This window comes from Hevea brasiliensis, chromosome 9 (assembly GCF_030052815.1).
Source record: "Hevea brasiliensis isolate MT/VB/25A 57/8 chromosome 9, ASM3005281v1, whole genome shotgun sequence".
In the NCBI taxonomy this organism is placed as follows: domain Eukaryota; kingdom Viridiplantae; phylum Streptophyta; class Magnoliopsida; order Malpighiales; family Euphorbiaceae; genus Hevea; species Hevea brasiliensis.
This window is the reverse complement of record NC_079501.1, coordinates 9,498,175-9,569,002: the sequence shown is the minus strand read 5'-3', so window position 1 is coordinate 9,569,002 and position 70,828 is coordinate 9,498,175. Positions and strand designations below refer to the sequence as shown.

General features: G+C 35.3%; 5 protein-coding genes and 2 long non-coding RNA genes across 10 annotated transcripts; 2 read left to right on the top strand and 5 right to left on the bottom strand.

Annotated features, from left to right (window-relative positions):
• Nucleotides 1-34,226: 34,226 nt before the first annotated feature.
• LOC110659119 (probable WRKY transcription factor 21) lies at nt 34,227-36,952 on the bottom strand. Its single transcript, XM_021816980.2, has 3 exons — nt 35,622-36,952; nt 35,389-35,514; nt 34,227-34,642 (listed from the first exon to the last, which is right to left on the bottom strand). The coding sequence occupies exons 1-3, from the start codon at nt 36,386-36,388 to the stop codon at nt 34,498-34,500; spliced, it is 1,038 nt and encodes a 345-aa protein (XP_021672672.2). The 5' UTR covers nt 36,389-36,952; the 3' UTR covers nt 34,227-34,497.
• Nucleotides 36,953-41,898: 4,946 nt separating this feature from the next.
• Nucleotides 41,899-46,768, bottom strand: LOC110659118 (signal recognition particle 9 kDa protein). 2 transcript variants are annotated; one of them, XM_021816979.2, is made up of 4 exons: nt 46,480-46,768; nt 46,095-46,163; nt 42,300-42,393; nt 41,899-42,140 (listed from the first exon to the last, which is right to left on the bottom strand). In XM_021816979.2, the coding sequence occupies exons 1-4, from the start codon at nt 46,549-46,551 to the stop codon at nt 42,085-42,087; spliced, it is 291 nt and encodes a 96-aa protein (XP_021672671.2). In that variant the 5' UTR covers nt 46,552-46,768; the 3' UTR covers nt 41,899-42,084. The 2 variants fall into 2 exon arrangements, with proteins under 2 accessions (XP_021672671.2, XP_021672670.2); XM_021816978.2 differs by having other exon boundaries at nt 41,899-42,161; nt 46,480-46,764.
• Nucleotides 46,769-47,126: 358 nt separating this feature from the next.
• LOC110659117 (GABA transporter 1) lies at nt 47,127-50,010 on the top strand. The gene is made up of 7 exons (XM_058152764.1): nt 47,127-47,623; nt 47,712-47,834; nt 48,162-48,256; nt 48,356-48,542; nt 48,663-48,793; nt 49,056-49,271; nt 49,483-50,010. The coding sequence occupies exons 1-7, from the start codon at nt 47,290-47,292 to the stop codon at nt 49,876-49,878; spliced, it is 1,482 nt and encodes a 493-aa protein (XP_058008747.1). The 5' UTR covers nt 47,127-47,289; the 3' UTR covers nt 49,879-50,010.
• Nucleotides 50,011-53,110: 3,100 nt separating this feature from the next.
• Nucleotides 53,111-54,271, top strand: LOC110665438 (PRA1 family protein F2). Its single transcript, XM_021825556.2, has one exon. It carries the CDS (start codon nt 53,291-53,293, stop codon nt 53,879-53,881), a length of 591 nt encoding a protein of 196 aa, XP_021681248.2. The 5' UTR covers nt 53,111-53,290; the 3' UTR covers nt 53,882-54,271.
• Nucleotides 54,272-56,862: 2,591 nt separating this feature from the next.
• LOC110665439 (E3 ubiquitin protein ligase DRIP2) lies at nt 56,863-64,146 on the bottom strand. The gene is made up of 8 exons (XM_021825559.2): nt 63,984-64,146; nt 63,625-63,872; nt 62,919-63,018; nt 60,016-60,349; nt 59,410-59,855; nt 59,239-59,289; nt 57,983-58,055; nt 56,863-57,491 (listed from the first exon to the last, which is right to left on the bottom strand). The coding sequence occupies exons 2-8, from the start codon at nt 63,737-63,739 to the stop codon at nt 57,315-57,317; spliced, it is 1,296 nt and encodes a 431-aa protein (XP_021681251.1). The 5' UTR covers nt 63,740-63,872; nt 63,984-64,146; the 3' UTR covers nt 56,863-57,314.
• Nucleotides 64,147-66,070: 1,924 nt separating this feature from the next.
• Nucleotides 66,071-68,577, bottom strand: LOC131183039 (uncharacterized). Its single transcript, XR_009151184.1, has 2 exons — nt 67,381-68,577; nt 66,071-66,732 (listed from the first exon to the last, which is right to left on the bottom strand). It is a non-coding gene; the product is annotated as an uncharacterized LOC131183039 (long non-coding RNA).
• A 347-nt stretch (nt 68,578-68,924) lies between these two features.
• LOC110665440 (uncharacterized) lies at nt 68,925-70,622 on the bottom strand. 3 transcript variants are annotated; one of them, XR_009151183.1, is made up of 4 exons: nt 70,428-70,622; nt 69,809-69,909; nt 69,448-69,565; nt 68,925-69,354 (listed from the first exon to the last, which is right to left on the bottom strand). It is a non-coding gene; the product is annotated as an uncharacterized LOC110665440 (long non-coding RNA). The 3 variants fall into 3 exon arrangements; XR_002496881.2 differs by having other exon boundaries at nt 68,925-69,565; XR_009151182.1 differs by lacking the exon at nt 70,428-70,622 and adding an exon at nt 70,031-70,373 and having other exon boundaries at nt 68,925-69,565.
• Between the last annotated feature and the right edge of the window lie 206 nt (nt 70,623-70,828).

The following is a 70,828-nucleotide window of genomic DNA, read 5'->3' as shown; positions in this document are numbered from 1 at the left end:
CTACAGCTTCACGGGCTTCAATATCCATTGGGTCCTGTGAGTCTTGAAAGACAGGATTTGACCAGTCAGTGGAGCTGTTGCCTAGGGAGGTGCATGTGATTGAAGTATCCGAGACTGGTCTATAATTATTGATTTCACACAAATGGTGTGCCAGTTGGCGTCTCAGGGGTCCCATGTGGTCCTTATCAATAATGGTTCCTTCAAAAGTCCTCCACTCATAATTGTGGTTCCATGACCAAAGCAGGCCGTCAGATCTTCTGAAAAAAGGCTGATGGAAAATGAAAATGGACCGAACTATGTTCTGTTGGGCTGGAGTCCTGTCCTCAATACCATGAGAGTCTATGAGTCTTCTGAGTGTGTAAGCCCAAGTGGATAGAGGCTGAAACCATTTTAGGAATCTTGAGAGTAGTGTCCTTGATGTGCGGTTTTGGAGATAGTAATAAAGACCTAAGGTGGAAAATTCAATGGCTACAAAGTACAGGGTGGTTAAACACCAGAGAAACTAGAGTTCTTCAAGGATCATGTCTGTTTTAGGATGAAGGTTAATGCAGGTGAGAAAGGGATAATATGGCAGGAAATAAGAAACAGGGGGGATGATGTTTCTGAGGACATTCCTTGCATTCTGAAAATGAAATAGGTGGTTCCTGGCATATGTTTGAAGTTCTGAAGGAGACATGGGTGGTGAACTTCTAGGTGGAAAGCTATCTAGGGGAGGAACAAGGGAGCTAGGTGTGTTTGATGAGCTAGCCATAAAAATGAGTGGCAAAGTAGAAATGGAGCTGATAAGGTGGACTGGGCTTGTTCTTGAGAGGAGGTCAGGGATGAGATTGTTTTTTCCTTTAATGTGCTGAACCTTGAATTTATACTTAGAAAACTAGTCTTTCAGGCGTAAAAGTTATGGTTCAGGAAGCGCCTTGTTCTTGAAGTCTAATATTCTTGGGAATGAAGAGTTGTCCATCATGACAGTGAAATGGTGGCCAATAAGATGGAGCTCAAATTTTTTGATTTCATTTTTTACTGCAAGGATTTCTTTATAGACTGAGTGGTAGTGTTATTCAGCAGGCTTGAATTGTCCACTAGCATAACCGCAGATGTCTTTGAGACTATCATGTGATTCAATCAGAATGGCACCTAAGTGAGTGTCAATGGCATCTGTTTGTAGGATTCTGTTTCCATTACCAGGGATATGGAGAGGTGGAGGGTTTTGTGCCTCTGCTTTAAGTGCTTTGATAGTTGTTGTTTGTTTGGCCCCCATGGTGGGGCATTCTTTTTCAGCATCTTTGAAAGTTAACTAGTGTAAACTGAGACATGTGGCAAGAACCGACGGATATAATTGACTATACCCAGAAATTGTTGTAACTATTTGTGTCAAATTTTTGTCAGGAAACTTGAGGAGCTCAACTGCTATGTGTGGACCTAGCTGGTATTTTTCATTTTTGAAATGCATACCCAAAAACTCAATTTTAGTCCGAGCTAAATAACTCTTCTTTTCAGAGAGCATTATTCCATGGGTTTGGACAATGGAATGAAATTGGGCCAGCAATTGTTTATGGTTGTGGATGTCTTTTGAAAAGAGAAGAATGTCATCAATGTAAATTAGGGTGGAGTGTAGGATGGGCTAAAAAATGCGGATCATGGCCTTTTGAAATAATGAATGAGCTGTTTTGAGGCTAAAAGACATTACAGTCCATTGGTATTGGGCTGTTGGGATGCAAAAGGCAGGGTGGATGCTAAGTTGCTAGAATCCAGCTTTTAAATCAAACTTGAAAAAGATGTGGGCTTTGTAAAGTTGAGTAAAAAGAACATCAGTATTGGGTAATGAAAATTTGTCGTCTTGAAAAAAGTGATTAAGGGGCTTATTGTCAATGACTAGCCTTTTTTTTGTTTCGAAGCCTTTCAGATCTTTTTTCAACATAAAAGGTTTGGCAAGCCCATGGTGAGCTTGTGGACTCAATCAGGCCTTGTTGAAGCAGCTGCTTGCATTCTTCCTAGGCCGAGGCTAAGTCAGAGGGAGTCATTCCTGGATGTGAGGCTTTGGTGGAATTAACATCTTCATTTAACTTGAAGGGTAAGTGGATGAAAAATTCTTGTTTTTTTCAAAGAGGATGAGGATGGAGGAAGTCAGGATGTGAGTCTGCACACAGAGAAAGGAGAGATTCTTTCTTCTCTTGAAAATTTGGAGGAGCTTCCATCAATGAGAATAGTTTGGGGATAGTGGTGAAAGGTTTGAAATGTCTTTTGTGCTTCAAGCCTGTAGGCAGGATCCTCAAGTGTTGAGCCTTCTGGTATATATCAAACCTAGTGAGAATATCTTTATCAGGTAAATCTGAACAAATGATTTTGGTCCGTACCATATAATTGGGAAAAAAATGTATTCCAATGGGCCGTCTAGAAATCAGGCTGGTTTTGAAAACTTTGCCATCTGCAGCTTTGAAATACTCTGAGTGGGGAAGCCATTCTTCTGGAGATAAAATGGTTGGGTTCATCATGCTCTTGTGGGCACCAGTATCAAGGAAGCTAACAACTGAGATGGGCTGAGAATATCTTTCTGGGAGGATGGATAATGAAACCAAAGGAATAGGAATGGTTTGTTGATGGGTTTCTTGTTGTGTTTGGGCTTGTTGGGCCAAATGGAGAATAAAGTATGGGCTTTCATCAGAATGGCACCCCAGTGAGTGTCACTGGCATCTGTCTGTAGGATTCTGTCTCCATTACCAGGGATATGAAGAGGTGGAGGGTTTTGTGCCTCTGCTTTAAGTGCTTTGATAGCTGTTGTTTATTTTGGCCCCCATGGTGAGGCATTCTTTTTCAGCATCTTTGAAAGTTGACTGGTGTGAACTGAGACATATGTCAAGAACTGACGAATATAATTGACTATACCTAGAAACTGTTGTAACTGTTTGTGAGTCAGATTCTTGTCAGAAAACTTAAGGAGCTCAACAGCTATGTGTGGACCTGGCTGGTATTTCCCATTTTTGAAATGCATACCCAAAAACTTAATTTCAGTCCGAGCTAAATAACTCTTCTTTTTAAAGAGCATTATTCCATGGGTTTGGACAATGGAATGGGGTAGCCATCATAGAGGAGGTTATTTGTTCTGCACCAGTGATTTGTACTTGTACTTTCAAGGTAGTACAAAGGTTTGGATCAAGGACATATTGTAGTTGGGAAAAAAGGTAAGAACTACGCTTTCAGCATGAAGTGTTATAAGACAGCGCCAATGACAGCATGCTCATATTATAAGAAGCGGGTGTCAAGTAGAGATACTCGGGCAGTGATGGGAAGTCCTTGTCTTCCATGTAAGGTTAGAATCAACCTTACTGCTCCAAAATGGAGGTGACAGAATCCTTCATTTTTCCATTTAGGTACAAGTGGAGGAGGGATCTCCAAAGTTACATATTGTTCTGAGGATGTGGCATGTAGACTGCACTGGTCCATGGGAGATGCTTGGACATATTCTTTGAGCAGAGATCTTCTGGAGTTCAAGATAGACCTAATACCTCTAATGAGGGTGTTAGATCTTCTATAAATATTATAAAGGCTGAGAAGAGGTAGGAGGGATTCTCCTATTTGAGAATCTTCTAGAAGAGTAGATATTTCAACAAGATTATCTATTCTGGAAGAAAGGGTTCTGCGAAGAGGTGAGGAGAAAGATAAAGAAGAAGAAAGATTAACTATATCTAAAGGAGTAGGTGTTTGTAGAATAGTTTCTGTAGAAGGAGTAGGTGTTTGGCAACTCATTGTGTATGGAGGTTCTCTTCTTACTATTCCGCGAAGTATATGCTATTTAACGTAAATCAGGCTTTGATACCAATACAGGGTCCGGGAGCCTCATACTATATACTATATACTTACATTCATGCCTAATGCCTCTTTCCACCTTTGGTTCTTTCTGGCTAGGGCCCTTTTGTACTAATATATAGTATACAGTATATAGTATGAGGCTCCAGGACCCTGTATTGGTATTGAATGAGTGGAAGTATGTTAATTGGTGCATTGGAGCATTGAATTTCAAAATTTTTCTTCTAGGGTTTCATGCATCATGCCACATCTCTTATGTGCCTAATTAATTTCAATGCTCAATTGCATATTAAAACACTTTTAATATATATTAGGATCTTCATTTGCTATTTAAGATTGTGAATTAACAAATTAATTCAATTAAATCCTAATTTGAAAGAGGAATTTGGGCACTAATCTCTTTGCTACAATATGGATGCAATTGACACCTTTAGGAAGCTACTAGGATCCCAAGTGTTGTCTCTCTAGCTTGTCCACACCAAGATCACCAATGGCAGTCCCCAATTTTACTTCTCAAGCTTTTGCTAACCAGTTATAATTTGGGGTTTTGCTTTTAGAGAGGTTACATGTGTGTATAGGACACTAGAAACAATTTCTAGCAATTTTAATTCAAAGGGAATGGATGATTTCTCTTTGAATTGTTGAAGAAAGCAAGAAGAGGGAGAGGGAGAGTGGCTGCCGCACCTTTTAGAGAATGAAAAATAATGAATTAATTCTTCTTTCTTTCCCTTTTATAATTAGGTCAAAAATCACTAACACCCTTTGCCATATGTCACCATCAGATTGCATCTTATTTTTAATTGACTTAATCTCATTAAGTCAAGTATCAAAGCTAGACTTAATCTTGACTTTGATCATCTTGCATGATAGGAAGACAAATGGCAAGCTTATATGGTGCCATGTATTACTATCTTATGGTACCACATGTCATCATGTGAAATGACCAAATTACCCTTATGTTTTAATTTTGAGTTCTCAATCCAAAATCATTATTTTTCCTCTTCTAATCAATTTATATCAAATATAAATAAATTAATTAATCTCCATTAATTAATTTTTCACAATTAAATTCATAGTTAAACACTTTAAATATAAATTTAACTTATACTATACATCCAATAACCTAGATTTGGTTTCAAGTCATGCTAAAGACTTTGTAATCTCATTGCAAACCAAACCTATTTAATTAATCAATTAAACTCTTTAATTAATCAATTAAATCAAACTTAACTTGGTGATTAACTTGTGTATGTGTGTGACTCATTAGGCTCATCACTAATTGGCAATGAGAAATGATATTAACTCTTAATATCATTAGAACTCTTTCTTACCATAAATGATTTCTCTAAATCATTTCAGGCATCTCATAGACCATGGTTGAAATCTAGCATAGTATGTCATGGCCACCTAATCAGTAATAAGGAATACCTTAAATGAACCTTTAATCACATGTTACCATGCACTAGAATCTCTCTGTTATAAAATTTCAATTCGAGTTGGAGTCATGGTCAATGTCAAACCCCATTTGCTATGAACATTATAATCTCTTTTAATTCCAGTTCTTGATTAATTAGATTTTCTTGTCAGAAACTCTTTTCTGACTAAATCTGTCTGTTCTGGCTAGGAAGTTGAAACATCAAAAACAATTAAATGAATATATGATTTTATCCCTATTTACTTAGGGTAACGAATTCCATATTGATCAATACCTATCTCCATATATAATTAATAGGAGCCAACACATGCCCATATACCCATACACAGTGTAAGTATGAAAGCTGTATCAAACTCAAATCACCTATATACAAGATAACTGTGTTATCCCAGGTCTAAAGATTATATGCACTGATATGATATATGACAATACATTAACAAGAGTAAACTCCATGTGCTTGTCATAAGCTTTACTAGTTTGGCCTACTTATCATGTATAAGTGCCTATCATGTTTGTTATGTGGCATGAGACTCACCACTCCATCTTATTTATATCTCATATAAATACCTTAGGAACAAACATGATTATAATCTTTCTGGATAAGTCATGTCCTTTGTGAAATATCCTCGATTGTGAATCAATTTATGATATTTTATATTAGAAATACTGTCACTCATATTCTTAATAATTTAAGAATAGAATTTCTAATAAAATATCAATGGACCTTTTTTATTACACATAAATACATTATGTAAATAGAAAAGTGAAATTGCCTTTTATTAATAAAATATGTACAAGATATATACAAAATGATATGCTCTAGGGCATACTATTAACAATCTCCCACTAGCACTAGAGTCATTCATTACAATATCTTAAACCCATATTCTCAAGATATCGGTCTAAATGAGTTTGTGACATAGGCTTTGTGAATGGATCAGCTGAATTTTCAGCTGATGCTATTTTCTGCATGGTTATATCGCCTCGCCCAACTATCTCTATGATAATATAGTAGCACCTTTCTATGTGTTTGGATTTCTGGTGAGACCGGGGTTCCTTGGCCTATATGACCGCTCCATTGTTGTCACAGTAGAGAGGAACTGCTGACTCAATGGAAGGAACTACTGCAAGTTCTGTCACGAACTTCTTTATCCAAACAGCCTATATTGCAGCATTTGATGCAGCAATGTACTCGGCCTCTGTAGTGGAATCAGCAGTCGTACTCTGTTTGGAACTCTTCCAATTGACTGCACATCCATTACAAATGAACACAAACCCAGAGGTAGACTTTCTATTATCAATATCTGATTGAAAATCAGAATCAGTATTACCATCCAATTGTAAGTCACCACCTCCATAAATCAAGAATAAATTCTTAGTTCTTAACAAGTACTTAAGGATATTCTTGACAGCTATCCAGTGCTCCAAACCTGGATTGGATTGAAACTTGCTAGTCAAACTAACAGCATATGCGATATCTGGCCTAGTACACATCATTGCATAGATTAAACTTCCAATAGCCAAAGCATATAGAATCCTGGCCATTTTATATCTTGCTTCAGATGTCTTTGGAGACATCTCTTTAGAAAGGTGGATACCATGTCTTACTGATAACAATCCTCTCTTAGAATCAAGCATGCTAAACCTCTTTAACACCTTTTCCAAGTATAGACTTTGGGATAAACTGTGACACCCCTTACTCGTGTATAGTATACCCGAATAAGTAATGCCACACGGTGTACTGGCACACTCTAATATACCTTACTTAATTTGTGTCATGCTTTTGAAGTTAATTTATGAAATATGATTTATTTTAACCATTTATCAAAAGTATTATTCATTTGAGGTTCCGAAGATTTTAAGGAAAATCCCAGTGAGTCTGGCTAAAAATGAAAAAAAGCAGTTCTTGAACTGTTAAAAACACTTCCAATATACAATTTCATTCATTCTCAACTCCAATATCATCACAAAACTCAATATCAAGATCTCAACAATTTTTCTATTTCAGGTCTCAACAACCTTTTCATTGCTCAAAACATCCCTTTCTCAGGGTTCTCATATATAAACAACCATTAAATACTCAAATTAATACCATACATGACCATAAATATTAATTATTTACATAAATCTCAAAATACATTACATAAATCCCAAATACATACGAAATTAAAATTTTATTAAAAAATGACAAAATGACATCTAGTGTCCTACCAATGCACTGCAGGTGACGAGGTGACACAGACACTAAGCAGAACTGTCGGATGGACTCACCCAGTCTGTGGTCTACTGGGCTCACGATCGGGGTCTCCAGTACCTACGCGTGGCAAAAGCAACGCACTAAGCAATAATGCTTAGTGGTGCAATAATAAAATAACAAGAAATAATAGATATAAATATGTATTGCATGTACATGTTTTGTTTGTCATGTATTTGTATATCCATTCATTTATTTCTTCTACATTGCTCATTTTCATTCATTTGGTTGCCCAAGTAACCTACACTAGACGACTGGACTGGATAACGGGTAAACTGGCACTGGGTATCTAGTACCTCGGGCCGTCACACCATCGGTCGCATATGCATCATCACCGGTGTGCAGAGCCTACCAAGTGTAAATAATCTCGAGCACAAGGCCAAGTCTCAATGCAAAGTCGAATGGCTAAAAGCCATGAAATCAGAATGGCATTTTTGCCATGTGCGATCGCTAATCGAACCCTATTGGCATGCCAAACTATCCAAACCAATCTTGTTAGGTATACTAGGGCATTTGAAACTTTTAAATTCTTCAATATTTGAATTTCAAGTTTTGGTGTTACTATTCACCTCTATGGTCAACTAAAATATTGACTTTTTGATAGCAAATATGTACATTGACTTTGGCACTCCCAAAATACCACATTTAGTGTTTAAAACTTGTTGGCATTAAGTGTTAATACCATTTCAAAGTGTAACTCAACACAAGCAGAATTTTCAGTTTTGGTAAGTCAACTTCACTGTTCCATTAGACACTGTTACTGTAGGAATTTGAAGAAATGTAAAACATGAAAATTGTTCCTTATTTTGTCTAGTTGAATTTCCTTTTTTGAATCACTCCATTTGGAGTTTTTTAGCTCTAGATATGGTCCAAAGACCCAAGCTGGTTGAAAGTGCATTCTGCAGAAAATTACCATATCTACAGTGCATGAACAGTAACTAGAGTCACTTGGTTGGTTGGGTTCTGGCCATAATTTGGGGTAGGTTCCTTCATGAAAGTTGTTTGTCTATGTCTTAACTTGTTGCTGTAAAAATTTCAGGTCAATTGACCAAATCTAAAGTGAGTTATGGCCAAATGAACAGTTACTATTCATTTGATCAATTCTGCAGAATTCAGTGCAGGGTATCCGGATTGGGGCTAAGTTTTGGTCCTTTTGCTTTGGTCTTTTGGGCATGGTTTCTTCAGCAAAAATGTGCCATTATAAGCCTAGTTTCATGTCCAATTGGCCAAACATCAATTGGACTAACACAGCCCAAGTTATGGCAGTGCAAAGGGACTGAATTTTCAGTCCCTCTGCTACTGTCCTAGGGCAGTTTACACCTTGAGTTTACCATACCATTTTTCAGTCCAAATTGTGTTCAACATACCTCAAATGGTCACTTATTGACCATTAGATTGTTCTTTAACAGTTTAATAAGCCAAGTCACATTTTCATGCCTCAAAACCCTAATATCCAATACAATTTACCCATAAGCCTCAATTAGCACCCTATTTCAACATCTATATAGGTATATAGCTTAAACATAACCTCCACTTCATGCTAAGTCCATTAAAAACATTCCTACATATTCTTTTACTAGGGCAGCCGAAATTCAAGTGTTCATACCCATAGGTTTTTGTTCATTTAAACTACAAATCTTACTAAGTTCAAGTCCAAAATCATGGAAATAAAGAGTTTAATAGGTATAAGTGCACTAACCTCAAGTGGCAGAATTTTCCAAGCCCTTAAACCTCACTTTCTTTCTCCTTCTTGGCTGCCTAGAGCTTGTTTAAGATGTGGGGTAAAGTTTTAATGAAGTGAAGTTAGGGTTTAGTAGTGAAAAGAGAGAAAATAAGCTTGATGGAAGTTGGCAATGGAGGTTTAGGGCAAGGTTGATTTCAGCTGCAATTGGGGAGGATGGTGGCTGCTGGATTTTGTGGTTATTTAGTCTTCATTTTGTCTCTTTATTAGTTAGTCAAATGGTAGATTAATTGTGATTGGTTGAACATTTTAAATGGCATCACTTTGATGTCATAAATAGCCATTTTTGCATTTTCTTTTCTTTCCTCCACTACTCATTTTCAATTTAATTTCTAGTAATGTTTCTTCATATTTTATGTCATATTAATTATTTACTCAACTGGACAAGTCGGCCAAAAATCACCTCGGAGGCGAAATGACCAAAATGCCCTCCGCTTGGCTTAACGGGTCAAAATCGTCTCTGTCTGGATTGAAAAATTTTTCTAGGTATTTTCTTGGCATTCTAATGCCATGGGAACCTCAATTACCCTTCTCTAGAGTCCAAAAATTATTTTATAATTTTTCCCCGAATCTAGGGCTCCTCGTTGCGAACCGCAACTTCCTCGATTACCCATCGCTTGGGCACCTGCCGTTTAACTTTCGGTTGTATTTTATTCCTAAAATTTTTACTAAATTTTTCTTGTTAATATTTGAGTTAATTATGGTTCTGACTTTAGTTTGAATATTTTTCCGACATTCTAGTCAGGGACCGACACCGTCATCGGGCAGTAGGATGTACGAGTGGTTATCGGGAGGGTGTTACAACTCTTCCTCTAATTTAAATTTCGTCCTCGAAATTTACGATGCAAACAGTTGAGGGAACTGTTGCCTCATCGACTCTTCACTTTCCCAAGTTGCCTCCTCGGTGTTGTAGTGCCTCCAAAGCACTTTCACCAATGGAATTTGCTTGTTTCTCAACTCTTTCACTTAGCCAAGATCCGTAGAGGTTCTTCTTCTTCGTATGTCAAATCAGTGTATTTCAATTTCTTCTCTGGAGATGACATGTGAAGGATCTGAGCGGTATCTCCTGAGCATGGACACATGGAATACATTGTGGATCTTGTCCAGCTCTAGTGGTAAAGCTAGCCTATAGGCCACTGGACCCACACATTCAATGACTTCATATGGGCCAATGAACCTAGGGCTTAACTTACCTTTTCTTCCAAACCTCAACACTTTCTTCCATGGTGACACCTTGAGGAACACTTTGTCGCCAACCCCATATTCTATTTCTTTTCTCTTCAGGTAGGCATAAGATTTACTGCATGCGAGGCAACTTTGAGATTGGCTTTGATTGATTTTACCTTTTCCTCGGCTGTTTCACTGTGCAGCCCTACCGATTTGTCTTCGCCCAATTCAGTCCAAAGCTGCTGAGTTCTACATTTTCTCCCATACAGCTTCATACGGAACCATTTGGATACTAGCTTGGTAGCTATTGTTGTATGCAAATTCTGCCAGTGGGAGGTATCTATCCCAACTTCCCTCAAACTCAATGACACAACTCCTCAGCATATCCTCAAGGATCTGACAAGTATTTCATGTTATTATTATCATTTCAGTTCTATATTTGTATCAATTTCATGGGTTTCAATTGTTTACCTGGATTACTCTTTCTGATTGCCCATCCGTCTGAGGATGGAAAGGCATCTTTGAAATGGAGTTGTGTACCCAAGGACTCATGTAACTTCTTCCAAAATCTCGATGTAAACCTTGGGTCTCGATCAGATATGATGGAAAGTGGAATTCCATGCAGTCTAACTATCTCACTGATATACAATTCTGCTAACTTCTCCAGTGAGTAGTCAGTCCTAATCGCGAGAAAGTGTCTTGACTTTGTCAATCTATCAACTATCACCCATGCTTCATCATTTTTCTTTCGGGTGAGAGGTAGCCCACTTACAAAAACCATTGTGACCCGATCCCATTTCCACACAGGTATGCATATAGGTCAGAGCAAACTGATGGAACTTGATGTTCTGCTTTGACTTGTCGACATGTCAAGCATTTAGTCACATAGTCGACTATGTCCCTCTTCATACCAGCCACCAATCTGAAGCTTGGATCATGATACATCTTTGTACTTCACAGGTGCATAGCATATAAACTTGTGTGTGGCTCTTTTAGACTATTGGCTTTCAATTCCCCATCATCTGGTACAGTCAGTATTTATTTGTAGTACAGAAACCCATCAAGGTTCACCCCATTGTCAGTTGCTTTTCCCTCTGGGATTTTGCTCATAATAGCCATTAGCTTCTCATATACCTTCTGCCCATCTAAAATCTGCATGCGAGTTTGGCCTCACTTGCAACTCACCAAGATAGCTCCATCACGAACCAAAGATAGACGGGCATTCAATGATCTCAAAGGTCATGGATTTTCTGCTCAAAGCATCAAGGCAACTACATTTGCCTTCCCGGGATGGTAATCAATTACAGTCATAGTCCTTCAGAACTCAATCCATCGCCTCTGTCTAGGTTGAGCTCCTTCCGGGTTGGCAAATATTTGTGCTCTTGTGGTGCGTAAACGTAGCACTTTTCACCATACAAATAATGCCTCCATATCTTGATGCGAAGATAATTGCCGCAAGCTCTAGATCATGGGTAGGGTAGTTCTGTTCATGTGGCCTTAGGTATGCGGAAGCATAGGTGATCACTTTCCCCTCTTGCATCAATACACACCCTAACCCATTATGTGAGGCATCACTATAGACCACAAAGTCCTTTCCGAACACTGGCAGTGTTAACACTGGTGCCTCTGTCAACATAGCCTTCAATTTCTCAAAACTGGTCTGACACTTGTCATTCCAGTCAAATCTGACATTCTTGTGTAACAACTTGGTCATTGGAGCGGCTATTAGGGAAAATCCTTCACAAATCTCTGTAATACCAGCTAGCCCCAAGAAGCTTCGACCTCGATTGTGTTTACGGAGGCTTCCATTCCATCACTGCTTCTATTTTCTTGGGATCCACCCTAATCCCATCAGCTGACACTATGTGTCCAAGGAATGCAATTTCATTCAGCCAAAAGTCACACTTGGACAACTTAGCATACAGCTCCTTTTCTCTCAGGGTTTGCAGAACAACCCTCAAATGCTCATCATGTTCTTCCCTGGTCTTGGAGTACACCAGAATATCATCAATAAAAACCACTACGAACCGATCCAGGTATGGATGGAAGATACGGTTCATAAGGTCCATGAATGCTGCTGGTGCATTTGTTAGGCCAAAGGGCATCACGAAACTCATAATGCCCGTCGGGTCTGAATGATCTTTGGCACATCTACATCCTTCACCCTCAGCTGATGATACCCTGATCTGAGATCAATCTTAGAAAATACTCCTGCTCCCTTCAACTGATCAAACAGATCATCAATTCTAGGCAACGGATACTTGTTCTTCACAGTCACTTTATTCAACTGCCGGTAATCAATACAAAGTCTCAAAGTCCCATCCTTCTTTTTCACGAACAGCACTGGAGCTCCCCATGGTGACACACTGGGGCGTATGAACCCCTTATCAAGCAACTCTTGCAACTGAGTTTTCAACTCCCTCAATTCAGTGGGTGCCATCCTATAAGGAGCAATGGAAATGGGTCTTTGTACAGTTGTCTCAATATCAAATTCATCTTCACTTTCTGGTTGCAAACCTGGCAATTCTTCGAGGAATACCTGCAGGAAGTCTCTCACTGTGGGTATGTCACTCAAGTTTGGCTTAGCCTGCCTAGTATCCACCACATGTGCTAGGTAGGCTTCACAGCCTTTTCTCATCATTCTTCTTGCAACTGTGGCTGAGATGACATTGGACAAGAAATCTGTCCTTTCCCCCACAACTGTGATCTCATTACCCTCTGAAGTTTTTAGAGAAATTCTCTTCAATTTGCAATCAACTATTGCCTGATGACGTGACAACCAGTCCATTCCCAAAATCACGTCAAACTCATGGAAAGGCAACTCAATCAAGTCTGCCAAGAATTCATACCCCTGAATCCTTAAAGGGCAACCCTTGTATACCTTGTTCACTACCACACTGTGACCCAATGGATTAGTGACCAGAATGTCTTGGTCACTCTCCCCTACCAGTATCCCCCTTTCTACGGGTAGATTGATGCAAATGTATGAATGAGTGGATCCTGGATCCACCAATGCATGCACAGGAGTATTGTAGAGGGAGAACGTGCACGATGACGCCCGGCATCTTGCACATCCAGAGCTCTCAAGGCAAAATTTCGCGGTGGTGCATTCTGCCTCTCTGCGGCTCGGATGAGCCTCGAGATGGTCCCCACGGATTTACGGACCTTCTACCCCTTGGTGGTGCGGGAGGCGGTGCATGCGCTTGTGTTGGAGCAAATTGTAGTAGTTCTGCGTGGGCGGTTCTTCAAGCGATGCTCTGTTGACCCACACCTCAGCAGGCACGATCACTCTCAACACTCCCCCTTATGCCATTTTTGGTGTGGACATGCGAGAAGATGTTGGGGCTGGTTCCTGAACCCCATCCTCGAGAGCGCCCACCGATGGTGTGGGTGACCTCTCCTAGGGTGAATCGTGGTCTGGGCCCCGAGGTGACCACGACCACTGTGGCTGAGCTGAACTTTGTGTAGGAGGACCCTTGAACTTCTTCCCTGATGCAGGAGCTGAACTCGACTGACCCGGTCCCCTCTTCTGCTGTCTCTCTCTTCTAGTCCACTCACTAATTCTTACTTTTTCAACCTTTATTGCCGCTTCCACTAACTTGGTAAATTCGGTGATTCCCAAGGCAGTGAGCTGGATCTTGATATTGTCATTTAGTCCCTCTTCAAATCTCTTGCATCTTTCAGCTTCATTAGGGACTATCTCCCTTCCATAGCGGCTTAATCTTACAAATTCCTTCTCATACTCAGCCACTGACAACTGTCTCTGCCTCAGGTTAATGAACTCTCTTCTTCTCTCTTCCAGGTATACAGTACCCACATATTTCTTCTTGAATTCGGAGAGAAAGAAGTCCCAAGTTACAACTTCTGGCTGCACTTCACTGGACACCGTGTCCCACCACTCATAAGCATCATCTTGCAACAGAGATATGGCAGCCTCTAAATTTTGCTCTGAGGTGCAGTGAAGTTGTTTTAAGACTCTGCCCGTTCTGTTCAACCAATTCTCGGCTACAACAGAGTCATCTTCTCTCTTGCCATAGAAGTCCATGGCTCCAAACTTCCTTAACCTTTCCAGGTGTGATTTCTGCTGTGGAGCTGGTGGTGGTGGTGGCGGTGCTGGCATTACCCCGGCCATTTGTCTAAAGAAGTCGGCCATTTGCTGAAACATGGCCTGTGGAGGCTGAGCAGGCTCTGCTTGAGCTGGCGGAGCAGATTCTCTCATGCCCCCAGTCTCAGCTGCTGCAGGTGGAGCATGACTCTCCACTTCCTCCTCGACTGCTCTCTGAGATGAAGGGTCCATATCCTATTCAAAATAAGAAATATAAACAGATCTGCGTTAGTGTCACCTCGACTCTTACAAATGCAATGCATGGTATGGACTCAATCTAGGCCCAGAAACGCCTAAACCGTGCTCTGATACCACTAAATGTGACACCCCTTACTCGTGTACAGTATACCCGAATAAGTAATGCCACACGGTGTACTGGCACACTCTAATATACCTTACTTAATTTGTGTCATGCTTTTGAAGTTAATTTATGAAATATGATTTATTTTAACCATTTATCAAAAGTATTATTCATTTGAGGTTCCGAAGATTTTAAGGAAAATCCGGCGGAGTACCGGCTAAAAATGAAAAAAAACAGTTCTTCGGAACCTGTTAAAAACACTTCCAATATACAATTTCATTCATTCTCAACTCCAATATCATCATAAAACTCAATATCAAGATCTCAACAATTTTTCTATTTCAGGTCTCAACAACCTTTTCATTGCTCAAAACATCCCTTTCTCAGGGTTCTCATATATAAACAACCATTAAATACTCAAATTAATACCATACATGACCATAAATCTTTATTATTTACATAAAGCTCAAAATACATTACATAAATCCCAAATACATACGAGAAATAAAAATTTAATTACAAAATGACAAAATGACATCTAGTGTCCTACCAATGCACTGCAGGTGACGAGGTGACACAGACAGCGAAGCGCCGGATGGACTCACCCGATGCAGTGGTCTACTGGGATCACGATCAGGGTCTCCAGTACCTACGCGTGGCAAAGCAACGCTAAGCAATAATGCTTAGTGGTGCAATAATAAAATAACAAGAAATACGATTATAAATATGTATTGCATGTACATGTTTTGTTTGTCATTTATTTGTATATCAATTCATTTATTTATTTTACTTTGCACATTTTAATTCAGTTGGTTGCCCAAGTAACCTACACTAGGCATCGGATGGATAACGGGTAAGCGCACGGTATCTAGTACCTCGGGCCGTCACACCATCGGTCGCATATGCATCACCGGTGTGCAGCAGAATAGCTACCTGGTATAAATAATCTCGGGCACAAGGCCAAGTCTCAATGCAAAGTCGAATGGCTAAAAGCCATGAAATCACAGAATGACATTTTTGCCATGTGCAGTACTGCTAACTGAACCCTATTGGCATGTCAAACTATCCAAACCAATCTTGTTAAGTATACTAGGGCATTTGAAACTTTTAAATTCTTCAATATTTGAATTTCAAGTTTTGGTGTTACTATTCACCTCTATGGTCAACTAAAATGTTGACTTTTTGATAGCAAATATGTACATTGACTTTGGCACTCCCAAAATACCACATTTAGTGTTTAAAACTTGTTGGCATTAAGTGTTAATACCATTTCAAAGTGTAACTCAACACAAGCAGAATTTTCAGTTTTGATGAGTCAAATTCACTGTTCCATTAGACACTGTTACTGTAGGAATTTGAAGAAATGTAAAACATGAAAATTGTTCCTTATTTTGTCTAGTTGAATTTCCTTTTTTGAATCACTCCATTTGGAGTTTTTTAGCTCTAGATATGGTCCAAAGACCCAAGCTGGCCGAAAGTGCATTCTGCAGAAAATTACCATATCTACAGTGCATAAACAGTAACTAGAGTCACTTGGTTGGATGGGTTCTGGCCATAATTTGGGGTAGGTTCCTTCATGAAAGTTGTTTGTCTATGTCTTAACTTGTTGTTGTAAAAATTTCAGGTCAATTGACCAAATCTAAAGTGAGTTATGGCCAAATGAACAGTTACTGTTCATTTGGTCAATTCTGCAGAATTCAGTGCAGGGTATCCGGATTGGGGCTGAGTTTTGGTCCTTTTGCTTTGGTCTTTTGGGCATGGTTTCTTCAGCAAAAATGTGCCATTATAAGCCTATTTTCATGTCCAATTGGCCAAACATCAATTGGACTAACACAGCCCAAGTTATGGCAGTGCAAATGGACTGAATTTTCAGTCCCTGCACTCATCTAGGGCAGTTTACACCTTGAGTTTACCATACCATTTTTCAGTCCAAATTGTGTTCAACATATCTCAAATGGTCACTTATTGACCATTAGATTGTTCTTTAACAGTTTAATAAGCCAAGTCACATTTTCATGCCTCAAAACCCTAATATCCAATACAATTTACCCATAAGCCTCAATTAGCACCCTATTTCAACATCTATATAGGTATATAGCTTAAACATAACCTCCACTTCATGCTAAGTCCATTAAAAACATTCCTACATATTCTTTTACTAGGGCAGCCGAAATTCAAGTGTTCATACCCATAGGTTTTTGTTCATTTAAACTACAAATCTTACTAAGTTCAAGTCCAAAATCATGGAAATAAAGAGTTTAATAGGTATAAGTGCACTAACCTCAAGTGGCAGAATTTTCCAAGCCCTTAAACCTCACTTTCTTTCTCCTTCTTGGCTGCCTAGAGCTTGTTTAAGATGTGGGGTAAAGTTTTAATGAAGTGAAGTTAGGGTTTAGTGGTGAAAAGAAGAGAGAAAATAAGCTTGATGGAAGTTGGCAATGGAGGTTTAGGGCAAGGTTGATTTCGGCTGCAATTGGGGAGGATGGTGGCTGCTGGATTTTGTGGTTATTTAGTCTTCATTTTATCTCTTTATTAGTTAGTCAAATGGTAGATTAATTGTGATTGGTTGAACATTTTAAATGGCATCACTTTGATGTCATAAATAGCCATTTTTTTGCATTTTCTTTTCTTTCCTCCACTACTCATTTTCAATTTAATTTCTAGTAATGTTTCTTCATATTTTATGTCATATTAATTATTTACTCAACTGGACAAGTCGGCCAAAAATCACCTCGGAAGGCGAAATGACCAAAATGCCCTCCGTTTGGCTTAACGGGTCAAAATCGTCTGTACCGATTGAAAAATTTTTCTAGGTATTTTCTTGGCATTCTAATGCCATAGGAACCTCAATGACCCTTCTCTGGAGTCCCAAAAATTATTTTATAATTTTTCCCCCGGGTCTAGGGCTCCTCGTTGCGAGAACCGCAACTTCCCTCTGGTTACCCATCGCTTGGGCACCGGCTCGTTTAACTCGGTTGTATTTTATTCCTAAAATTTTTACTAAATTTTTCTTGTTAATATTTGAGTTAATTATGGTTCCTGACTTTAGTTTGAATATTTTTCCGGACATTCTAGCTGCCCGGACCGACACCGGTCACCGGAACAGTAGGATGTACGGAGTGGTTATCGGGAGGGTGTTACATAAACTAATTATTCTTTTCGCTCTATCTCTATAGATGCGAATTCCAAGAATATAGGTTGCCTCTCCTAAGTCTTTCATGGAGAATGTATTTGACAACTATACTTTTACAGTTGTCAACATACCTATGTCATTACCTATCAACAGAATATCATCCACATATAAGACAAGGAAAGTGATAGCACTATCACTAATACACATGGTTCATCCACCTTTTTTATAAAATTAAATGACTTAATGGCTTCATCAAAATGGATGTTCCAACTCCTCGAAGCTTGTTTCAACCCATTAATGGATTGCTCTAGCTTGCATACCTTGGAACCATCTTGGGATTCAAAACCCCTAGGTTGTTCCATGAAAATGTTTTCATCAATTTATCCATTGAGAAAAGTTGTTTTGACATTCATTTGCCAAATCTCATAATCATAGTATGCAGCTATTGCTAATAGAATCCTAATTGATTTAAGCATGGCAACAAGCGAGAAAGTCTCCTCATAGTCAATTCCTTGCCTTTGGCGAAACTCTTTCGCTACTAGCCTTGCTTTATAGGTCTCTACCTTTCCATCAGAACCAATTTTCTTCTTGAAAATCCATTTATTCCCTACAGGTACAATACCTTCAGGTGGGTCAACAAGGTCCCAAACTTGGTTCTTATGCATGGAATAATTTTCGGATTTCATAGCTTCAATCCATTTTGAAGAATCTATATCTAATATAGCTTCTTTATAGGTAAGAGGATCATCTCCATGATCTACTTCTTCATGAGTAAACAACTCTTGTTCATCTTTATGAAGAAATCCATATCTCACTGGTGGGTGAGATATCCTAGTTGATTTGCGAGGAATTACTGTAGATGTTTCATCAATAGCTGTAGGTTGACTAGGTGGATCTATATCCATTTGATCTGTTGGTTGGTCAGAATTCTCCAATTCTAACTCTATTTGCTTTCTTTTGCCACCTTCTTGAATAAACTGCTGTTCAAAAAATATGGCATCTCTGCTTACCATAACTTTTGTGATGTAGGCAAATAAAAATAATGTCCAAAACTTTCTTTTGGATATTCAACAAATCGACCTTTTTTCTGATCTAGTTTCCAATTTATCAGTGTTCAGCTTTTTAATGTAAGCTGGACAACCCCAAATCTTAATATGCTTAAGACTCAGTTTTCTTCTATGCCATATCTCATTAGGTGTGGAAGAAACTGATTTTGATGGAATCATATTCAGAATATGCAAAGCTGATTCTAATGCAAATCCCCAAAAGGAGATTGGCATATCAGTATAGCTCATCATACTGCGTACCATACCTAATAGGGTACGATTTTTCCTTTTAGATACACCATTCAGTTGTGGCATTCCTGGAGGATTCAGTTGGGAGACAATGTCATGCTCTTTCAAGTCTTCATCAAATTCAGTACTTAAGTATTCACCTTCACGATCTGATCGAAGAGTCTTAATACTTTTTCATATTTGATTTGCTACTTCACATTTAAATTCTTTGAACTTTCAAAGGATTTATGTTTGTATTTCATCAAATACAAATACTCAAACGTTGATTTATCATCAGTAAAGGTAATAAAGTAATGAAAATCGCCTCTAGCCATTTCCTTAAATGGACCACATACATTACTATGTATCAATTCTAAAATATTTTCAGCTCTTAGCCCTTGTCCACAAAATGTGATCTAGTCATTTTGCCTTAAAGGCAGCATTCACAAGTTGGAGTATCTTCAAAACCCAATGAGGATAAAATCCTCATTTTCTCCAGCTTTGCAATCCTATCTTCTGCAACATGACATAATTTTAAGTGCCAAATATATTTTGAACTTGAGTTGATTTTCATCATGGCATTACATTCATTTAGATTGCTTACATTAGATTTGTATTTAACATTATTATCTAAATAATAAAATCCATCATGCATATAGCCCAAGCCAACATATTTATTTTCAAAATAAATATTACACATATCATTTATGAACTAAAATTCATAACCATTTCTAGTCAAATTAGATATAGAAATGATGTTCTTAAAAGTATCAAGTACATGCAAAACATTATTTAAATATAAAATATGTCCACATATGTATAAAGATTTAGATCCTATGGTTAAAGTTTCAACAATTGAGCCATTGCCAACCCGAAGTCTAATATCTCGCGACTGCAAGCTACTATTACTTGCTAGTTTCTGCATATCATAAGTAATGTGAGAACTAGCACCAGTATCTAAAACCCAAGCTGTAGATGAACTATGAGTATCATCAGAATCTAAATAACAAGACATAGATATACCTTTTGAAGGTCTATCCTTTTTGTCCTTCGGAGCAGCAAGATACTCTGGGCAGTTCCTTTTCCAATGCCCATCCTTCTGGCAGTGGAAACACTTTCCCTTGCCTTTGTCAGCTTCGGTCTTGCCCTTCTGTTTGGCTATCTTCTTGGAAGGTCCAGGAATTTGAGGTTTCTTATTCTTATTGCCCTTCTTCTTTTTAGACTTTCCAACATAAGAAGAAGATGTAATCAAAGTCACATCTTTGCCTTTATTGCTCGCATATTCTTTTGGACAATAACTAGCATGTTAAGCAACCCAGCCAGAGTACACTCTTGCTTTGTCATATGGAAATTTGTCACAAAATTCCCAAATGACTCAGGCAGGGACTGAAGGATCAAATCCGTCTGCAGTTGAAAATTCATGTGAAAGTCAAGATGTTCCAGCTGCTCAATAAGCCGAATCATCTTGTGGACATGATCTCCTACATTCTGTCCCTCAGACATCCTCATGCGGAATAGCTATCTAGATATCTCATACCTAGCATTCCTGCTGTGCTCACCATACAACTCTTGCAGGTGAAGGAAGATCTCACTTGCATTCAGCATATTCTCATGCTGCTTCTGTAACTCATTACTCATAGAAGCAAGCATGTAACATTTGGCTCTCATAACATGCTCCTTCCACTTGTCCAAAGTATCATGTTCCTCTTGAGTAGCCTCTGAAGGTAAGGGACTAGAAACCTTTGAGTCTAGAACATATCCAGTACGTTCTAGGTTCATGACAAGTTTTAAATTTCTTAGTCAATTAGAAAGATTAGGTCCCGTCAACCTATTGTGATCAAGTATGCTCGCAAGGATATTGGATGGTGATGGTTGTTGTGTGCTCATTATTATCAGAAAATTAACTGTAGAAAATAACTAGATTAATTAGTAAATGTATCAAGTAATTAACCAAAATGATTATGGTCTTTTAATCAAATTGGTCCTCCCACTAACTTGGCAAATCCTATACTTCCAAAGTAGGAAACGGAAATCCTAGTTAGATGGATTTCTAGTGAGTGATTGAATTTTTATAGTCTTATTGATCATCCTCAGGCACATCCATTATTGGAATTACAATAAACTATAAGTGAGCAACTCATTGCCCATCACATCTCATGTGAGGTTCAATCATTTATCTAGCTCTTAATGCTCAAAATCTCAGGCACATCCATTATTGATTTATCTTGTATTAGTTAAGTTGATTCCATTAAGCCAGTAAACATGCAAATAATTTTAATGTCTTCAGGCACATCCATTATTGGCCATCAACTATTTACATATTTACAACATCTTATGCTTAACAATTATTTTTAAGAAAATCTCTTAAATTAAATGCATCACATGCAAATATTTTAATTTTTTTAAAATAATTGCCTCAATGGAGGGCCCATGATATAATTACTTTAGTTATACCATTTTCAACTTAATAATTTGTTTGGGAGATTTAGTGGTCGGCTTAATTACTATTATAGTCTCACTTTGCACATTATCCAATTGGTATGCATATGTCATATACTTGCATACATTCCCATACATCTTATGCATATATGGATAAACAAATAATATGGTATGGTCATGGACTTTCTAAGGGATTCAATTCTGAGCCACTAAGAATTGAATTAGGGCATCCCTAGGTATATTTCATTCATTCAATTTACAAGAGTTGCTGAAGGAGTACATAATCAAGACTTGATATTGATTTCCTCCCACTGGTCCCATCAATGCTTTTGACCTCCTTGATCTTCTTGCAATCCAATTACATTGTAATCCTTGGCATACTAAGGCGAATTTACAAGAATATAGACTTTAAAGTCCTCAAATAAATGAAATTACAACCTAAATTATTACAACATTTATAATACATGCCACTAAAATAAAATTAATTATTTTACAACCCAAAGAAAAATAAAAGAAATAAATCCAATCATATTGGTCTTTTATTGTCCATGATCATCCATCATGCATAGTATAATTTAATAATTAAATAAAATATACATACTAAAAAATTAAATTGAATATCACATATTCTACCAAAAATTCAGATTTGAATCTTATTCAAACAAATTTAAATTTAGAAACTCTTTCTTAATTTAATACCTTGAAAACATTTTTCAAAAATTAATTGTGTGATTAAAATTTCTAATTAAATAATTTAATTAGGCATGTGCCTTAAAATATACAACAATTGCATAAAGGGCCCATAAACCATGCGCACACATCAAACACACCCTTAGGGTGTTCTTCACTTTCATGCCGCCACCTTTGATTACCCAAACAACTTTGAATCAATCCAAATTTGATCTAATCACACAATTAAATCTCATATTCAATCCTAATGGCAAATATAGTGGCTCTGATACCAATTGAATGAGCGGAAGCATGGTAATTGGTGCATTGGAGCATTAAATTTCAAAATTTTTTTTCTAGAGTTTCATGTATCATGCCACATCTCTTATGTACCTAATTAATTTCAATGCTCAATTGCATATTAAAACACTTTTAATATGTATTAGGATCTTTATTTTCCATTTAAGATTATAAATTAACAAATTAATTCAATTAAACCCTAATTTGAAAGAGGAATTTGGGCACTAACCTCTTTGATGCAATATGGATGTAATTGACACTTTTAGGAAGCTCCTAGGACCCCAAATGTTGTCCCTCTAACTTGTCCACACCAAGATCACTAATGGCAGCCCCCAATTTTGCTTCTCAAGCCTTTGCCAACCAGTAATAATTTGGGATTTTGCTTTTAGAGAGGTTATATGTGTGTATAGGACACTAGAAATAATTTTTAGCAATTTTAATTCAAAGGAAATGGATGATTTCTCTTTGAATTGTTGAAGAAAGCAAGAAGAGGGAGAGGGAGAGTGGCTGCCGCACCTTTTAGTGAATGAAGAATAATGAATTAATTCTTCTTTCTTTCCCTTTTATAATTAGGTCAAAAATCACTTACACCCTTTGCCACATGTCACCACCAGATTGCATCTTATTTTTAATTGACTTAATCTCATTAAGCCAAGTGTCAAAGCTAGAATTAATCTTGAATTTGATCATCTTGCATGATAGGAAGACAAATGGCAAGCTTATATGGTGCTATGTGTCACTATCTCATGGTGCCATATGTCATCATGTGAAATGACCAAATTACCCTTATATTTTAATTTTGAGTTCTCAACCCAAAATCATTATTTCTCCTCTTCTAATTAATTTATATCAAATATAAATTAATTAATTAATCTCCATTAATTATTTTCTCACAATTAAATTCATATTTAAATACTTTAAATATAAATTTAACTTATACTATACATCCAATAACCTAGATTTGGTTTCAAGCCATGCTAGAGACTTTGCAATCTTATTGCAAACTAAACATATTTAATTAATCAATTAAACTCTTTAATTAATCAATTAAATCACACTTAACTTGGTGATTAACTTGTGTATGTGTGTGACTCACTAGGCTCATCACTAATTGGTAATGAGAAATGATATTAACTCTTAATATCATTAGAACTCTTTCTTACCATAAATGATTTCTCTAAATCATTTCAGGCATCTCATAGATCATGATTGACACCTATCATAGTATGCCATGGCCACCCAATCAGTAATAAGGAATACCTTAAATGAACCTTTAATCATATGTTGCCATGTACTAGAATCTCTCTGTTACAAAATCCCAATTCTAGCTAGAGTCATGGTCAATGTCAAACCCCATTGTTCTCTTTTAATTCCAGTTCTTGATTAATTAGATTTTCTTGTCAAAAACTTTTTTCTGACTAAATCTGTCTGTCCTGGCCAGGAACTTGAAACATCAAGAATAATTAAATGAACATAGGATTTTATCCCTATTTACCTAGGGTAACGGATTCCATTTTGATCAACACCTATCTCCATATATAACTAGTAGGAGCCAACACATGCCCATATACCCATACACAGTAAAAGTATGAAAGCAGTATCAAACTCAAACCACCTATATACAAGATAATTGTGTTATCTGAGGTCTAAAGATTATATGTACTGATATGATATATGATAATGCATTAACAAAAGTAAACACCATGTGCTTGTCATAAGCGTCACTAGGTCGGCGTACTTATCATGTATAAGTGTCTATCATGTTTGTTATGTGGCATGAGACTTACTACTCCATCTTATTTATATATCATATAAATACCTTGGGAACAAACATGATTACAATCTTTCTGGATAAGTCATGTCCTTTGTGAAGTATCCTCGATTGTGAACCAATTTATGATACTTTATACTAAAAATACTGTCACTCATATTCTTAACAACTTAAGAATAGAATTTCTAACAAAATATCAATGGACCTTTTCTATCACACATAAATACATTATGTAAATGGAAAAGTGAAATTGTCTTTTATTAATAAAATATATACAAGATACATACAAAATGGTATGCTCTAAGGCATACTATTAATAAGTATCAAAATGCAAGGAATGTCCTTAGAAACATCATCTCCCCTGTTTCTTATTTCCTGCCAGATTATCCCTTTCTCACCTGCATTAGCCTTCATCCTGAAATGGACATGTTCCTTGAAGAACTCTAGTTTCTCTGGTGTTTAACTACCCTGTACTCTGTAGCCATTGAATTTCCCACCTTGGGTCTTTATTACTATCTCCAAAACCACACATCAAGGACACTACTCTCAAGATTTCTAGAATGGTTTCAGCCTCTATCCACTTGGGCTTACACACTCAGAAGACTCATAGACTCTCATGGTATTGAGGATAGGCCTCCAGCCCAACAGAACACAATCCGGTCCATTTTCATTTTCCATCAGCCTTTTTCCAGAAGATCTGATGGCCTGCTTTAGTCATAGAACCACAATTATGAGTGGAGGACTTTTGAAGGAACCATTATTGATAAGGACCACATGGGACCCCTGAGACGTCAACTGGCACACCATTTGTGTGAAATCAATAATTATAGACCAGCCTCGAATACTTCAATCACATGCACCTCCCTAGGCAACAGCCCCGCTGACTGGTCCAATCCTGTCTTTCAAGACTCACAGGACCCAATGGATATTGAAGCCCGTGAAGCTATAGCAAGTGTTGTCCCCTCCTCATCTGAAGAAAAAGAGCCCTGGTACCATGGCTTTTATGGTGATATTGACTCTGACAGCTCAGATTACAGGAACTATAACCTGTTTAGATATCCATAAAACTATATGTGCCCATGAACTTTATCACTGTTGACTTGTCCCTACTTTAAGTGTGTCGGTGTGTATTAATTAAAGTGTGTTGCCTTATTCAAAGTTTATAATCAGCTTTCTTTTTGAAAGCTTATCTGTATAATTATTCTTGTTTGTTGTGTTCTTAAGGTCTCTCCGCTATATAAGAGAGCCTCTTCTAGTTGTAACTCGAGAACCATCTTAGAGAAATAAAAATCCTGCGCGTTTCTCTCTATGACTTTCTAAATTTCTCTCTTCTCTTCTGAAACTCTAAGAATGTATGCTATTTCTTGTAACTCAGTTGCACGTATGCTCTGCACTTACCTCATATGAGGATTTTGTGCACCAGAAATATATCTGTTTTGATCCTGTACGCTACGTTCCACATACTGTATGTTGTATATGAGTACAAAAATGCCCCAACCAGAAAGTACCAAAGGTGGGAAGAGGCATTAGGCATGAGTATAAGTATACAGTATATAGTATAAGGCTCCCGGACCCTGTATTGGTATCAGAGCCTGATTTACGTTAAATAGTATATTCTTCGTAGAATGGTAAGAAGAGAACCTCCATACACCATGAGTTGCCAAACACCTACTCCTTCTACAGAAACTATTCTACAAACACCAACTCCTTCAGATATAGTTAGTATTTCTTCTTCTTTATCTTTCTCCTTACCTCTTCGCAGAACCCTTTCTTCCAGAATAGATAATCTTGTTGAAATATCTACTCTTCCAGAAGATGCTCAAATAGGAGAATCCCTCCTACCTCTTCTCAGCCCTTATAATATTTATAGATGATCTAACACTCTCACTAGAGGTATTAGGTCTATCCTGAACTCCAGAAGATCTCTGCCCAAAGAATAAGTCTAAGCATCTCGCATGGACCAGTGCAATCTACATGCCACATCCTCAGAACAATATGTAACTTTGGAGATCCCTCCTCCACTTGTACCTAAATGGAAAAATGAAGGATTCTTTCACCTATATTTTGGAGCAGTAAGGTTAATTCTAACCTTACATGGAAGACAAGGACTTCCCATCACTGCCCGAGTATCTCTACTTGACACCCGCTTCTTACAATATGAGCATGCTGTCATTAGCACTTGTCTTACAACACTTCATGTTGGAAGCGTAGTTCTTACCTTTTTTCCTAACTACAATATGTCCTTGAAAGATCCAAATCTTTGTGCTGCCTTGAAAGTACAAGTACAAATCACTGGTGCAGAACAAGTAACCTCCTTTATGATGGCTACCCCATTCCATTGTCCAAACCTATGGAATAATGCTCTCTGAAAAGAAGAGTTATTTAGCTCGGACTGAAATTGAGTTTTTGGATATGCATTTCAAAAATGGGAAATACCAGCCAGGTCCACACACAGCTGTTGAGCTCCTCAAGTTTCCTGACAAGAATCTAACTCACAAACAGTTACAACAGTTTCTGGGTATAATCAATTATATCCGTCGGTTCTTGCCATATGTCTCAGTTCACACTAGTCAACTTTCAAAGATGCTTAAAAAGAATGCCCCACCATAGGGCCAGAACAAACAACAGCTATCAAAGCACTTAAAACAGAGGCACAAAACCCTCCACCTCTCCATATCCTTGATAATGGAGACAGAATCCTACAGACAGATGCCAGTGACACTCACTGGGGTGCCATTCTGATGATAGAATCCTATAGACAGATGCCAGTGACACTCACTGGGGTGCCATTCTGATTGAATCACATGATGGTCTCAAAAACATCTGTGGTTATGCTAGTGGACAATTCAAGCCTGCTGAACAACACTACCATTCAGTCTATAAAGAAATCCTTGCAGTCAAATATGGAATCAAAAAATTTGAGCTCCATCTTATTGGCCACCATTTCACTGTCATGATGGACAGCTCTTCATTCCTAAGAATATTAAACTTCAAGAACAAGGTACTTCCTGAACCATAACTTTTATGCCTGAAAGACTAGTTTTCTAAGTATAAATTCAAGGTTCAGCACATTAAAGGGAAAAATAATCTCATCCAACTGATGGGACTGTCCAGATCACATTTCAACTAGCCAGACATTCTACAAGTTCTCTGCCTATTTTTCAGTCAATGATGATCACTCCACTCCCTAAAGAAGAAAAATGGTATCCTATCAGAGCAGTCACTGCAGATAGTCATTATGTCTATCCCATAAGGATCAACGGCCACTGCCCCTGGGATCTCCTAGGATCAGGATTATGTGATAACGATTGTGATTGTGATGAAGTTTATTGGGAGAATGAATATGGATGTCCACTGTCTAACAAAAACTGGAGAAAATTAACCAAGACAAAGAAGACATCCTGCCGGTCTACATCTTGCCATTCATCTCATTACAAAGATGACCTAGATGACAAACCCTGAGTAGGAATCCATAAGGAGATAATACAGAAGAAGCCTTTACCCATTTATGAGTTGGCCTTAGAAATTCTAAGGAAAGAAGGACATCCTCCTCCTTCTCCTATAAAGTGCTCACCTTCTATACCAGCTCCTGCCTTACCAATGGTTTCTCCCTGTATGATGATCTCACCATCCTCTTATGAAACTGACTTTCCACCTCTCTTTCAATAGACAGACAAAACCTTTGGTGTCTCCCTTAGACCCTTTGTTCAACCCACTAAGATCACTCCTGAAGGACACCCTAGTCCTTTAACTCAAGCTGAAGAAGTTCTTAATTGGCACACAAAAAATGCCACCGCTCAAAACCATCCTACACTCCACCCTAATTTATATTGATGACATTCTTCTCTTTTCAAAAGACATCCACAGCCATAAACAATTGCTGGCCCAATTTCATTCCATTGTCCAAACCCATGGAATAATGAAATCAAAGGAATAAGAATGGTTTGTTGATGGGTTTCTTGTTGTGTTTGGGCTTGTTGGGCCAAATGGAGGCTAAAGTATGGGCTTTCATCAGAACTTGAGTCTGAGTCCGAAGTGAAGACTTTTGTGTCAAGGCTTTCCAATGCAAAGACTGTTTCATCATTAAGCTCTTCTTATTCGGAGAAAAGGGATTCAATATCATGATTATCTTCATCAAATGGACAGAGTTATTGAATATGCTGAATGAGCTTAACAGTCTTGTTTGGGTTTTTTGGACAATTTTTTGCATAGTAGCCCTTGTTGCCGCATATGTAACAACGATCAGATTTAGCAGAAAGTTTCCTACGAGTTCTTCTTTTGAAATAACTGAGCTTCTGTTTATGTTTCCTTTGAAAAGATGACTTGGGGGAATGCTACTATTTTTTATAGAATTTTTTGTGATGTTTTTTCTTCTTCGACTTGCATTCACAATTCCTGTCTTTGCACTTGATTGACAGGTGAGATTTTTTGGCAGACATATTTGAGTGTTTTGCTATTATTAATAATGTCTCTGAACATCTTCTTCTGCTGGTCAGACATTTTCTCTAAACAAGCCAGCATGAGTTGGTGGATTTCTCCAATAGAGATTGTATTGAAATCTCTTCTGGTAGTTGTGATGGAACGGTGGAGTTTTGGTTGCAATTGCTCTAGAAGAGAAGCAATGTAAGTGTGACATAAGTTAACATCATTGAAGCCATTGAGCAAATAATAGCGCTACACCATTCTCTGATAGTGTCTTTCTATATCTGTTCTTTTGAGGGAGCAACAGCGCATGTCAAAGAACTCTTGTCTGAGTTGTTTATTGTAGAGGGAAGCATCTCCAAGAAACTCATTAAAAATGGCATTTACAGCAGCAAGAGGAGTAAGATGGTAGAACTGTAGAAGGTGATATTCTCCTATAGAGGAGAACTAATCTTGCAAAGTGCCAACAGTTCTTGATACAAACTCTCGAAGGACAGCATGAGAATCAACATCGGTATGAAGAACTTGGGTGTCAATCTAAGCTTTGAATTCTACAATCCAGACACGCCATTGGGAAGGCGGCACATCATCCAAAGTGAACCAGGGTCCTGCAGCAGGTCTGGAAGATTGTTGCAAGTTAGGCAGTGCAAATGACAATTCTTCTACATCATCATTTGGTACTTCAACATGAGGAGTACTAGCAGTAGGTTCTGCTAGTAGAGGAGGTCCTGTGGCACCAGTAGCACCAGTTTCAGAGGAAGTGGGGGCAGTAGGATCTGCCATAAGCAAACCAGTGAAGTCTGTCAATTGTTCTGTTTCATCAGAATCAGAAGTCATTCGCATCAGAATTATCTGAAGATGATTATTCTGCAGGCACAATAGGTAATTGGGTTGGTGGAGCAGGAGTGTGCTGAGAAAGCATATGTTGTGGTGGAGGTGGTGGAACAGAGCTCATAGGAGCTTTGCCTTTTGCTGGATCTCTGGGTAGAGATTCATCAGAAGATGAGTTAGTTGGATCTGGGTGAAAAGGTCATGGCTGAGATGTAGGAGGAACCAGTTTGGACAGGAAAGGAGAGGGAAAGTATGTAGATGGCGGTGGTTCTGTATAAATAGGTGCAAAAGGAGAATAAGCCGGGGCAGGAGTGGCTATGAATGGATTTTGGTTTTTTGCGAAGGCAAATGGGCTGTAGGTTGGAGGTTATTGATGTTCTGATGGTCAATGCATATCAGCTTCTATCTAGGCATTCTGCTTTTTTAGCCTTATGATTTCTGCTTCCTTTTGATTGAAGTCAGGTCCGAACCTTCTTTGTTGGATCATAGTATGGAGATCCTTATCAAGATGATAGATCTTTGACTGGAGATCCTTATACTTGTTTTCAAAGTACATTGAGAAAGAATCAACCTTTTTTTGAATAGTATGTGAGTGAGACAAAACTCAATCAATCTTAGAGTCAAGCCTTTGGAGTGTCTGGTTTTGAGCAGTGGCATTTTTTGTGTGCTAATTAAGAACTTCTTCAGCTTGAGTTAAAGGACTGGGGTGTCCTTCAGGAGTGATCTTAGTGGGTTGAACAAAGGGTCTAAGGGAGACACCAAAGGTTTTGTCTGTCTATTGAGAGAGAGGTGGAAAGTCCATTTCATAAGAGGATAGTGAGATCATCATACAGGGAGAAACCATTGGTAAGGCAGGAGGCGGTATAGAAGGTGAGCACTTTATAGGAGAAAGAAGAGGATGTCCTTCTTTCCTTAGAATTTCTAAGGCCAACTCATAAATGGGTAAAGGCTTCTTCTGTATTGTCTGCTTATGGATTCCTACCTAGGATTTGTCATCTGGGTCATCTTTGTAATGAGATGAATAGCAAGATGTAGATCGGCATGATGTCTTCTTTGTCTTAGTTAATTTTCTCCAGTTTTTGTTAGACAGTGGATGTTCATATTCATTCTCCTAATAATCTTCATCACAATCACAATCGTTATCACATAATTCTGATCCTGGGAGATCCCAGGGTCAGTGGCCGTTGATTCTCATGGGATAGACATAATAACTATCTGCAGTGACTACTCTGATTGGATACTATTTTTTTTCTTTAGGAAGTGGAGTGATCATCATTGACTGAAAAATAGGCAGAGAACTTGTAGAATGTCTGGCTGGTTGAAATGTGGTCTCGACAGTCCCATCAGGTTATCTTCAAAAAGACGATTCTGTAAGCTGAATATGTTGAGAAGTAGTGTGGATCTTCTCATAGTTTGTAAGCCAAGCTTTTAGAATGAGTTGTTCCAATTCTGATCTGGGAATCTGTCGTGGAATCTGAACTATTGTAGGGGTTTGTTCAGTATCTGCAAGGATAAGCAAGGCGTCTGAAGAGACTGAGGCCTGAGCAAGATCAATTGCATGATCTTACAGTCTGTATATGATCTGGTGGTGGAGGATAGCCATCATAGAGGAGGTTACTTGTTCTGCCCCAGTGATTTGTACTTGTACTTTAAAGGTAGTACAAAGATTTGGATCTCTCAAAGACATATTGTAGTTGGGAAAAAAGGTAAGAACTACGCTTCCAGCATGAAGTGTTGTAAGACAAGTACCAATGACACCCGCTTATTTTTATAAATTAAAATTAATAGAATTTAATTCCATTGAATTTTATATTTGAAATTTTATAATTAATAAAATTTCAATTCTTTTCATAGTTAACTATTTAATGATGTATTTATAAATACAAATAAATGAAATAATAAGTATTTTTATTTTATTTGTTAATTGTTGTAACTAATGAAATTTGAATACATTTGGTTATTTCAAAATTTATTTCAAACGTATGAATTTTATTGTAAAATCATTTAAATTAAATTCTTTAAATGAGATTGAATAGAATTTTTGAATAAAAATTATCGCAGTGTGTCAAAGGATTCAAGCTCCTAATTCCTGCATATTCTACCTGGAGTACTGTTTCTGCATGTGAATTTTAATAAAGGGATCCGTGGAATTCAAGCAATGCGTATAAGAATGGAAAAGCATTAATCTACGATGATTGTAGCATCACACATAAACTTCAGTTTCGCAGGTATTCAAGATCTTTCGATGCTTCCAAGGTTAAGATTCTCTTCCAAGACTTGATTGGAAAAACCATCTTCAGAATGATTTCCAGAGCTTCTTAAAATTCTCAGTTTTAAGTTTTGACCGCCAGCTGATGTTAAAATGCACATAAAAATTCTATTTTATAGATACCTCCAAATCCTGAAGCTCATGGCTTGCATCTATCTATTAACTCCATCATGGATGAACATAAGGCAAAGAGTAGGCTGAGGAGGACAAGAATCAATAGGAGATTTGGCAAACCAGCGGTCTGATGAGAATGAAGAAGAAGAGTGTTATAATAGTTGTAATTTTGATTATTAGACAGCTGATGAATTGTATCATACAATGCTAATAAACCTCATCATCTTCTTCTTATTAGGATTCATATTTCAATAATTATGATTTTTCTAATATCAAACTGATTAAATTGAACTATATGAGTTTTTTTTATTATTTAATTTTAAATTTTTCATTACTATTACTCTCTACATCATTTTAAATCTTTTTTTTTTACCATCAATTTATTACATTTATATGAATTTTAAAAAATATATTGCATAATTTACTAATCAAATTGATAAAAATTATTTGAGGTTATATCTGGGTTGGTGTACGTGTCAGTGTCACGCTTGTGGACGAAGCTAATTGCCGCAGTGTTCCCTACGAATACCATTTTTCTTGGATGGTTCTTTATTGCTAAGTCAATTTTTTATTTTTTTTTACCCCCTTCAATCATCGCCTATCTTCTCTCTCATTGAACTTTCTTTCTCTTGATTTGCGAATATTAAAATGTTTATCCCTTAGGTTTAATTTAATATTATTAAAATTCTCTTTTAAAATTAAGAAATTTTAAATTTGAATCCAAATTAAAAGTAAATTTTGATCTTTCCTTTTTTTTTTTCTGGCTGTTTACTTTTTGCAAGAACATGATAAAAGTAGAGTTGAGATTTCAAATTCAACTACTCTGGAAACCAAAAAGCTCAGGAATTTATGGCTAGTAAAAATGGGGCTTAGGCTCTGACGCTGTCACTTGCATTGGACTCCAACAACGTCCACTTTATTTGATTTTTCCATAAGAAAAAGAAAAAAAAAATTCAAAAAAAAAAGAAAAAAAGGTTTAACATCGCTTGTTTGTACTGACCAATTTGAAAAAGAATTAGTACAGCAGAAGCAAATTCATTACGAATTGAAAATTTTGTTTATGTTAGGGAAACAATTTTCACACCAAAAAGATTAAGAAAGCCCACTTGTTAATATACATAATATGGAGAAAAAAAAAAAGATTCATTTAATCACATCCCTAGATCATTTGAAGGCATCTGGTCAAGGTCCAAATTCCTTTTGTTCCAAGGTTGTGAAATTATGCAGCAACAGCCAGAATGAATTATTTGAAAACATGTGTCTAACTTCATGGTGATAATCATTAACTACCATGACTGTAATTGACTGACTAATTTGTCCCTTTTGGTAATATAAATCAGAAGATAAAGGAAGTGAAGGGGTTCCCTAGCTGTAGCTGTCCCACCATCACAACGCAATCAACTACTCCATCATGCAATATTTGACCAGCCAGCCCCAATCTTTTGCCTGTATTTAGATGGGTTAGATTTTCTTAACCCCTGGAATGTTTTATGTGGGACTGGGATCCTTTTGATTTAATGCTCATGGGACCTTATCTTTTCTTGATGGGTGGTTATCACTGTATTACCAAATCAGGGCAGGGAGGGTAGGTCACAGAGAATGTCTTGGCTCTGATAATTTTCAAGATTTGGAATTTAATCCCAGGACAATATAAATGCCAATGGAGATCCAATCATAATAGTGATATAACGAGGCATGATAGCCTACATGGGTCCCTTTGTAAAGTCACATGCATTGCTGCAATCCCATTTTAGGGTTTGGATAGAACTAGAATTATTCTCATAGAAATTTATGCAAGGAATAGATGCAATACAAGTCCTTGCAACGAAGCTAAAAGGATTCTGATTCCCAAGTCAAATGCTTTAGACTTTCATGCTCTTTAAACGTTTTTCATAAGCAAGATTTTTATAATTTTCGATTTCATTAAAGGAGTTTTTTTGATAGCTCATTTTGACTTTCATATAGACCTAAACTTGTCAAAAGAAATTGATTTCACAACAAGAAGGGATCAGATTCAATTACACTCATTCAAATTTATTGTTATTTCTACTCCAGTCTTATATGCCTAATGCACACTGCAAGAGACATCTCAACCATCATCAAACTAAATGCTAACCTTTGCAATGCGACAAAAATTTATCATACACAACAGTCGATCAGAATTCAGAAAGAAAATTACAACACTTAGGCCACCACCAAGTTGGGAAATTTCCGAAACTGTTCCAGCATTGATTCATGGAAAATGAAAAAGTTCTTCAAATTTAAAGCCCCAATTCTACATTTTTCTTTGATAGGTGTTTAGCTTCAAGCTCTCTGGCCTAATTGCTGAGAAGGCTTTGAAAAGCCAACTCCCCAGAGTAAAAGAAAAGAAAGATGGAGGAAAGGAAAAAAAGAAAAATATGTACAGAAGCCATTCATAATTAAGTTTAGACGAATTGAACATTAAGAGGCTTGAAATCACTACATGAGGATTATGTGTTTGCAGATTGTGATGGTATCCTTGGGTGGTTATGTTCACCTTCATAAGTAACAATAAGCATAGATGGGTCTTCCAAGCACCTCTCAACATGCTTCCTTGCAGGGCAACCTCTCATGCTACTACATTTATAATACCCCCTGCATGAGTTTGAAAAGGACAATCAATCCAAACAAGTTCCCCAAAAAGTAAGCATTAGAGCCATGCAATTCCTAAAATACAGACTGTTAAACTGCAGCTACAAACATTAGTAAACAACCAGTCACTAGAATATGTCCTCAGTTGTAAAAAGAGAGCAAATCAAATTCACCTTCCATGTTCTCACTGACCTTAAATCACGACCATAATTGAAAAACTAAGTTCCACCAAACTCCTATTCCTGCCTACTCAATCACCAGGCATTATTACAAGGCTCTTGATCTAATGAGTAAAAACCGAGCCTTTGGTTAGTTTTATCCCAATGAAAGCAAGTTCACATCATATGCCATTGCTGAAAGGTAATAACTAGAAGAAAAGTTTTAGCACAGCTGCTCATAAGTCAGTTGCGTTATTTGTACTTCCTAAATATTGTTGGCTGCCAGGCTAACAAGAGGTGAAATGACAATAAGCTTCCTCATTCAGCTAATTCAGTACTTCCTAGAAAAGAAGGAACTGAGGGTAAAAAGAAGGAAGGGGCCCATGGACGAACAATTATGGTACCACTGTAACCATTCTATCAGGAATTAATAGATTTAGATCCTACATGCACATAAAAAAATATAATAAACACAAGGAAATCAGCAAAGAATTTCAGCAAATTAACAGATGCATATGTTTATTTACTGAGAAAACTTTAAAGAACTCCTTCCAATGTAACCACATGTTAAAATGCAAACAGAGAACACACCTAGGATGAGGAGAACCCTTGATTGGCTTCTGCCCATACTTCCTCCATGAATAATCATCAGGAGGGATATCAGCAAGCTTGTTACTAATAGCAGGTACCTTGATTGACCTCTTTATCCTATGTTTCCTGCAATAAAGCACAACATTTTCAGCTAAAATGTGTTAAAAAAAATTAAAAAATAAAATAAAATAAAATCTTCATAAAAGTAAAGATGCAATAATAATAATAATTACCTCTTCTTTGAGCAGTGGCATCTTCCACTGCTTCCACATTTTACACTACCATCTTCTCCCCTTCCAGAACACTTTCTCTTGTGTTGCTGTGAACTTTGATCTGAGGCCCGAGGTGCCCCAATCAAATGAAATGCACTTCCTTCTAAATTAGCAACACTGCCATCTATACTTAAGGAAGATATGAAAGATCTAGTAGATGACATTGTAGGTGTACAGCTAGAGTTATCAAAGTTCAGGTTAATCCCACTATTGCTCTTTCTAAACATCATCTCAGCTTGCTGCTTCATTTGCTGCTGCTGTTGGAGCTGTAAACGTTTCTGTTGCTGAAGGAAGTGATAATGAGTTGACGGTGTTTGTTGGGAAAGGTGGAGAGGGTTTTTCCCATTTGAACTCAGCTCCAAAGATGGGGTCCCAAAACAAAGGGAATTCTTAGCATTTGAACCCAATTCCTGAATTGGGTGGCTATCAAGGTAACTACCAGATTGGAGAAATTGAAAATTCTTGGATGGAAGATCCATCCTATGATGCGGGTTATCTAAAAGGATGCTTTGGCATAAAGGGGTCGGTAATTTCTTGAGCTTCCTAACTCTTGCATGACCTAAACCAGAATTTAGAAGAGAAATAACTTTCTTGAACTTAAACACAGCCTCTCCAGTTTCCACCATTAAATTCCTATACTGGACCTGATCTTGAGGTTGAGACAACAACCCCAGAACTCTATGGCAGCTCTCCACAGCAGCCCTGTTAGCTTCTTCAACCTCCTCCATAATAATCCAACTCTCTCAAAAATATTTTGATCACCCAAAAGGGCCAAAAGCCAAAGTACCCGGACAACAACAGAGCATAAAAACTCCAAAAATCTAAAAAACCTAGTTTAGTAATAGATCTTCAGGACAAAAACACAAAGCCCACAGAGTCATTTTTGGGAAAAGCAGATACCATAAAAGAATTGCCTTTCAATCAAAATCCGAAGAAATTAATTCAGCTTGTGAAAGGCTTTAGTTTGTGGAGAAGAAAAACTGAACCCAGAAGATCAAATTAAGCATAGGGGCTATATCATTAGAAAAAAATGATAGGAACTGGAGTAAAAAGAGCACCAAATGAACAGACCTCGGTAGACTTTGTTGAGATGTGAAGCCCTAGTTTGTTCCACCACGAGTCGGAGATTGAAAGGTGTGAAATGGAAGACTTTGCTTTGCCTTGGCCTTAGAATTCACACAACCCATATTCCATAAGAATACAAAGCTCTCTTCTTTAATATTATTTATTCATTTATTTTCCCCTTTTCTTCTCAAGAGAAGAGAGAGAGAGAGAGAGAGACAGAGGCATTTCATTAATAAGAAGAAGTTCCACAAGAGGAGCTGAAAAAATGAAACTGCCGTCTCTGTCACAGATTTGAGAGTGGGTCCCACTCAAAGACCTTGGTTATTCGCTTTTTCTTCTATTCAGTCCTTTTTTTTAATATATATTTCCCTTAAAATTATCATTTCTCAAATTCAGTTTTACAGCTTTGTTTTTGTCTCCGCCTTCCACCGTTGATTTTCACTCTCCATAATATTTTTTAAAACAAAATATTAAAAAAAAAATTATTATCAATTAATATTTTTTGAATATTTTTAAAAATTCTATAATTTTTATTATTAAATAAGTATATTTTCAAAAAATAAAATTAAACAACAAGACATACAAGATTTATACATAATTTTTCCTTTTTTACTTCCTTTAAACACCTCAATGCAAAAAATTTTAAAAAAATACTATAAAAACAAAAAACATACACACAAACACCTCTTCATTAATTTATAATTCCCATTCAAGAATAGCTATGTGTCATTTAATTACCATTTTCTCATTGATTAACTTAAGCCCATATCAAATTATAGAGAATTAACAAAACTTAAATATTTAATTTGCTGTATTAAAAATTTAGCAACTTTAATTATAGGTGATACAGTTAATATATCTAAATTATTAACTTATATATCTACTGAATTCATGTGTCTTGCAGATTCAGATATACGGACGACGAGTAAAGAAAGGAAAAGAGTGGAAATAGCAAAAGACTAATATGACTTTGATCAAGGTTAAGAGCAAAGCCCAACACGAGAAACAATGGCATGTTTTTACTTTGGTTTCAAGTTTTTTTTTTTTTTTTTTTTTTATTACTCGGTGTCTGTCTGACTGTCTGCCGGGGCGGGGCTAATCAAATGTCCGTCTGTTGTGGGCCCCATCTCTCCCGTCTCTGTGCTCTAGCATCCTATCTTTAGCGCTTGTGGAAAAAATTTAGATCCAACTGGATCGCGCCACGTTTAACACTCGCTCCTGGTTCTCTGACACGTAGCGGACTGTGAAGGTGTTACTTTTGACTGCGAAGCTCCTGCTTCCTGCTATCCTGCGCCGGGGGTACACGGATTGGGGCGTCGCTGTCTGACATGGCGTGGAATGGAGCCCAATTCGGGGCCACCACCGTTGACTTCATAGCTCTCTCTATTTTATAAATTCCTAATGTAATAGAAAATTTTTCTAAAGTTTTTTCATATTATTATTATTATCCTTAATAGTTAAATAGTAAACCACTCTAAAATTGAGTTTTTTTTATAAATTTTAATAATTATCACTTAATTTATACAATTATAATATTATAATATTTTAATTTTAAAATATAATATAAAATTCTCTTAATTTTTAAATTTTATACAATAAAATATTTTTAATTTCTAATCGTTGATTTTTCAGTTAGAAACTAATCTGAATAGATTTAGCATAACGCTTAGTCAATATTGTTCTTTCCTTTCTTATAGAAAATATAAAATTATTATCTCTGTATATAAAAATTTATTTTCTCTATAAAGAATAGAAGAATTTAATTTACACATGACTTGAGAGATAGAAGAAAAATAATGATTAAGCGTTACATTAAAATTATTCAAGTCAATATTTAACTGAAAAATCAATTATTAAAGGCAGAAAAAATTTTATTATGTAAATTTTAAAAATTAAGAAAATTTTATATTATATTTTTAAATTAAAAAATTATAATATTATAACTATATAAATTCAATCGTATTGATTACTTTATTAGAATAATTATTTTTGTTTATTCTTTAGTAAAAGGTTGTTGTGGAAATAAAATGTTGAGGTAGCATGGTAAAATCATTGACCTAATTAATGACCCCCATAGTATCAATGTCCAAATTAATTGCCATCATGGGTGTACCCCTTTTGGACTATGGACTCACGCACGCTAGCCCAACTTACAATTATTGCTTCTTAATTATACAGCTTTCCATTCTAATTCACAGTCATATAATAATTAATATCTGGATAATTTTAAATTGTTGACAAAACAATTGTGATTGGTAATGGTAAAAAAATTCAAATATCAACATAAACGTTTTAATAATTTTCAATGTACTATTGACTTCTTGTTGACAATTCAATTATTGCTATAAATTAATTAACATTAAATTAATAAAATGAAGAATGGCTGCTCTTGATAGTGTTGGAAAAAAGCAAAGCTATAGCCTAGATATAAGATAAGTCAATATGGTATAAAATTTTCAACATTCATGAATTGAAACTTTGCAACTCTGGTTGGGGAAAAAAAGGACAACTTGTCAACAAAATTCAAAACAAATATTTTCCAAATGTGAGTTTCACGCTTTGAAATTTAATGATAGCGATGAGCTTAACGATGCAATATTTATATATTTTAATATGAATTATCAATTAGGAAATTCTGAAGTAAAAGATATAAGCTTAATTGCAACTAATTATGTGTGAAAACATTTTAAGTTCAAATATTTACTGTATGATAAATATTTTTTTTCCACAAAAAATAGAAAAAAAAGGGGGGTTTTGCTCTATTAACAGGAGGCAATGGCAAGGAATGAAGACAGAAACTTCCAGCATGAATCTTGTTCTATTCTATGTACTAAACGGAATATTGAGTCTTCAAATACACGACACTATACAAGGTGTTCCAAATTTCATGTTACCTTATGATATTAACGTCTACATTTAAAAGGAGCAAAAGATAGAAAGAGAAGGAATCAAAGCATATATATGTGTATATATATATATATATATATATATATATAAAATCATGGGCAATAAAAGTGGCAAAAACAGAATTATTCCGTTGTTTGGATCTCATGACTTTTTTTTATATAAAAAAAAAAAACTCCAACGTTAGAAAATGGGAGCCGTGTAATTTTTGGGTAAGAAGTGAAAGGCATGTATAACTTTATTCAAAAAAGCAAAGCTATGAAAGCACTAAATCTTTTATTAAATTTGCTTGCACTTAGGTAATGCACCTTTTAACCTTTATAATGATTTTTGCCCTTTTTAGAGCCCTAGATCATGGTGAATTATTGGCAATTTTTCTTGCCACTCTATTATTACTATAGGGCTAGGTGCCATAAATGTTCTTTCTCCTAAAGTCCTAACTCTATTTATTCCAATCAAGCAAATGGGCATTTCATCTGTTTATGGATTAGAAAGGACCAATTAGAGCATGCCAAGCAAAGCACCCATTTTACCAATTTTTACATTATGGTCTAGGAATCCCATGAGCCTTTCTTTGTTTCTTTCTTTTGAAACATTCCACCTCAAAGAATTAAGAAAGAGAGAGAAAAAAAAAAAAATGAAAGACTGATCTGACTAGATGAGTGTCTTTGTGGGAATAAAATCTTTAAATAGCAAAATACCATTATATTAGAAGAGTGTTGGATACTTACTTTGATTGGTGTCATGCTGGGTTGCTGCTATTCCTCCTTTCCAACAATTCATACCCTGTTAATAAAAAGAAACAAATCACTTTGTCCTGCCTCTTTACCCACTTTAAAGCATTCTGTCTATCTGTTCCTGCAAATGTAAGGTATTTTCATTTCATTTCATTTCATTTCATTTATACCTGCAAAAGGACTACACAATTTCACACGCTTCAGCTCCACGGCACATGGTTTAAAAACCTCATGCATCTTTTTAACGGGCTACAGACTAAAGCAGAATTAAAGTAAAGATAAGTGCATTGGGATCTGAGGAGGAATGAGGTACGGCAATTTATTGGAGTTTGGATTAGACCTGCCCAATGTCAAGTTCCGGTCATTGGCTGAGACAAGCCTGAATTGAATTGTTGGATCCTAATTCTTAACTGTATCGATTTTCGGCAGTTATCACTCGATTTCGATTATCAGTTCATATAATTGATTGAAATAATTTTTTTTGTTCTCTTTTAATAAATTAATGGGTCAAATGACATTGAATTATTAGATCACATTGTTGATTTTGATTTGATTCTATTCAAAGAGAACAAGCCTAAAATCGATCCCTTGAGGTAGTTTCAGTCCAATTCGCATTGAGGCCATTTTAGGCTCAAACCAATCCTAGCCAGCTTAAAGTTTTGTAAACGAGTTTTCTCCCTTTTATTTGGACTCTGGCCACACCCATTAAATTGGAACTGGAATCCTTTTAATTCTTTTTGTTTCATAAATCCCCATTGTTATGTGTGTGATGAACTCGACCTTAGTCTTCTGACTATTCATTAACTCAGGACAAACAACACATGAGCGTCGTATTAACGATGGAGCTCACTCACACAGCCACACTTATGCACAAGCATAATTCAACCACAGATATGACAATATAGATACATGCATGGGCATAAAAGTTGGTTGAGGACCTCTTAATTCAAATGCATGTCACCAAATGTATACAGCATTTTGAATCTATAATAAATTAGACAATTCATGAACCATGAATTACAAATGTCCAAATATCGGAGCCCTAACCTGTAGACAACGAGAAGTATCATGTAGAGGATGCAGCTAATGCATGTTACCTGCGTCCTAGCGTCCTAATGAGAGACACCTACATATGTCTATGCAACCATCGCAAGGAAGGTTGCTAATAACATTCATAAATCAAGTTCCTTTTAACATTTGGCATATTGAAATGATCTAATGTTTAAAAGCCATGCTTAAGCTTCCCTTTCCAAACCACAGTTTCTAAAAAAGGCAACTGTTATTCTGATCATATCCAGCACCTAAAGTTAGTGAACAATGACAAGCTTACCCCTAGGAACTGCCATCATTGAGATTTGAGGAGAATCCATGGAATGAATGAAATCCAACTTTTTCCTAGTGTTAAAAGATGCTGATCTCGGGGAAGCAAATAGCAACCTCTCTCAAACCAAGCAAATAATGAACTGTAAAAGAAGAGAAATAATGCACCACAACTCAAAACTAGACTGCGTCGAAAAAAAAAAAAATTGTGCTTCAGATAGAATCATTGCCACATAAATGGGATTAAGAAAAGAGCAGAACATCCCACATTTTTTTCAATGGTAATGCCTAAAAATGGCATTAATATGGACCCTCCACATAAGCATTCCAAAAATTCATTTAATTCATCCACAAGTCAAGTAAGACATTCAAATCCTCTTTGTCTTAAAGCCAACAAGTTATTGTTTCCTTCCTCTTCCTTTCTTCCCTGACTGTGCTTCTGTCTGTTCTTTCCCTGTAACTTCTGACACATCAGCTGTATCACGTGAAAGAAAATAAGAAAGCTAGCTACAACAGCTTAGACATCAAGATCCAATAATTTTTTTAAACTTCCTCTGAAGAGTAATTCAACTACAGTAAACACAAATGCAACTTATTATAAAATTGACCATACCATCAGGGCCCCGAGACATCAAAGTGAAAAAAATATTATTCAGCTTCTCCATCTTCTTAGCATCCTGTGCCTGGTCCGTCTTGAACTTCAGACACTGGCAAAAGGAAAAACAGTCCATAGCATGAGTAAAGGCACTACTGAAGAAGTTTAAAAAAAAAAAAAAAGAAAAAAAAAGGGGAATTCAGCAAAACTTTCTCCCAGTTTCCTCTTCTTCAGGTTGGTGCTACGGTAGGGATAGCACAATGTGCACAAGGGGAGAAATTAAACATGTTTCAAATGTTGGCACTAATGTTTGCCACCCAGCATCATTCACAGAAATTAAATGTTTATGAAGCTGTGAAAATATAGACTGAGGTGCTGCTCTATGATGCACGGAAACTTCAAGGGGTGGCGTTTCCCCGTGTCGAAAACGTTTCCGACACGGAAACGGCGAGACACGGCTGGGAGGCGTTTTGGGGCCATTTCCGCAATTTTCAGAAGCCAGAAACGCGTTTCTTGAGTTGGAAACACATTTCTTAAAAAAAAAAAAAGTTTAACACAGACTGAGTCAACCTGGGAATCGCGAAGAAGAAGAAGAAGAGGGACTTACCTGGCAATCATGCAGTGACGAATCCATTAGCTTTTCTTTTACATGTTCTGCCTCTTACTGGTTTTTATATTGGGTTTTGAATCTTAAATTGTTAATCAATGGTTGGATTTTGTGGGTTTTTGATGCAAATATTTTCTGGTGGACTCCGATCTGGTTTCCCGATCATGCGAAGGATAAATAAAGGGTGAAGGTACATAATACATGCCATTCCACTGTATGATTGTGAGGCTTTTGTTAAAAATAGCAACTTTAATAATATCTATATATTAAGCATATTTGTTTATGACTATAAAAGTTTGGATTTCATAATTTTTTATTATATTTAAGATAAATAAAAAATATTACAAAAGAAAATTCATTTAAAGTAGATTGAATTCAATTCATAAATGAATTAATAATTCATATTGAGTAGTATTAAAATATTTTTATTTTTATTAACAATAAAAATTGTAAAAGTAAATGAACAAACAGAAGCATATGACAAAATCAAATATATTAAATTATTTATTTTTAAAAATTTAAAGGTCGAAGTATTAATATGAAGGGGAAAAAATTATATATATATATATATACCCTCATATTTTTTATATTTACACGTTTCCATTTCCTATATTTTCGAAAATGTCGCCGTTTCGGCGTTTCCCCATGTCCGTGTTTCCGTGTCCATGCTACATAGGTGTTGCTTGATAACCTGATTAAGCACTAAAATAAAATTTTTAATACCTCTTTTTTTGCATCAGTTAATAACATTTTCTTTTATCACCACTTAATTTTTAAAACCACCTAACACAATAAAGTAAAACACTACTTAATAATGAAGTATCATCATCACTGTCACTATATTGTTATCAACCATTACCGGTTTACAACAATGATCACCATCTTCAGGACCATCAACAGCACTGCACCTCACAACTATGATCACAAACTATGAAGCACAGAAACATGACCCAAGCAAGGTTTCTGCGTTTCCAAAAACCGTTTCGGGAACGAGGGGAAAGAGATTCAAAATGTTTCAGGCCCATTGCCATAGGAAATGTGTTTCTCTTGTCAAAAAAAAAAAATCACAAAAGTTGGAAAAAAAAAAAAAAGGAGATTAGTCTCTCGTCTCTTGCCTCCCTTTCTCCATTCATGCTTTTCCTTCTCCTTTCTTTGCATGGCAAGCTTCTCCAGGTATTGATCTTCCAATTGACATGAATGAGAGGTATTTCTATGGTGGAAATTAGAAACATAAGAGAGAAGAAAAGAAGGGATTGGAGAATAGAGCGAGAAGGGAGGCTTGGCAGGAATTGGAGAGAACAAAAAAATGGACATGGGGTCTAATTCTAATAATTTCGTTAGATTGATGATATGGGACGGGAACTGGGGAAGTGCATGAGGGAAACAACTGGCTAACATGCATACCCAAAGATTGAAACCCAAAATGACAAACCTAGAAAATGTCTTCTTCCTTAGTGATATCATATATTACTTATATTTGCCTATATGATTAAGATTTTTTTCAATGTCATCTCGAATAAATGTTTATTTATTTCTGGTGATATTTAATTAATAAAAAAATTTTAAACAATACAAAGAATTAAAATTATAAATATTTTTATATTTTTGTGTTTCCCCCCATGTTTTCGTTTCCTATACTTTTAGAAAATGTTACTTCCTTGTGTCTGTTTCTATTTTCTACATTTCTGTGCTACATAAATCCCAACTATCAACATCGATATGGCTGTTTGATCACCGTCTCCATTATCTTAACGATGTTATTTATTTGTTTAGAAATTAAGTTATTGTATTTGAATAACATAATAAATTCAGAACTGATAGTCTAGTTATAAAATCTCAGCATTTAAATTTAAGTACTGATAATTCAGTTGCAATTCATCTCTGAAGTTATTACTAAATTATTGAGATCTCTAATTTTTAGCACTTAATTATCAGCTTTATCAAACATTATTATGACCTAAACTTAAATAAAATAGAAATAAATGCTTTAGCACTTTGCCACTCTAGCTAGAGCAACAACAATCAGGTTAAAAGGAAATTTGTAAATAGCAGTTATAACTGGTCCATATATTCTACCAAATAACCTATGCAATCCCCCTCCCCCAGTAAAGTTAATAATTCCAAAATTGTAGACAAAATTCTAAGGGAAAAAGCCTACTGCAACCAGTACAACTAAGGAAACCAACGAACTATTGGATGGTTTTAAATGGTCAAACCAACACCCCACACCCACCTTTTTCTTTTTTTTTTTTGGCAGAAGACAATTCTAAATACACCAACTACACAGCACATCAAAATAGTAAACTAGGAAAGCAAACTTTTCAACCAACTTGCATGATTATTCTTAAAATCTAGAAATTAGAAATATTTAATGCACCAGTGTGGGATGCTTCGTGCATTGGATCAGTGGTCACCCCTTATCATTTTTGGAAGGGTTAGGGGGTCCAAAAATGTAAAAAATAACCACACTTGCCTCTTCCAGAAGAAATTAATGACTTCAAAAAACTTAAGAATGTTCACAATTGCTCATGAGATTTCCTCTACCTGCTAAAAAGGGGATTCAGCCCCCTTAAATGCAATTGCATTCGACTTGTAAGAATAGAAAAATTTGCAGCTTCTGTCACCTCCCTACTTTTGTCAATAGAAACAGCCCTCTTAGCAATTCTCCTCTAGAACCAAATGCCTTGACTTCCCACCTAGAATGTCTCCTTTCCTCCCTCCCCCAAAACAAAGCAATGATACTGTGAACTTATGGTATTGACATATAATTATAATGGAAATTGAGCATCCCTATGGATTCAAACACAGCAACCTCATAATTTGATGAACTCGCATTTTGTCTACTCAATCAAGCAGTAAATGGCATGCCGCAAGCCCGCAACTAATATATATGTGTGTGTGTGTGTGTGTGTGTGTGAGTGTGTGCAATTGCCACAGCCCAAACAGTCAGGTTTCATGACATTACCCCAATTCATTAAAACAATTCCATTATATATTATACTCATTTCCACAGAATTGTAATTCTAAATCATATCCATTCCAAACAAACACGCTAACTATACTTCAAATGCACAGCATTCATCACATGATAACACAAATTTTATATAAACAAAGCAATTTAGCTAAATATATAATCTAAGCATAGTTTCAATCACACGTTTATTAAAACAAACAAACAGAAACAAGGAATAAAATAATACCGATACCTCTTTGTCATCAGTGACCTTGAGAACCAGCTTGCCGTCGCAGTGTCGATACTTCATAACATACCGCGTCTACATTCCCAATTCGATACACAAAATAAAGATTATGAAAATTAGTAATAGAATAATGTTTCGCCTAATGATTTTAGTTTCTAGAGAAAAGGAAACAGAGACATAAAAACAAGCTACAATTAAATTGAAAATCAGATCTTTGGATTCACAATGATTGGGACTTCTAAAAAAGTAAGATAGTCGCCGTTCCTAGGGTACATTTTCAATGTTTCTAAATCATATGATAAAAGTTTTCTATTGCAGTGCTCTTTTTTCTTCAATTTTCTCCGTAGCCAAACAGAAGCGACGTATTAAAGGTAGAGAGCACGTGACTTACTGAATCAGGGTCCGCGCGAAACAACTGTGCCGATCGCTCAACGAACTCGTCCCACGAAGTTATGTAAACCATTTCAGTCGCAAATATAGCAGAATAAATATAGAAAAGAATTGGGGATTTCAGGAATCTGAAGGGCCGTCGATGCTCGATCAGAGATTTTGATTTGTTTTCTATCGGAGATTTTAGCCTCTTTAGGCTCTGTTTGCATGAGGCGAGGAAGGTAATTAACAGAATGATACGAGAGTTAAAATAAAAAATAAAAATTGTATATTCTCAATGTTTGTTTGAAAAGGGTGACTAAATGATAAATTTTAATTATAAAAAAATTAAAATTAGAAGAATAAAAATGTAAGACTTATTTTATTTATTTTTATTTTTTATTAATTCATTCTTTTTAAACAGGTTGCATAAGTTACTTGTCTACTCTTGTCTTTATTTACCTTCCTCCAAACAGAACCTTACGTGTGGGTAAGAGTTCTCGCTATTGACAAAAAGAATTGGAGGGTCGGTTTGCTGACCAATTGAAAATTTCCAGGTACCCATAGAGGCAGAATGGGACCCATTCTGGCCATGCTTCACTAACCAATGTCAACGTCCTTAAAGGACCGTTAACCGTGACGTTTTGGGAAATCTAAAAACGGCAATACGTTTCAGAATGCGTTCAATCTTGGGTAGTTGTAGTTTACAAGAAATTGAAAGATTTCCACCCTCGTGTAACCATAATTCAAAAATCATTCAACATCAACTTTAATTTTGGCTTGATCTTTCTTCTTCAAGAAAGTCAAAAAAGCCTACCAATTTGGTTATCAAATGGACTACTATAATTTATTGCCCGTACCATTACTCAGAGCAGCACGATCACTAAGCTGCGGAAGAAGAAGAAGAAGAAGAAGAAGAAGAAGAAGAAGAAGAAGGCCTAAAATGGCTGACCTTGACCCAGCAAAGGCAGAGAAAGATAAACCTACGAAGGAGCAGCACGATGAAGAAGAACAGACAACAAGAATAGCAATTGCAGATTCAGCAGCCGAACATGAAGGCAAAGGCACGTGGAAGCACGCAGCTTTTCACGTTGCCACAACCATCGCTACCCCTGCTGCTTATGCTCCTTTACCTTTTGCTCTTGCTTCTCTCGGTTGGCCTCTCGGTAAATTCCTATAGATATTTGATTTTCATTTATTTATTTATTTTGTTTTCAAGATGGAATTAGAGCCATCAATCTCTGTGGAGTTCAGGGGTGAGTAGTTTGGTGGGTGCAACACTGGCTACCTGGTATTCCAGTCTACTGATTGCGTCTTTGTGGAGATGGAATGGAAAGAAGCAGATTACATACAGGCATCTTGCAGGGAGCATCTTTGGTTTGCCTCTTTCATCTTTCGTGAATTTCTGTTTACACAGAATAACACTACCTAATTTCTCGTATTAAATTTTAAAATTCCCCCAAATCCCCCGGCCCGCCCGCCGCCCGCGCCCCCCCCCCCCCCCCTTCCCCAAGCACACGCACACGCACGCGCACGCGCACACGCACATAGTGCTCTTGATTAATTTCATAAACAACACCCTGCTGCCTGTAATTCTTGGCTTCGCGACCTTCATATCTTCGTGAATATAATTTCCAAATGCTCTGCTTTTGTGAATGGGATCTTGATTTTATTTGCTTGACTGTTGTTTTCTAATTCTTGAAGGATTCTGGGGTTGCTGCTCTGTTGCATTTTTTCAGCAGGTGGCTTCTTTAGGCAATAACATTGCCATCCAAATTGCTGCTGGAAGTAGTCTTAAGGTTAGGTACCAAAATTCAATTCAATGATGGGACCAGTGCAGTGGTCTGCACCGTTTCTTTCTTTTTCACTTTCCTTTTGTGTATTCCATTGCTTTGCAGGCAGTGTACAAATACTATCACAAGGAAGGCACACTAACTCTGCAGCACTTCATTATTTTCTTTGGAGCATTTGAACTTTTTCTTTCTCAGCTCCCTAATATCCACTCATTGAGATGGGTAAATGCATTGTGCACGTTAAGCACAATTGGCTTTGCTGGTACTACCATTGGTGTGACAATATACAATGGTAAGCCTGGAAATCATCTGATATTTGCTTGTTTATTCTTTCTGTCCAATTTGTCTCAATGTCTTCCATCGAGCTCGTAATGACAACAACATCAATTTCATGGTTTTCATATACTTTTAGGAAGAAAGATTGATAGAAATTTAGTCAGTTACAGTTTGCAAGGGAGCTCCTCTCTCAAGACATTTAAAGCCTTCAATGCTCTGGGGGCAATCGCCTTTTCATTTGGGGATGCAATGCTTCCAGAAATACAGGTTTGTATTTTTTTCATGACAACTTGAATATTACTTTCTCATTCTTTCATTCAACCAACAACCCCCACACCCCAACCCCCCTCCTTCCCCCCTCCCCCCCCAACAAAACCCCGTTCTTTTCCCAAAATATTACGTATCAATCTGTTGATGCTCAACCAAGGCAAGTGTAAACAAAGTAGTGGATGCTTGGAATGGTAGCTACAACATTTCAGGACTCCTACTTTTACAAGAATTTTTGTATGATGATTTAAATTCTCACCAGAATACTGTAAGGGAGCCTGCAAAAACGAACATGTATAAAGGTGTATCAGCAGCATATGTAGTTATTATCTTGACTTACTGGCAACTGGCATTCTGTGGATATTGGGCATTTGGATCAGAAGTCCAGCCTTACATTGTAGCATCTCTAACCATCCCAGAATGGACAATTGTTATGGCAAATCTCTTTGCTGTTATTCAGATATCTGGATGCTATCAGGTAATCTCATTAAATTTTTTACGAATTTAGTGTTAAATTTTGCATAACGTTTAACTAGTCGTTGCATGAACACTTAAGTTTTGAATGGAGATCGTATAGAATGTTCAAGAGTGTACCATTAGTGATCAGACAGCTTCTCATGTAACCATTAGACAGACAACCATCAGTCGTGCATAAGTAGAATAACAATCCTTTCAGTTTCTTCATTCAGATATACTGCAGACCTACATATGCCTACTTCGAGGACAAGATACTGTGGAGCAAAACTGCTAACCACGTCACTGTCAAATATTGCCTAATTCGTCTTGTTTTTACCTCCATTTACATTGTGCTAATCACTCTTACTGCTGGAGCAATGCCTTTTTTTGGTGACTTTGTGTCTATATGTGGGGCCATTGGGTTCACTCCACTGGATTTCGTCCTCCCTGCTACTATGTATCTGAAATCTGGAAGAATGCCCAAAAACACTAATTTTCAAGTTCCAATGCAGCTTCTTAATTTTGCAATAGCTACTTGGTTCTCATTTGTGGCAGTACTGGGTTGCATTGGTGCTGTGAGGTTTATTGTTGAAGATATCAGGACGTACAAGTTTTTTCATGATATGTAAGAAATTTAAGTTGTTGTATTCAGATTACTATATTGCCATGTCTTCAACGTTGCAATGGAGCCTGAGGAATGAACATAGAGCTATTTACATAGTTACCAATACCATGGTGAAACCACGGATTTGCCAGCTTTACCTTTGCATTGCAGTTTTTGGTTAACAATAGGACTATACAGTATACTCAGATTACAAAGAGGAATTACTGTGTGCTCAGAGCACATGTCCCTTTTTATATAAAGTATTGGTCTCACTCCCTATTAACAAGGAAAATGTGAAAATATGTATATAAGGAGCACTAAAATTTAGTGCTCCCTATATATTATATAATTAACAGATCAAAAAACCAGAATCAAAAAGACTTAGTAGTGAAAAAATAATGAATTTTTTATTTTACTTTTATTTTAGTAATTATTATTTTAAATATTAAAACAATTTGTTTATCTTTTAATTTTTAGCTTAATTAGATAATTAGATTTTGATGGCATTTTCAGAATTTTATGTTGATATAGATTTATAATGAAAAAATCTTAATTTTTTAACTTTAGAAATATTTCTATTTTATTTAAAATAAATTGATTTTCAATAATAATTAAAATAAAATAAAATAATTATATCTTATTTTTATTTTAATCTTTTTTTCACTTTATTTTTTATCTATAAGCTTAAATTTTCTAAAAAGTGACTATTAATAGAATAAAATCTATAAATTTTGATAATCAAAAAATATATTTTAATTTTAATGGATATAAATATCAAGGATCGCTCACTTTAATAATTTTGTCATGTGACATTTTTTTTTTTAAATTTAACTTGACAAAATGCTAATTAATATTAATTTCACAAAATATTAGTACTAATTTATTTCCACATCAATTAGTATGATCATTACTACCATTTTGCTAATTATGACATTAACTTGTTCATAAATTATTACCAGAAGTAGTATCCTTTAAAGCATTTAATTGAAAATTGCACATTGAACATTGATCATCCGTCAAGGAAGTTTGAAAAAAATGTGCCAATACTGATGACGTTAATGTGAGGTTATATTTCTCTCATTCTTCCTCTGGTGAGCTATTTGAAGGGCATTTGGTGAATACTCCCCGTTGGTTACTTTTTTATTTTTATTTTTGCATTTTTTTATATATTTATTTTATATTTCTACCGATAATCTTCATATTTGTATTTATACTATTTATTATCTCTTTTGATATTTACCATTTTTATAAGAATTTCTTATTTTTTCTATTGCAATTCAAATATCCTGTCAGTCATTCAAATCAAAATCATTATGATCATTGCTTTGTATTTTATATAATTTATTTATCCTAATTTTTTTATAAAATTATAATTATATTATATCTCTATTTATGAAAGATTTATCTTTTATTTTTTTTTTTAAAATTGCAAGCTTATATTAATTATTGAATGTGGCTTAACATAAATTTCAAATAATTATTTCAAAATATTATTTAAAATCTCTCTCTACATATAAATATATAAGGTTTAATAATAAAAGTATAAGTTCTTTTGTATTTATTCGAAGTTTTTAAGTTTGGCAGTATTATCAAAATTGTTAAAAAAAAAATTGTTCAATTGATTTTCAACTTCATTTTCTTAATAATTCACAATCACTTTGAATGATCTGATTCACTACTATTGTTAATACATTTCAAATTCCATTTAATATTCATAATTTATTAAAATCTTTAATCATTTAATTAAATTGAATAATTTTATTTATTTATTTATTTATTTTTATCATTATCAAATTTCATTATATTTATAAATATAAAATAAAATTTTAAAAGTTTTAATGATAATGATAGAATTGGATATTCATAAATGACCGTAGATAAAATCGACGATGTAATTATTAAAAATTTGAAAAAAATTTCAATTTCTTACTGTGGTCCTCACTGCCATGAATTTTCAATAAAATATGAAAAAAAATTCATGAATTGATACAATTTTTTAATATTCCTATTTCAATATTTTTCAATCACTTTTCGTATTTGATAATATTAGCGATTGTAATAGCTGTTAGCTATTTTAGTAGCAGTCAGTCATTAGTTATTGACTATTAATGATTAACTATTTATATAGCTGTTAAATGTAAAAATAAAAATAATTTAATAAAAATAACTGTTGAATTAAGTGTTAAATATAAAAATAATGATAAAATTTTATTGATAATATTTAAAAAAATCTCTTATGAAATCAAAATTTTCATGAATCACTATTTCAACATCTAAAAATTAATATAAATACTATGTTACTGAATAATATAAGTAAGAGAATTAATATTTTAACTATAAATAAAATATTAAATATTATCTTAAAAGTTATTGGCGACTAAGATATTAGGCATAAATAATAAAAGGAGTAAACCTAAAACTATTTTGTTAAATACATTAATTAAATATTATATATTAATGTAAATAAATAAATAAATTTAATTAATTTAAATTTTATTCTTAAAATAAACTTTAATATTAAGCACTAAAACTTCAATATTATTGATATTTTATTCTATTTATTACTTATAAATATTAAAATAAATAATAACAATATTTAAATTTTGAATAATTTTACATAAAATTTTAAAATACTATTAAGTTACATGTAAATATAATTAGTTAAAGTTTAATTTAAAAATAAAGAAATAATTAATTAAATTTATTATTTTTTATTAATAAGTATAATATTTAATAATTTATTAATTAAATCAATAATTTACGGATTCTATTCCTTAATAGAATTAAATTCTAAATAGAGTATTATAACTGCTCCTCCATCTTATTTTAATAATTTTTAAAGATTTTTCACAATATTTTTATAAAAAATTAATAATTAACTAAAATATTATTATAATATCATTAGAATGTAAAAAAAATTAAAAAAATAAATATATTGACAATAATAATAAACAAAATAAAATTAAAAAAGAAATAATACATTAAATATTTTAAAAAATAGTTAAATTTTAAAAAATAAACACACGCCGTGAAAAATATCTAATTAATTTTCCCTAATAACTGTCCGTCCAATTTTGTGCCCAAATTAATGGATCGATTTCAATTTGTTTGAGGGACCAAACCCAATGCCGGTGGGGTCTACCTATATCGCTTACCAATGGGACGCAGGCCACTCTTGTCCAGTTAAGCTCTGCTAAGTCAAGCTTACTATACTGGGCACCACTAGAGCCTAGAGGTACAATGCGGTTCATTAGTGAAGACGACGCCGTTTCAAAACCATTAAGCCAAGCATTCAAAATGGGAAGCTGTGAAACGCCTTCTCTTCGACTATCCCCAAAGAAACGATCAGTTGGGCTGCTTTAAGCTGCCTCTCACTGTGAAACTATAGCAATTCTTCCTTCAGTTCTCTCTCCTAGGGTTTCCCTTTCTCATCTCTAATGTCTGCACCTTCTCGCTCCCCCTTCGGTTCCCTACCCTCGAGAACCACCCCTTCCACCTTCTTCTCACGGGCCACCAACGCCGCCTCTACCTCTTTCTTCGCTACGCGCCGCCCATGGCGCGAGCTCATCCAGTTCTCCTCCTTCACGCGCCCTTACTCCTTCGGTGAAGCCACCGCACGCATAAAGCGTAACCTTTTCTACTTTCGCGTGAATTATACGATGATCATTCTCTTAATTCTCTTCCTCAGCCTTCTGTGGCACCCATTATCCATGATTGTGTTCTTAATCGTCTTCGTAGCCTGGTTTTTCCTCTACTTTTTCCGGGACGAGCCGCTTGTCATTTTCCATCGCACGATTGATGATCGTGTGGTGCTGGGCGTGCTCGCTGTTGTCACTATTGTGGCCTTGGTTCTCACGCACGTGTGGTTGAACGTCTTGGTTTCCATCTTGATTGGGCTTGCAATTGTTGTCTTACACGCTGCAATTAGAGGAACGGAAGATTTGTACTTGGACGAGCAAGATGTGGGAGATGGGGGGTTGTTTTCGGTTGTGGGGAGCCCCACGAGAGCTGGGTACTCTCGCGTTTAAGGTTTTTCCTTAGCCGGGCGGTGAATTGAATTGGATGTGTTATTTCTCTGCAGTTTGAATTTCGCGATGGTGATATTTTTCGGGCACCGCAGAGAAGTTGCGGGTTGGTGGCACATAGTAGCAGCGATTTTCTCTGGTTAGATGATGAATCTTGAATTGATGTTATTTTTTGCCCCTCTTTTTTTTTCCCTTATTATTTATAAGATCTGAAGTATATATGTTTGTAAATTTGCTAATGTGAATTCATTCAATATAGGCCTTTCTTAATTCGTGGGAAAATGGTTAACTTATAGCTGGTTTACCTTACCACACTACGTTTTATTAGTTCTAGTGTGGTTAGAAAGTTGTATTTATGTTGCAGATAAATGATTTCTCTGATTTTTTTTTTTTTGAAGTTAAGTGTTTATTTATTCCTTATGTATTTATTTATCTACTGCTGTTACAGTTTGAGCTATGGCTTTGCATTTGGCTGGCTCTACTTGTTAATTCTCTGTCCTCACTCTCTCATATTGTTGCAATGTGGTTATACACAAATAGAAGTCAGTGTTACTATAGGTGCTAAATTTCCAGTCTCTTATATGTATGTTTGGTCACAGTTCGTAAAAGTAAGGCTATAATAATAGGGTAAAGATTCTTCAGCTTGTTACTGAGAGGTTTTAGTTTCAAGGATTAGGGGAAAATGCTTAATGGTAGAACTGTTTGATAGTTCTCCTTCCATGACCCTAGTAAGATCATAGTTAGGTAATGACTTTTGGACTCTTTTCTCCTACTGTCCAAGTGGTCACTTGCCCATGTGTATGGAAGCATGAATGTTTCTCCCGTGGCGGACTTTGTGCTGCCCCTAAAAATCTATCAATGGGAATAGTGGTAGAAGTTCGTATAAAGGTGATTTTAATGCTTCTCCCCCCATGTGAGGAAAAGTATTTTCAAGTCAGAGAAATTGATAAAAGTTGGAGAGCAACCATTATTGCTGTCACTGGCTAGGGGTGTGCAAATGGTCGGTTAGGTTCCTAACCGAACCGAACCTATAAAACCGAAAATCGAAAATTAAAAATTTTAAAAATTGAATCAAACTGATGAATAAGAGAAAACCGAACCGAATCAAACCGATAAATATCAGTTCGGTTTGGTTTTAAACCGATCAAATCGAATTTTATAAAATTTTATATTTTCAACATTAAATCTGAATAACAAAAACATAAAAGCAAAAAAAAAATTAGAAATCAAAACTAAAAAATCTTAGGGTTTGATTCGGTTGTCTTTAATTTTTCTTGATATATATATATTAGTAATTTCGGTTCGGTTCGATTTTTTTTTTTTTTTGGTGAAAATAACTGAACCGATTAACCGAAACTATTAATAATTATAAATCGAATCGAACCGATTGAATTTTAAAACTGAATTGATTGAACCGAATTGATTTGATTGGGTTCGGTTTTTCGGTTTAAACCGAAATCTGCTCTCCCCTGTAACTGGCCATGCAAAGCCGTGTTTTGCCTTTTATCTCACTCCTTGTTTGGAGACTTTGAAAGTTGGGTTCCATATGATATGGGCCTCCGGCCTTCCTTTCCTGTAAGTTATAGAGTAGTTTTTAAGTCCATGCTTGTCTTTTGTTTTATTTGAGGGATGGTTCAAGACAAGTCTTAGTATCTGAGTATGTAGTTTGGAATCTTTTGGCAGGACATAAGATCAGCAAGTTTTGCCAGTGATGGTCATTTGTCATCCTGCAAAATACCATAAATGTGATGTCTGCTTATGTTCATTGTATGTTTTCATGAATGATGTCTTGTATTTCTCGGGGCACCTAATCTTTGTTTTGTTTTGTTTTGAAATTTTTTAGCATTTCGTAAATGAATCCTGCTTGATATTATGTATTGTTTTAAGAGTTTTAGCATTTAAGCTGATAAGGTCTGAGATAGAATTGCATATTGCATTTTGATTGTCAATATAATTTTGCAACAAGAGTATTTCTTGGGGGAGTCATTGAAGTCAAAATGTGATAAGCATTACATGTGATAGTAAAATGCTGATGATGTAAAGGCCTTCTGGTTAAACTAAAATGTTCAGGATTTTGTTCATTTTCTCCAGTTGTCATTTTATTCCAACATGAAAGCCGCGTTTGGTTTGCTTTAGAAATGCCTCAAGGATAGAATTATGGATTAAAGATGAGTGTCAAATCCATTTGCAGGATTGCGTCGGTCCTTTAAGACTGTCGCTTTACATAGATAATTTGAGGTTCTCATGTCCAGATTGAATTTATTATTATTATTATGGTAGGGTTGAACCGTAGGTGTGGGGTGGGTTTGGCTTTGGAAGAGGTTTCAGTGAAGAGCGATGTTTAATTGACATAATTATCTGGCTGATGGGTACAATTTTACTCTTGGTGGTTATTATTCATTCTATAAGTTAATATAGTGTAAATTTTATTTGTCATAATTGAAAATAATTTATGTATGAATTTTTAGTATGAAAGTCAAAAGTTACCAATGAATCGGTTTAACCAGCAAAAATCAAATTACTATAGAATGGCCCACAGAAGTCTCGTTGTTGCAACTTGTTTTGAACTCATCAAGATTTTAACATAATCTATAAGAATTCAATTTTCGGTTAATTTACAATAATTTAATTTAATTAGTTTCTTTTTATAATTAATTTCCATGTTTAGAATAAAAAATTTTAATTATTTTTAATTTGAAAAAAAAATTATTTTAAAAAAATAAAAATCAATTCTTTTCTTATATTATAAAGAAAGCTAAACCCTCATAGATGCGTTTCACAAATCAATTCATTGCCAACTATGGTCCTCAGCGAGGGAAGGGGAAAAAAATCCCTTCATTTTTTTAACCTCATTCCCGAGTAGGCATAAGGATGAATCTCGTTGCCTCATCCCCTTCCTCACTAGGTTAAATCCACCAGGGGTACATTTTGTGCCCTTTTCTCATCCCTCGGATAATACGAGAGGCCACCATACTCTCAAAATAATTCAACAAGAGCCTGCGAAACCGAAATTCAGGCTGGACACATGGAATTTCATATCATGAACAGTACATCCAACGTAGTTTCTAATTAATTACTGCAAGAGTTACACTTTTTAGTATCTAAGTCGACTGTTACATTAAATAGCAGTACGAGAAAACTGTGTTAATTACAACCCAAGTATTTCTCGTAAGATGGTCTCTAGTAATGCAATAAACCTCGACATCCAAGCACTTACACATCTAAGATGATTGTAAATGCCAGAGAGTAGAGCATTCATTCTTTCTATCTGCTGCAATCCTATGGTTTGCAATGTGCTTGCTGCAAATACTGTAGAGGAAATATGGAATGCGTGTTTGTAATATACACTCCAGATAAATCTGTTGTTTCCTTACCAATGAGGTTCAAAGCACATCATTAGTGAAGATATGAGGGGCAGAAAGATGGCAAAGAAGCATCATTCAGGGTGCGGGACCTTTCGAGCATACATTAGCGCCATTACAAAATCCTTTGCTGAGGAGCCAATGGATGCTGGTACTCGTTCTAATGTTGATGCTGTCTGTATCCATAGATCCACTAAATTGTACAACAATAATGTGGGGACTACCGGTTGTCCCATACATCTAATCTCAACCTGCCAAAAACATCGATAGCAAAATCGCATATATGGTCATTGGAGTCCCATACCATTTTACTTAGCAGCAGGGATGCAAAATGATGTTAATGCATTGCAGTAAAAGGCTGTATTGATATTCAAGTAAAAACACTTCCAAACAATGATAGAGCCAGGAGGAGGACAGTTTAATTTAATATGGGGAGGAGGACAGTTTAATTTAATATGTATTTGTATATATTTATATATTTTTTTCATAAAAATACATGGATAAAAAAAAAATACCAAGCTAGAGGGGGCCATGACACCCCTCAGCGGCTCAGTCCCCACTAGCTCCATCAGTGCTTCCAAAGGATTTTAATTATTTTGTGTATCCTTATATTAAGTTAACTGCAATTGCATATACATAAAATGACCTATTTGACTTTGGGGCTGATCCAGACTAAGGAAACACAAGGTGCCTGATTATTTGCATTGCATTTGAAAAATAAAACAATTACAGCTTCACTCACCTCAGCTTCACTAGCAAGGTCAAATTTCTTCATCAGGTACTTCTGGATAAAAGAAACAGGTAAATTTCCATCCCTGTCACAGAATGAAATGAATGACATGAAAAATCTCCCAAAATCAATTGATTCCTTCTACTTTATTCTTTGAATGTTGTGTTCTTTCATGTCAAAATGATGTATGAGTAGCCACAAGTATTACTGAAAAAACGTACTGTACACTAACAGTTAACTCAAAACAAAATTATTGGAATTACACAACTTCCACAGGATGTTTGCAAAAATTATTACTTGGTTTGAATGGGGCAAACATGTTAATCGCCCTTAATGGCTGACCTGGAGATTTAATCATCTTAAGAGGCTCTCATTATTCTGGGGGGAGGGTTGTGGGGTTCATAGTCTCATAGATCCTCTGCAACTGCACTACAACATAGGCAGATACCTATACCTAAATCATTAAATGAAGCTAGAAACAAGGTTGAGATGCCAGGATCATGAGGTTATTGGCACCATTTTCGTCTCATTGGGACAGAGATAGCATGGTGCATGGTACGAAAGGTCAGCCATAAAGTGACAGACTCATGCCATATTCAAAATGTGTCTTAGTTTTATCACTTGAATGTTGTCTTTACATGCAATAGTGATTCATATACTCGGATTCATATAGTGATTCATACACTTGGATGGATTATTGGATAGGTAATATACAACTTGCAACACAATAAGAGTTTTTTTTTCTCAACAATATTTGTTTTACAAACATCTACCAACATGTCTTTTCTCAATTATCACCCATGTTATCCCAACAATAATTGTCATTACTCACTCTTGTCCTTAGCTGCAACCTAAACAAGTCACTTTCACTCCCTCAAGCTACCTCTCTTGTTCTAGCACATGACTAATGTAAGAATTTCCTTTATCATGTACCTTGTTGGAGTTAGCTTGTTCTTTGCTGGTTAAAAGTGCATAGAATTTAAAGATATCTGTTATATGCTTTTTTACTGAACTCGTTAATTAGCTCATCGATAATAGTTTAGAAATACTCTGTATTTATCATCAGGCATCAATTCTGTGGGAACATCTTATTCAACCCCTTTCTCTCAGACATATCTCTCAGACATATATGAACCCAGATAACAAGGAAATTTTGAAGCCATCCTTCCAATTAAAAATCAAATGACAAACTTATAAATTATAAAAACGAACTCATTAAGGAAACGGAAAGAATAGTGCATCAAGCAACAGGGCTAAAAGGAACTCACTTTATTCTCAAGTAATTTGCAGGAATTTGTGGCAGGGGTGCATCTCCTTCCCTGAAACAATTGGTATGTAATAAGTAGGAATACAACCAAAAGCAATTTTTAAGCAAATAAATTCCAAATTTCCAATATCCTAGTAAAGTTTTTATTTTAGAAGCTGAAAACAATTCTCACTGGTCCTCAGAAGCTACTAGTGAAAACCAAACTGGACCAGCTCTTCTCTCATGCTTTGCACTGGCAGCATCCAGAACAGCTTGGGAGGAAATGCCCAGATATCCAAAATTAGAAGCCTTTTTTCGACGAATCCTGCGCAACCTTTTGGGTCCAGTTGACTCTGAAGGCACAGAATCATTGTTATTATTCTCATCCTCTACTTTTACTTTGTCTTTGTTTTCCCTAAATTTGGTTTTACGCACATGAGGTTCATTGTCAGGATCATGAGTAGATTCCAGTTTAGCATCGGAAACTTGTGAAGTAGGTTTGAAAGACTTGGTCCTATTTGCAACTTCCACTAAACAATTCAATGGTTGCCAGAGATCTGATTTCCCATCCCATGATTCAGCACCATTATCTGCTTCATTATTGGAAGCAGGTTGGCTAGCCTCAGCAGAGGAAGAATTCTGTACAAGTAAAACATATGTGTCTGAAATATATTAATAGCATGAAGCAAGCACACAATCATTTCTCAGGTCACTAGGAAGCAAAAGGAGATGACATGTTGCCAGCCCTATGAGAGCATACACAGCACAAGCCAAAAAACTACATTTTGACTTCTATTACCTGTCTTGGATTCTGACTAAACTTATTTATGGTTTCAGGAGAACTTGAGTTCTCTAAGTGGTCTTCGGCTGCATCTTCCTGCTTTTTAATGCGTTTCTCAATAGGAAAACTGGAACCTCGTAAGGCAGTAGCCTTTCTTGGAACAGGTTTTGTTCTTCTTCCAGTCGTCGTAATCTGTGTTGATACTTTGGGAGTGCTGACCACCAATGATGAAAGTGATCTTTCCTTCCTTCTAACAGGTAATACAACTGAGGGGGTGACGTCAGGTGCCTCTACCTTCCTTCTTTTGAATGGGAAAATCTTGGCCCTTACATCTTGCAAATTGTGGTCTGGCCTAATTTTCACATAATAATGTGCCTCAGTTCACAATGATTTCTAAAGACTAAAACTTTAACTTTACCAAATGTTTGAACATTATTCATGTTAACGCATCCTCAATAAGATAAAATTTTATCATATGCCTTCAGATGTCCCAAGATAAACTGCATTACAGTATGTCTCAAGGTCAACATCAACCCCACCCTCCAAACTCAGATGCACAATAGGGTGTATGGGTAGAACTCTGAGTTATCCCTCGAAATAAAATAGTGCCAATTTTATAAACCAATATACTAAGTATAATGGGAAGCTTTTGACATCCCAACGGGCCAATGGGGAATGAATGTTCCATCTGCAGATTCAACAAGAGGCTAGTTTTCTTCAGCATTCTACTTGGAAATGTTAAACTCTCAATATTCTTCCAATAGACACTTTGTGAATAAAAACCAATAGTAAGAAAATGGTTTTAAATCTGCAAGTAATAGAAACGGGCCTGTAATAGTTGTAACGAAAAGGTAACGGCAAATTGTTTTGAAAAATTTGCAAAGTTCATGAAATGAATAAATATTCAAAAACATAATTAAAATTAAGATATACAACTAAATAATAACTACAAATATATCGAATAAAGACATTAAATCCACCATTCTTATACATCATTAGTATTAATCAATTTAAAACCAAAAAATAACTAAGAAGATAGTAAATAATCAACCTTATTACCACCAAAAGAAGTGTCTAGGAAATTCTTTATTATCTTGACTTTGATCCTAAGACTAGCCCTAGGAGCTTTGATCATTAACTTAGGTTATAAACTTAATATTTAATTTATGAAAATCAATTTCAAGAGTTAAGTTCATGATTATTTATTTTTCTTAAATTTTATCTTGCGAAAGTCTAAGTTTATACTTAGCAAATATTATTAAAGCCTAAAACTTTTTTTGATATTATTTTCTAATTATTTATATATTTACCTAAAAATGATTCAAAATAGCTAAAAATTAGAAAAAATAAAATAAAATAAAATAATAACTCCCCCTTTAATCTCCTTCACTTCAAAACTAACTTATCTATTTGATGATCCATGCTCTTGAACTCAAAAATTTGCAGAGAAATGAATGATTTTACTTGAGTTGGTTGTAGAGAAAATTGAGTGAGTTGAGAGAAAATGACTTAGTTGCCTAGAGAGAAAATGAAAAGGGCTAAAATGAACGAGCTAATATAGTTTTTTTCCCCAAAAAAAAGGTTTCCTATACTGCATTTCACATGAAAGAGATTAAAAAAAGCTAAGAATTCTTAGCGAGAAAAGTAATAGCCATCACGATGTTACTTAACAGTCAATAACAACCATAACAGCCTTTACAATTACAATTTACAAATTCAAAAATCATTAAATAACAGTGATAACGGTTACATAACGGCCATTATTTAAACGCATATTTGATACCATATGCATGACGAATCAACAATATTGCCCAAGAAAATGTAGGAAGTGCCATAATCCAAAATATATGATAACAATTTACCAGAGATGAAGATGATTTTGCTCTTAAGAAACATTCAACACTGCTTCTATTTTCCGACCCAGAACCTAACTCCTCATCAGCGCACCTCAAAAAATTCATCTCCAATTAAATGCATATTACTCCATCCATCATGTTCTGGTCTTTTTAGTGCAAACTTTTCCCTCCTTTTCTTCAAATGCATGTCTTATTGCTAGAAACAAACTTTTCCCTCAATGGTTTTATCGCTAGCATATTAAAAAACAAAATCTGGAATGGAGAATTATGGTAAATAGAGTGTGAAAATTGTTCTACACAATGTCATATCATGTCAAGCCTTTTCGTCAGTGTAGTTTTTCCCTGTGTGGGACAAGAGAGAAGGAAGTTGGGGAGGAAAACATTTATGGCATAAAACATCCCCTCCCAATCCTAGCTGAAAAAGAGAACTGAACAGTAGATGTCCACTGAAAACTCAAAATATACCATTGACCATGATAAAAAGTATAAAACAGTAGATCAGTCAGGAAATTAAGTAGAATTTAACATAAAATTTCGAAAGCCTTGCTATGTACCATGTTAAAATACATTACAAGTATGGCATTAGCAGAGGCACTAATTAATCATTCCCCAAATAGTTTTGACAAAATTTGCCAATGTGACGTATCATTGTTCTAGGAACCTTCAGGCACCAGCAATCTTCATACATGTACAAGCATGGGAATGGACCTAAAATCCATTACTGTCACAGCTTTTAAATGTCAGAGACAAATGTAAAGGATCGAATTTCACCCTCAAATTCTAAGGTACACGCGGCACATGCATAAAACTAATAGTGTTTGATTAAGCAATGAATAATAAAGGTAAAGGCAAGTAATCAATTGTTTTATGCCTCACGTATGTTTAATGAATTAAACATGAAAAGTAAGACCGAATCCCCACGCGTTATCAATTTCAAGCCATCATTTTTGCATGCTATCCAGGTTATGTTACAGATAGTTCAACCGGTTTTACAGCAACATGAGTGAGAGAGGAAGCGAGGGATGGAAGGCGAGACAAAGCCATAGGTGAGGACAAGAATCTGACCTTAATTTTTCCAATGGTACACAGCCAAGATGGATATAGCATATGGGACAGCAATCTACTCCCTCGTCAGATATCTTCTGATATATGCACTTCCTGCAGACTGAACCAATTTTCAAGAAAAGAAGCGAAAATCAGACATTTTACATTTATGGCTTCTCATCTAATCAAACATAAAATTGAAGGAGATCACTAATAAACTTATGCAGTTCGGACTTTAATATCTTAACTCAGTAAGCATTAAGTTGCAACCAGAAACTCTACCAAGTAGCAACTACCCAGTTAATATCACATTCACAAAAAAAGAACCCATTCCATTGGAAAAAAACTGTTGCATGACTTTTAATCCCAGCAAGCAAAGAATGAAACGGGATAGCTTGTTTTCTATTCTCATTACTACTTTAGCTTTCTGGTCTTCCATCATCTAGAAAGAAAGAAAGAGAAGAGAAACCAAAGATTCCGGTCAGCAACAAAAGTACTAAATGCCCATGGTCTCACAGTAGAATTACTGAACGACCACGTCAAAATAAAGACAAACTAAACCAAATCAAGATAAAGAAAACGCCTGAAAGAAGAAACTAACCCACCCGTATTATCATCAATGCAAAATACAAGAAGAATCGAAAGGCTGAAAGATTTGGAAGTTAATAAAAAGAGTGAAAAGAAATGAAATTTCTTAAGAGAAAAAGATTTAGATGGAAAGACTGACACGTGTGAAGACATTCAGATATGGTGGTGGCATCTCTCAGTAACTTATCACAGAGAGGACATGTCATGCACGCTGCCATCGTTTCTCTCTTCACTTTCACCAACTGATTCGCCATCTCTTTATCTCAGAAATCCCTTCTTCTCTACTCACTTTAGCTCCCTCCACCCACGTATGTTAACCCACACAACTGCATGTTCCCATCAACAAAGAAAAACACAAGAGATTCACGTCCATGTCTCTGTATTTACCTGCATTAGACCCAGAAGTAACATCACAAGAAGCAGAAAGAACACAATAAGGACAACAATAAATCTGTGCAGACATTTTATGGGATGTCCACACAATAATAGGAGAAAAACCTGATAGCCTTTTGATCTTTATAGGCATGTAAAGAAGAGAGTTTTGCGATTACGAGACTTGGGTAATGAAGATTTGCGGAGAATCGACGTGGGTTTTGATGGATTTGGACAGGGGAAACTTTACGGATGATCTAAATCTAGATAGAGGGAAGGAAGGGGAGAGAGGGGGGGGGGGGGGTGTTCGTCGAAGAAAAGCATGAACCAAGAGTTTCTTTGTTTTTATGCTATTTTATTATTTTATTTTCGATTAATTATTTTTAAAAAAAAATTATGTATTTCTATGGGTGGACAACTATCCGAATCTGATTAATTGAAGCTTCAGTTTAAAGATAAAGTGCGCCGAGGGTGCGCATGGGAGGAAAATGTGCACAGGGGCCAGGCGGCGTGTTTTTTGTAGGGGACGGCGTGTCCTGCAAGGGTGTTTGTTACAGTGTGCACGAGTGCGTGTTAGTAACGAGAGCAATGTGGTACACCCCACCTGGATTTTTTCTTTTTTAACACACTCCTCCTGTATTTATTTTTTCCATGTAAATTAAGTAAACAAAAGAACCTTATTATTATTTTTTTTAAAGATTGAGGTGTGAAGTAGGGATGACAATAAACTAAATTTTTACGGGTGTCGATTTTATTAAATTTTAATAAGTCAAATTTAAATAAAATATAATTAAATTTAAATTTACAAAATAATAATTATAATATATTTAATTCTAATATAATTTTATATGTTAAATATTTATTATTTAACTTATTTATATAAATATTTAATTAAATATAAAATATATTTTTTTATGATAATATTTATAAATTTTTATTTTTATTTTAAATAAAATAAAATTTAAATATTTTATAAAATTTTTAAAATATAAATTATTAATAAAAAATTATTTTTATGTAAATTATTAATTAAAATATATAAAATTAAATAGAATTAAATATTTTTTTATAATAATAATTAAATTTGAAACTAATTTTATTTTTAAAAATATTAATCGAATTTAATTTCAAGTAGGATATTTTCTACTTGTTATATTCTTGATGTAAACTCAAATCTAGTATATGTTAGTGAATATATTTTTAATTACTGAATTAAGTACCTATTTACTTTTTATCATTGAGATTTTAAGAATAAAATTATTTTTCAAGAAAAAAAACCATAATACCATTAAAAAAAGTTATTTAAAAAATATTTTATTATTTTAATATTTTAATAATTAAAACTTGTTAAATTTAGTTTGAAATTAATTTTTTAATACTTTTTAATTAATATGTTTTAAAAAGTACTTTTTCACCTTAATTTTAATAATTATGCCAAATAGATCTAAATTAAAAAATGGATTAATTGTGAAGCTAATGAGACTAATGCACAAAAATTATTTAATCTTATTTTTAGGAGAAAAAAGATAAAAAGGACTAATATTAAACTCTCATCTCATGTACTCACTTTCACAGTTCCTCCTTGGATGCTACTGCAATAACTTAGTATTGATCGATTCCAGTTGGAACATTTGAAAAAAATTGTAAGCAGCTGTTCATCTCTTCTCTCACGTCACCTGCCTAATTACTACCAATATGGTTCTGGGAAAATAAATAGTGCAAGAGAATTCACATTTTTTTTATTATAAAGAATGTTTAATTTCTCAAATTTAATATTTTTTTTGAATTTTTTTTAAATGTGTAATTTTCATTTTTTGTTAAAATTATAAAAATTAATATATAAGTAAATTTAAATTAAAAAATTTAAAAGATAATATCAATTATTAAAATAAATTAAGAGACTGGAATTTTAGCATGCTCATTATTTAGATTCTAAGGAATATATATGTGTATATGTGTATGTGTGTTTGTGATTATTTTTTTAAGGAGCGGAGCTAGAAAATTGAAACATAATTAAAAAAGAAGGTGATGGAGGAGACAACAGGCAGTAACTCCTTATGACTAATTATTAAATACATTAGGAGTACTAGAAAGTAATGCTATATTTCTAACAGAAAAGTGAATCTTTCTTATAATATGGAGAATAAATCTCATATAATTATTAAAAATAGTACATGTGTATGAATACATCTAATAATTTCTCACTTCTCATGGACAAAATAATTGATAATTGTTCTATACTTAAAAAAAATTAATTATTTGCATGAACCCACCAAAGTAGTCATTTGGGACCAAAATGAGTTGCTTTATAGGGAAAATGGGGAACAAGAAAATGATCCAAATTGTTGAAAAAAATGCTTCAGAGATGATCAGATGAGATGCTAGCAATCAATGACCGCGTGCTTCTCCTTTTCAGAGGTGCTTCTAACAAATGGAAGCTAATTCAATCGGCCCCAGCAGTAGGCCACATTAGTTGTTAATGTCAAATGCACTGGGACACACTTCATCAATTCAATCTCACCTTCCCATGGTCACACCTAAAGCCCCATCTCACTATGCTTTTATTAACCCATGCTGCTAGCTAACAAATTAATGCCTGTGGCACCCACTTTCTAATTAAATTCAATGCCTAAGCTTTCTACTTATTTGGTTTTGGCACATGAATTGATGATCAAGTCCTTGAACACGTTCCCAAAGCCACCAATGTAAAGAACTTGGGAGTAATATTACAAGATTTATGATCTATATCTCCTTCTGGCTGGTTTTATACACATGTACATCCATTCAAGACAAGACAAGATCTTTGTGCCGAGCATATGAAATTATATCTAGATGCGAAAAGTCTTGCACAAATTATGCTTGTGAGGATGACCACCTGTTGTTAAAGGCAAAAAGAAATAAGAATGAGAAAATAAACTCTTCCAAGACAGTGTAATGCAGGATATTGAGGAAAAACTCTTGGTCAATTTTTCCAGCTTAAGTAATATTCTTTTGATTTTAAGGTGGTTACTAAATATACCCATTTAACATGTAACCATGGCCCATTGGCCCTCCCTCCACTGGGGAATACGCCGACAAACACACTGTCCCTGAACATAGGAAGAGCTCTAGCTGCCACATTAGTGTTTTTTTCAAAAAAAAAAAAAATCAATCAATGCTGTGCAATTGTTCCAAGTAAAATTAATTTTAATTTATTCTGGACTTTTTTTTTTATATTTATTTGGCTCTGATTTACACCTTTGGAGACGCCTACCATTGAATTTAAAGCTCATTGGCAAGCAATAATGGAGCCGGCAATTATTTTTAAGGAGGGCTAAAGTAAAATTTAATGTGTATTTATATATATTTACAATTTTTTTTTTCATAAAAATATGTGGGCAAAAAAATTTTTTTCATCAAGCTAGGGGGGCCATGGCACTTATTAAGTTATTTTGGACTTTGCTCAAACAGCAAAAGTATATATATATATCTTAACAAGGAGATGAAAGAAATCAAATATGTATATTCGATTCAGAGGTCACACCTGTATGAGTTGATGCCGATGATTATTGAGCTGCAACAAGGAAACAACAATACAAATTTTTAGAATGCTAAAATGCCCTGGAGTGGAGGATTTTGATAATTTAACTAGCAGAAAGTTCAAGTTCAATTGACAGAAACATGAGACAGCCTGAACTTTCAAAAACCTCCTTCAGGGATGACTCTCTCTATTCACGCAGCAGGGAAGACAAGGATTAACTCAGGCATCAGAACAATCATCCTTAAGCAGTAATATTCTAGATGAACTTTCTAAGAAGCCAGTTAAGCAAAATCCCATGTAATTTAGGTTCTAAATGCAACATTTCCTGCTTCATTATATATGAAATAGGCCTTATAAGAACGAAAATTAATCTGCAAAAGAGGCATATGGTAACCTAGCATAGTCAATTTGTTCAATGTGCCATCAATCTGCATGAAGTAAGCCTGTGAAGAAAATCCATTTCAAACTTTGAATTTTCATGTGAATTACACAGGGCAATACGGCATTTAGATAGCTTTTACGACCTCAAGCAACATTTCATGGTCTTCAATATCATTCTCCCCTTGTGTTGTTGTTGCACTGGCTGTACTTGTTCTGGATATCTTTGAACCTATGGTAAGAGAGTTAAGAAACCAATTGGGAGCACCAGAGCCACTGACAGGTGAAGATGAGCCAACTAATTTTCTTGATAAGTAGAGGTCTGCCATGTTATCATCATCATCTAGAAGTTGTTGAAGTTCATTCCTTAACTGGAGACCCAGAATGCTTCACAAGTGCAAGTGTTGAGGATGAGAAATCAAAAACTTGGGCAAATATGAATATGGATAAAGGATGAAAAGTACTAGTTGATCAAGACCTGTATTTTACTGTGATAATCATGTAACTTTCAGTTATATAGTTCTGGTGTATCCTCCATGCACAGAGAATAACTAGCAATTTGATCTGTTTCTTCTCCCTCACTGTGTGTGTGTGAGTGTTTCAATTTTTCCATTAATTCTTTTTTTATCCCCTTAGCTTTTTTGAATGTCACAACATTCTCCTAGAGGCTTCTACATCTTCAGGATAGGTTTGGTTCACTATCTTCCTCACTGTTAGGGGTGAGCAGATTTCGGTTCAAACCGAAAAACCAAACCGAACAGAGTCAATTCGATTCAATCGGTTAAGTTTTAAAATTTAATCGGTTCGGTTCCGTTTTACATTATATAAACTTCGGTTATTTCGGTTCGGTTCAGTTTTGAAGAGAAAAAAATTGGTTAAACCGAACCGAACCGAATAGTAATTTATATGTTCAAATCAAACCAAATCGAACCGAATTAATTTTTGAATTGATTTATTTTTATGGGAAATTTATGAATTATATTTAATTTTATATATATTAATTGTTTAATTTCATTGATTAATGGTTATTAGGTTCAAATCAAAGTCAAAATTAGATTAAATAATTTGAAAATTAAGTCTAAATTAAAAATCAAAACTGATTGGTTTAAATCGAACTGAAATTTGATTTTTCACCTATTTCGGTTCGATTCAGTTTCTAAAATACATAATTCGATTTTTATAATTTAATTCGGTTCGATTCAGTTTGAACCGAATGCTCACCCCTACTCACTGTCATCACACTCTAATCAGCTACTTTTTGCTAAAAGAGTGATTTTCCCCTGTTACATTCATCTTAAGGAAAGGAAAAGGAATATTCTCATAGAAGGGAGCTTAGAACCTCTGCTATGTACATCGGCAACATAGCTAACCAGAATAACTATTATTATACTATGGCAAGAAGAAAAGACCTTTTCAACTAAAATTATAGGTGCTGTCCTTAACTATATGTACAAAAAATTATGTAATCTATATAATATCACAAGAATAAGATATGTCCAAGATCCAGTCCATCAAAAGAGATATTTAACGTTCCATAGGAATGGGATTGTCTTTTGCTTTAACTTTTCACTTTCTTTGAGAATTGGCATACCCACACACCTAAACAGATTATGCTTAAGTTGATCAATCTTTTTAAATCAAATAATATAAATATTGTAAATGAGCAACAAATATTTCAAGAAATAAACTCACCATGCTAGTAACATTCATAGGTGCTATAGCAATATTAGCATACCTTTTGAACCCGATTTGTCAACCTTGTCATGGAACTCTTCAGCTTACACACCTGATCCAGATTACGACAGCTAATCTGCACAATTGCAATTTGACAGAAGCATTGAACCCTTTCCAGTGATTTGATAATATGTAACAGCAAGGCAATTGATGTAAATTACACTGCAGTATGAAAGCCTAAAAACAAAGGGACTAGTGATATTATGCTAAAAACCAAAGTTGATGTGACAAAATTGTTATAAGCATGGCAGTGGCAATGATGGGTACATAATTATTTAAGCCAAAAATCTGATGCAAAGATCATCAATTAATTCTTTACCTTGGAGGTCAGCTCATCTAAAGCAGGATAAGCATCGGTCTCCAGTTCTCTAGTACACGCATCTTACAAACTACAAATGGCTTCTAGTGCAACTTCCAATGCTGGGAATTCAAATTATACATTTCACAACACAAATACCATAACCAGAAGCAAATTTTCAATATTTTATACCAAAGCAAATATAAAACCAGCAAGGGAAAAATTAATCTACTGTGATAATACCATTTTCTTCGCCTGTATCGACATCTTTTAGCATCACAGGACGCTCCTCTTCTCACCTTGAATTGGCTTGTAACATTTACATTACAAGAAGCAACCGTTCCTCAACAATAGGAATTACATTATTGTGCAGTGGGTCTCTAACCAAAACCTATCCCAGAATATAAAGTAGAAATAGTGTAGGAGACTATAATTCAATTATAACTGAAATGAATTTTCCTTGCTCATGATGTATCTTCCAAAAAAGACCAACAGGGCAATTGAAAAATAGAACTAAAAGTGAACCGTTACTTTACTGGAAATTTGCAGGAAACAAAGAACTATGAACAAAAACATTGAAAAAAAAAAAAAAGAAGCAGTATTACTCTACTTCACTGCAAGTTTAGAAATTGAAAATCACCTCCAAAATGAGAACAATAACTCTTTCTCTGCCCAACATCTCGGAAGGATATGATAGAAGAGGATCAAGGATTCGAAGATCTCTGGCGTGAATTTGGACTCCAGCATAATAGAGTACTTGTCTACATCAATAATGGTATTTTTCCCATTGTTGTCCAGCAAAATCCAGCTCCTGGAAAAAGCAGGCTTACTGGTTAAATAATATTATAAAAGAAAAAAAAGTCTATCTCTTATATCTATATGTATAAAAAAAAAAATGATTGTTTACTCAAGACATTTACATTCACTCAATTAAAAATTGACATACAACAAAAAATATTTGATAAATGAATGTAAAAAATCCTACATTGATTAGAGTCAAAGCCAACAATAATCCGAAGTGCTTATTATCAATTTGATTTA

Coding starts and splice junctions, on each gene's coding strand:
- LOC110659118 (XM_021816978.2), bottom strand. CDS start 46,551: ATGGTTTACATAACTTCGTGGGACGAGTTCGTTGAGCGATCGGCACAG. Junction 42,394..46,094: donor AGGTCACTGATGACAAAGAG/GTATCGGTATTA, acceptor TCCTTTTGCCAG/TGTCTGAAGTTCAAGACGGA. Junction 42,162..42,299: donor GATGTCTCGGGGCCCTGATG/GTATGGTCAATT, acceptor CACGTGATACAG/CTGATGTGTCAGAAGTTACA.
- LOC110665439 (XM_021825559.2), bottom strand. CDS start 63,739: ATGGCGAATCAGTTGGTGAAAGTGAAGAGAGAAACGATGGCAGCGTGC. Junction 59,290..59,409: donor CTAGTAGCTTCTGAGGACCA/GTGAGAATTGTT, acceptor CAATTGTTTCAG/GGAAGGAGATGCACCCCTGC. Junction 57,492..57,982: donor ACCTTGCTAGTGAAGCTGAG/GTGAGTGAAGCT, acceptor TGTTTTTGGCAG/GTTGAGATTAGATGTATGGG.
- LOC110659119 (XM_021816980.2), bottom strand. CDS start 36,388: ATGGAGGAGGTTGAAGAAGCTAACAGGGCTGCTGTGGAGAGCTGCCAT. Junction 35,515..35,621: donor TGCCACTGCTCAAAGAAGAG/GTAATTATTATT, acceptor GCTTTATTGCAG/GAAACATAGGATAAAGAGGT. Junction 34,643..35,388: donor AAGGGTTCTCCTCATCCTAG/GTGTGTTCTCTG, acceptor AAACTCATGCAG/GGGGTATTATAAATGTAGTA.
- LOC110665438 (XM_021825556.2), top strand. CDS start 53,291: ATGTCTGCACCTTCTCGCTCCCCCTTCGGTTCCCTACCCTCGAGAACC.
- LOC110659117 (XM_058152764.1), top strand. CDS start 47,290: ATGGACTACTATAATTTATTGCCCGTACCATTACTCAGAGCAGCACGA. Junction 47,624..47,711: donor TTCTCTCGGTTGGCCTCTCG/GTAAATTCCTAT, acceptor TGTGGAGTTCAG/GGGTGAGTAGTTTGGTGGGT. Junction 48,794..49,055: donor CAATGCTTCCAGAAATACAG/GTTTGTATTTTT, acceptor AATTCTCACCAG/AATACTGTAAGGGAGCCTGC.